The sequence below is a fragment of the Anolis carolinensis genome, unplaced genomic scaffold, assembly GCF_035594765.1.
Source record: "Anolis carolinensis isolate JA03-04 unplaced genomic scaffold, rAnoCar3.1.pri scaffold_8, whole genome shotgun sequence".
Lineage (NCBI taxonomy): Eukaryota > Metazoa > Chordata > Lepidosauria > Squamata > Dactyloidae > Anolis > Anolis carolinensis.
In genome coordinates, this window is record NW_026943819.1 from 24,536,909 (window position 1) to 24,608,997 (window position 72,089).

Consider the following 72,089-nt stretch of genomic DNA (forward strand, 5'->3'; position numbering starts at 1 on the left):
TTGTTTGTCTGTTGGCATTGAATGTATGCCATATATGTGTTCATTGTAATCCGCCCTGAGTCCCCTTCGGGGTGAGAAGGGCGGAATATAAATACTGTAAATAAATAAATAAATAAATAAACTGTGAATCCTATCAAGATTTCTTTTTACTACCATTATTTCCATTTACAAAACTCTATGGTACGTACATTTACCGATCCTGCCTGCTCTGGTGTTCTGTTTGGCAGGCATGCTTCCAAACAAAAACTTTGCTAGATCTTACTTTCGGGGGAGGCCTTATATTTAGCAATTCAGCAAAACCTCTACTCGGTCTTATTTTCAGGGGATGTCTTATTTTCGGGGAAACAGGGTGTCAGTGGATTTCTGAGAAGAGATTAAAACAAAACCTTCCTCCATGGAAATGTATCAAGGATTCCTCACTTGAAGAGATCAGCAAAAGCTGAAACATTTCCTTAGAAGATGGGTTGGCTGGTCTTTAACTCCAGCATTAATATGAGGCATCTAGACTGGACATCCAATAAGGTCCTATTCCTGTACTCTCTTCTGCCTTGCCAAACCAATTGTTAATCTCAACTAGAGTAGACCCGTTACGGTACATGGGAGCATAGGAAGCCAACATTTATGGCAGTATGATCCATGGACTCAATGGTTCTACTCTACTTCAGACTAATATCAGCCAGTGCATGTTTTTCCTAGGAGCCTCCGGTGGCCTAGGGGATAAAAGCCTTGTGACTTGAAGGTTGGGTTGCTGACCTGAAGGCTGCCAGGTTCGAATCCCACCCAGGGAGAGCGCGGATGAGCTCCCCCTATCAGTTCCAGCTCCATGCGGGGACATGAGAGAAGCCTCCCACAAGGATGGTAAAACATCAAAACATCCGGGCATCCCCTGGGCAACGTCCTTGCAGACGGCCAATTCTCTCACTCCAGAAGCAACTCAGGTTGCTCCTGACATGAAAAAAAAATGTTTTTCCTGCTTGAGGTCAATGTATCCATTCCATTCCCACAAAATAGGTCCAGCACTCTGGATAACTCCCGTAAAACCCAGAATAGCTCATGTAAAACCCATTGTAGATTTGTTGCTCCAACAAAAATGATGTTCCTCTGGTCTGAGATAGTTAGATCCTTTGAATCAACTGAACCAATGGAACCATATTTTTTGAGACTAAAAATTAGATATAGACGTTTGATGAATGACCTGGGGTATATCTACACTGGAGAATGCTTACTTACTTAGGCGATCCCTCATAGGCCGAGTATTATGGTCCTCTATTTCTGGTGTCTTGGGGTGTGTCTGTAGGTGGCTGAAGATACCTATTCTTGATCTGCATGTTCTTCCGCAGTGAGGACATCGGTTTCTGGGCGGAAGGCGGTCCCGGTCAGGGTTGGCTTGACTCGCCTTCCTCTTGGCATGTTTCTCCCTTAAGCCCTCCATTCGTGCCTCTTTGAACTCCACAGCACTGCTGGTCACAGCTGACCTCCAATTAGAGCATTCAAGGGCCAGGGCTTCCCAGTTCTCAGTGTCTATCCCACAGTTTTTAAGGTTGGCTTTAAGCCCATCTTTAAATCTCTTTTCCTGCCCACCAACATTTCATTTTCCATTCTTGAGTTGGGAGTAGAGTAACTGCGTTGGGAGATGGTGATCGGGCATTTGGACAGTGTGGCCAGTCCAGCAGAGTTGATGGCATAGGAGCATTGCTTCAATACTGGTGGTCTGGAGAATAAATACAGTTCAACACCACTTTAACTGTAATGGCTTAATACTATGGAGTCCTGGGAGCTGTAGTTTTACAAAACTTTTAGCCTTCTTTGCCAAAGACTAAATCACAAATCCCAGGATTACATAGCCTTGAGCCATAGAAGTTAAAGTGCATTAATCCTGTAGTGTAGATGCACTCTTGTTTGAAAGATGGGTGTTTCTGCATCCTTCTGAAAGCAGAAATGCATCTCCAGGGATTTCAAGTCCAATAAAGCAACTTTTTGAATCTCTGGCCCAGATGGAGGACAAAAGGGAACACAAGTCTGCATAAATTGTGGATATTTTTTTAACTCAACAGAGATAAAGCTATTTATCTAGAGATGCAGATTTAGAAAGAATGTACAGAATTTAAATAGAAATACAATGTGCATTGAATGTAAATTGAAATACAAAGCCATCTCCATCGCTTAATGTAAGGCAATGTGATGCCTACACAATACACATATGAGAAGGAGGTCCCGGGAGGTGAAAGGACAAGGGTAGCAGATACATAAAAATATTTAGAAGGAAGAACTCTGCAAACAATCAGAAGGACAGCCTTTCATAGCGCGGACAGAATGGATTATAACAGAGAAGAAGATGCAAAGGGATCTTGTAGCATCTTAGAGCCTCACCAGATCCTTTTGCATACTAATATTCCAGATAAATTGATATGCCTTTGAATCCTACCCCCAGAGAAGGGCACGGCTAACTGATTCGAATGACAAACAGAGCAAAAAGCACTGTAACATTTTGCTGAAGAATCTGCTTGTTTAAGTACTAATGAGTAGTAATAACTGTAATAGAAACAACAAAGGGCCCCTGTTAGTGCTGGTGAAAGAGAAGCAGCCGGCAGGGAAACGGGATGACAAAGTCTATTTTCTTAAAACTGCATCATTGTCAATGGCTAAATATATTTCGCTTTTGTGCCGTGGTGTGTGAAATATGGCTTTGGAACAATCCCCAACTTCCCTGCCAATTTTTTTCCCCTGGATTCTCGTTCAGGGCATCTGCTTCTCACTTCAAAAAACAATACAAAAACAACAACAAAAAAGCAATCAGCTAAGCTCTTCTCTTTGATCCACAAAGCAGCCCGCAGTAGCTACACAGACAATTATTTTTATTAGCAGCTGTTCCTTGGAAGACGGGCTGTTTTTAGCATCAACTTCACTGCCATCACTCGTGTAAGTCACAGCTTTGTACTGTTAGACTCAGGGTTCAATGCAAAATCCCCCTTTGTGGGAGGAATCAAGGACTTCTCCTTGAAACAATCATTTCCAGCACAAAAGATTGGGGGTGCAATGTGGATTTTTAAAAAATACTAATCATAGGGAGCCCCGGTGGTGAAGTGCGTTAAAGCACTGAGCTGGAGACAGAAAGGTCCCAGGTTCAAACCCCGGGAGCGGCGTGAGCAACCGCTGTTAGCTCCAGCTTCTGCCAACCTAGCAATTCGAAAACATGTCAATGTGAGTAGATAAATAGGTACCGCTCCAACAGGAAGGTAACGGCGCTCCTTGCAGTCATGCTGGCCACATGACCTTGGAGGTGTCTACGGACAACGCCGGCTCTTCGGCTTAGAAATGGAGATGAGCACCAACCCCAGAGTCGGACACGACTGGACTTAACGTCAGGGGAAACCTTTACCTTTTACCTTACTAATCATATAGCTAATATCTATCTGTAATAAGTAAAACCATTAGGGTAGTGAACCAATATGGCCAAATGATGTAGAACAGTAGTTCCCAACCTGTGGTCCATGGACCACTAGTGGTCCCCAAGAACTAAAGTATGGTCCGCGGCTTCACCATTACTAAACTCTTGAAACAAGAACGACTAATCTCGCGAAATCCTCTTATAGTGCCAAGGCAACTGGGATATTAGGAAAGCAGAGGCTGACTACCCATGAAAGATGTGACAACAAGCCTCCTGACTGCTGCTTCTCCTCCTCTCTTCCTCTGAGCGAAGCCGTTCCATGTGGCGCCTTGGTGTCTTTGTTTTTAGGCCTGTTCCTGGAGTTATTTAGGGTGCTGATTCAGAAAATTGCATTGGATAGACCCTATCAGCTGTACATTATTAAATATGGTTTTCTGTGGGTGAGCAGTTGGAGACAACTGGATGGCATATGTTCTGTATCAGAAACTAGAGCTGATGTAGTCTATCCAATGCAGTTTTCTGAATCAGCACCCCAAATAACCAAACCAAATCTAAAGTTGTCCAAAAACTGATTGGTAAGCTGATTGGAGAGTGGTCCCTGGTCAAAAAAAGGTTGGGAACCATTGATGTAGATGGACAGTTGTCCTTCCACGTTCATTTAACTTTGGTCGATTTGGTTATTTGTGGATTTGATTAAAATGGTCTCTCTAGGAATCTATGCTGTTGAATTAATGCAAGTTGACACCACTTTAACTCCCATGGCTCAGTGCTATGGAATAATAGGAGTTGCAGTTTCGCAAGGTCTTCAGCCTTCTTTGTCAAAGAATGTTGATGTTTCACCAAACTACAATTTTCAGAATTCCATAGTGTTGAGCCAAAGCTATTAAAGTGGTGTCAAACTGCATTAATTCTACATCATAGATGCATCGTGTGCTCTCCTTTCTGTTTCCCTTCTGGCAGAAACCTTTTGATTTAAGCAAACTTTGGGCCTTTGCTTGGAAAAGGCTCCTAACAGGATGTACTTCATCTTTTTGTGTTTTGACACTGTTTTTAATTTGATGGTTATTTCAATATGTTGATCTATTTATAATGTGCAACAGTCTATAATATATTGGTTGAAATTCTGTTGGTTCAACCCAACTAGAGAGCCATTAAATCAATTTTTGAATGGAAGGTCAATAAATGGATAAATCCAGTTAAGGAAAAGGCAGAATATTAAATGCATACACTACACACACAAAGTGGATTTTGACATGTTAATTCTTTGCGTTTTTCTTTTAGAAAAAGGAGTCTTGGTTGCAAAAATTAAAATTAGCTATTTTTTTTCCACTTTCGTACTCATCAATCTCATGAATGGGACTCAGAATGGCTACAATTACGGCTTTCATGCCTCCTGCTGCTTCTTTTTCTAGTCTGGATTGATTTCTGGCATGGTCCCACCCAATCAGGGATCACAGAATGAATGGGTGATGTCATAATACTATGCGACCAATCAGATCTAGTAATGCCATGATGTCATTGAGGTCAATCGAGAGCAACTGGAAACAGAGAGCAAAATCCATGCGGCAAAGAATGCAAAAACAGATCAGAACAAAAGGATGAAAGGAAGAAGGTTTTTTTTTTTGGCACATCTAAAAAAAATAATCCATTCCGCAAACAGTTGGGTTCATCTCTGCCTAATAATGACATTAGTGTATTTGCTAACTGGCTAATAATAAGCGAAAAAGGAGGTATGGCTCTAAAGAACCATTCATTGGGTTTAAAACAGCGTCGCAGTCGTATACTTGAAAGGACCCTACTAAATGCTCAGCGTGAATACAAATTAATTAATTTGCTTCATTTCCTTAATGGGGAAATATTATCTCCTGAAGCTAACAACCTCTTTCCCTTTTTCCATCCCAATCAAACAGACATGTTTTGGGGGAGATTATTTGGCAGCTAATCTAATAAAGGAGTGCGATAGGAGGGGAGAAAAGTCTCCAGGGGGTTTAATAGAGAAGCAACAAACAAGTAATCACATATGTTTCTTCTCGTTTTGTTTCCGGCTATCTGTCTGTGAATAAATGTTTCACATCCCACATCTTTTTTTCATTGATGCAACCATGTTTACGGGAAAAAGGGAGTTGCAGAAGGGAACACAAGAGCGAGAGGAGGAAGGCAGCTTTTGTCACATTAGAATTCATGTGCTGAACTAGGGATGGGAAAGTATGGCTGGTGGACCCCCATGTAGGGTCATTTTTGTAGTCCAGGGTCTAAAAAATCATCTGCCACCAAATGTCCTCTATGGTGCCATCTACACTGTAGAATGAATGCAATTTGGCACCACTTGAACTACCATGTCCCAATGCTATGGAATGATGGGAACTTTAGTTTTACAAGAATGTCAATCTTCTCTGACAAAGAGTGCTGGTGTCTCATCACACTGGAGTGGGTTAAACCTTTGTGCCAGCAGGACTGATGACTTGAAGGTTGGGTTGCTGACCTGAAGGTTGCCAGTTTGAATCCAACCCAGGGAGAGTGCAGATGAGCTCCCTCTATCAGCTCCAGCTCCATATGGGGACATGAGTGAAGACTTCCACAGAATGGTAAAACATCCGGGCAATGTTCCCTGGACAATGTACTTGCAGACGGCCAATTCTCTCACACCAGAAGCAACTTGCAGTTTCTCAAGTCACTCCTGACATGAAAAATAAAATCACATTACAAACGTCAAGATTTTGTATTTGAACCATGACAGTTAAAGTGGTGTTAAACTGCATTCGTTCCATAGTGCTGTAGATGCAATAATAATAATAATAATAATAATAATAATAATAATAATAATAATAATAATAATAATAAAATGTATTTTTATATCCCGCCTCCATCTCCCCGGGGGGACTCGGGGCAACTTACATGGGGCCAAAGCCCAGCAAATACAATAACAAACATAAAACAACATCAAATAACAGAAACCACGCACAAATAAAAATTAACATAAAAGTAAAATAACAAACATTAGTAAAACACAAATTAAAACACAGCAATAGAATCATAAAAATGAACTGGGCAAAAGTGCGCTAAGTGAGTTTTGTAAACAGGAGGTGGTTAAAAGTTCTATAAGATCATGGGAGCACACTATTTGCTGTGTTTACACTCCTTTGGTCACTTTGATTGACCCCCTTTTTTAGATGCCTAAACTTTGCTTCTTGTACTAGAAGTGGGAGAAGGGGAGTAAAACTATCTGGTCGAGTTGGGGAATTCTTATTGTGGTCAATTCTTTACTAATAGAGGCTGAATTGGCTGCGAGGGTGGGACAGAGATGACTAGACATATTTCATCTGTTCTTATGCACTATGTAGAAGTGGTTGGGCCTACAAGGACATTTGGCTCATGCGCAGATGCATGTTCACAGCGGATCCCTGGCTCAAGGAATAGAACTGTACTATGGGAGCTCTCGGTTACTATAATGGATCTAGAAAAGAAGTGGAGTATGAGCTAGCTCTGCCCTTAGATGACTGGCAGATCCATACCTTGGAGAAATGGGAATATAAGAGCCAAATGCATTCATGTTCTTAAAGGGTTAATTTTAAAAAAATAATAATGGGGAAATGTGTATCATTGCAGTGCCATCTGTTCAGGTGAAACTCTGCCACATTCTACCAGTTATTCATGTTTGCCCTTTTGCACTGGGCTCAGATGGCAATCCATTACCACTTAATTGCATACTGTGGAATTGGCTGTTGTTGTTTCTCGGATGGCAATGGGATGGAGGTGGCGGCTCCTTTCTTATTGGCCAAAATCGCTCCTTCAGACAGCGGGCCATCAATGAGCGTGTGTTAAGCTCGTGGCCCTGAGCCCTATTGTCATCACTGTAACAATGGGGGTCTGTTTTGTCTCTTGCTGGCTGATACATAGAAACTATCAAAAGTACCGCAGGATGGGCAGGATTAACGTCCAAATGGAAACAGCTTCCCGATTCTGGTAGAAAATAAATGAGAAAGTACACGCTATACTCAGGAGTGGCATGATGTGGATATTCAAGACAATTGCAAATAAACAACAACAAAATACACAACAACAAAATACACAATAAGCCAACAAATAATCTCCCTTACCCAGAAATCTGATATCTAAAATACAAAGGAATTCAAAATTGTCCACATACTGTATATGCTCAAGTATAAGCCTAGTTTTTCAGCCCTTTTTTAGGACTGAAAAAGCTCTTTTCGACTTATACTTGAGTGAGTGTCCTGGCCGGCTTATATTCAGGTTGGCTTATACTTGAGTATATAGGTATTCAGAGTTGGACAGTCTTATCTTATTGAAGTCTTATTATTATCTTAAATTGCAGTTTTATATAAATATTCAAAAACATTTAACCTACTGATGCCTCAAATAATGCAGTTTTATTAATATCTATTTTTATTTTTGAATTTGACCTATAGCTGCTGCATTTCCCACTGTCATCTTATACTCGAGTCAATAAGTTTTCCCAGTTTTTGTGGTAAAATTAGGTGTCTCGGCTTATATTCGGGTCGGCTTATACTCGAGTATATACAGTACATAGCTAAGTTAAACATTGGAGACAGTATTATTTTGAGTGTCGACTCTGGAGACCAGAGTTTGAAACAATTCTCGACCATGAAATCCACTGAGTGACCTTGGTCAAGTCACCTTCTCTCAGCCTCAGAGGAAGGCAAAGGAAAAACTCTTCTGAACAAATCTTGCCAAGAAACCCGCACAATAAGTTTGCCATTAGTTGGAAATAATTCAAAGGCATGCAGCAACAACAAGGTTGGACCAACTGCAAGGTTTTCTTGTTAAGAGTCGCTTCAGAAATACAATATTTGCTATTGTCTTCCATGGGGGGTTGAGAGAAGGTCATAAAGTTGGAAGAGACCTCATGGGCTGTCCAGTTCCAACCTTCCACCAAGAAGCAGGAAAATTGCATTTAAAGCACCCCTGACAGATGACCATCCAGCGTCTGCTTAAAGGTCTCCAAAAAAGGAGCCTTGACCAAGGGCACCCAATGGGCTTCCACGTTCCAGCAGAGATTCCAACCCCAGTCTCCTGGATACACACCACTACACTATTCTAGGTCACTGTGGCTATTAAGGATCCCCAAAGGAATTTATCCAAATCTTCAAAAAGCCATTTCAGCCTGTGGCTGATACCACATCTTTTGGTAGGGAACTGTACATTAACAACTCCTGGATGTCATCCAGTAAACCAGCTCCTGTCCCTCCAGTGCTAATGAAGCCATTTGCAAACATGTGGCTGAAATATTTACCAAACATGGCTAAACAGACGTCTGGGATGAAAAGCACTTAAGATGTCCGGGGTCTCATGCTGGCAAGATGGCTTGTGATACAAACAGCTACAGATTACTATTCCAAACACGGCACTAGTTATTCCGCTGTGTGGCATCTAATTAACTGTCAGAAATCCATTGTTGAGGGGATGATGGATTATCCAGTTGAAGACATTAATAAGCTCATTTCTGCTTCCCCATGTGCTGGTGGGTACCAAGTGGAGCTGGCTGTTAGATGGAGTTTATTTCCTATTGGTTTGCAAAGCCATTGAAGTGCAGCCTCTCTGTTCTTGACACGTTTGAGAAAGAGTGTCAATGCAAATTCAGAGCTCTCCGTCCTGTGAGGGTTCTCTCAGGATCTTTGCATGTATTGCATTGGAATGAACTGAGATTTTTTCCCCAGTGCAACACATGGAAACCATGACACAGGGTTTTTTTTGGCTTCAAGGGGACATGTGAAGTTCCATGCATGGATTTATATATGCATGCATCGTATGTGCACACATTAGGGATGGATTGAGAATTCATAATTTCCCTGACTGGGGTCAAATGTGGGGTTCTTCAACCCTTTGAGTGACATGTGCAGGATGAAACATGGCACATTGAAAGTTCCTGCAATTTTGTGAGGTTTTTCTTTATGTGCAAAATGCAAAATTAAGATGAGTTATCTCCTATAGGTAAAGTTAAAGGTTTTCCCCTTACATTAAGTTTAGTTGTGTCTGACTCTGGGGGTTGATGCTCATCTCAATTTCTAAGCCGAAGAACTGGTGTTGTCAGTAGACACCTCCAAGGTCATGTGGCCGGCATGACTGCATGGAGTGCAGTTACCTTCCCGCCGGAGCGGTACCTATTGATCTACTCACATAGGCATGTTTTCGAACTGCTAGGTTGGCAGAAGCTGGGGCTAACAGCGGGAACTCATCCTGCTTCCTGGATTCAAACCGCCGACCTTTTGGTCAGCAAGTTCAGCAGCTCAGTGCTTTAACACACTGCACCACTGGGGTTTTCATTATCCCCCATACAATATTATGATTTAACATGAGTATCAAAACTGTATTACATGAAGGTTTCTAGAATGGATCCTTCATATAATAAGTACAATGTACACAATTTGGGGGCTTTAGGGCTATGCCCACTCCTGTTTTAAGAAATATATACCCACACTGTGCCTTGACATCTCTAATAAACTTGGCTTTGGGCTGTGTGTTTTCCGGGCTGTATGGCCATGTTCCAGAAGTATTCTCTCCTGATGTTTCGCCCACATCTATGGCAGGCATTCTCAGAGGTTGTGAGATACCTCACCATAGATGCCATAGATGTGGGTGAAACGTCAAGAAATAATACTTCTGGAACATGGCCACACAGCCTGGAAAACACACAACAACCCTGTGATTCCGGCCATGAAAGCCTTTGACAACACATTAAACTTGGCTTTGTGTGTTGCCTTTACTTCTGTTTATCTACCCAATGACTCATTTTGCACACACTCTCCAGACAGAGTCCAGAAGAGAGCAAACAAAGATGGAGAGCAGAAAATTGCCTCATCCAAGGGAACATGCCTTTGTAAACATGCCGGCTGATCTTAGGTGTGATGTTTAGCTGTACTCATCTCTCGGCTTCTTCCCGTTGCCCTCCAGCTCGCTGTTGACTCGTTCACATTGTAGGGAAAGAAAAGTTGTAAGAGCAAGCTGGCACAGAGGAAGGAAAGGGCTTTAATGGAAAGCTTGGTGCCAAAGAATGCTGCAGGTAAGGCTGGGCAACTGAACTGACAACTTAAGATATAATCTGCTCTCTACTCGGTGTATTTTCCTGGGGTCATTCTACCTCGGTCTTGTTTGTTTAAAGTCACATGCATAGAAGACTTCATTTTCTGTGGTCAGCATGCCATAAAATCTTGCTGGAGGATCTAGAAAATGTCTAGAGATAGACCACTGCAGCATGTCTTGGTCCTCCACTGTGACTCTAGAGCCGGCTTGGGGCAAAGGATACTATATAATTTTCAGAAGTAGATAAGTGAATCTGTAAGTACTGGTCTTGAAGATGGTTGATGTTCTGCTTTTTGGTGGAAGGTAAAGGTAAAGGTAAAGGGATCTACGACTTAGTCTCCTGTTTTTAATACTGTATCCTGCTTGTAGATTTTAATGATTGTTTTTATTGATGTTGATGTTTTTTACTGGGATAATTGTTTTATTGCTTTGTTACTGTTATTTGTTTGTTTTATCGGGCCAGGCCCCATGTAAGCCGCCCCGAGTCCCTTCGGGGAGATGGGGCGGAGTATAAAAATAAAGTTATTATTATTATTGTTATTTCCCCTGACGTTAAGTCCAGTCGTGTTCGACTCTGAGGGTTGGTGCTTATCTCCATTTCTAAGCCGAAAGTTGGCATTGTCCGTAGACACCTCCAAGGTTATGTGGCTGGCATGACTGCATGGAGCGTGTTACCTTCCCGCCGGAGCAGTACCTATTGATCTACTCACATTTGCATGTTTTAGAACTGCTAGGTTGGCAGAAGCTGGAGCTAACAGCGGGTGCTCACTCCACTGTGACCTTTCGAACTGCAAGTTCAGCAGTTCAGCACTTTAACAAACTGTGCCACCGGGGCTCCTTTGTTGGTGGAAAGGTTGCTATAAACAAACAGCAGCAATAGCAATTATAGATCAGTAGCATTTTTAGCATCGCAAAGGGAGAGCTACGACGGAGAAAATGGGTGGACAGGGGCCTTACTAAGGACACCCCCATAAGGCCCAGTTTTCAAATATATTTTAGATCAATTTCTCATAGTCATGAAAACTTTCTGAACAAAGGGAAGGGGAAAAAAGGAAGGGAGGGAAGGGTGGACTAGTGCTTTAGCTAACACCACTCTTCTTGAATTGATGGTCTTGACAGAATTGCTGTCTATCAGGTACTCTTCCATTCGGCGTCTGCATTGTCAATTAAGCTTTTCCCAGGCTTGTCTCTCCTGAGCAGACAGTGTGGATGAGAGTCCTTTTGCTTCCCTGGTTGGGAGATTGACACCCTCCTCCGTCAGATGTCCATTTCTGCTTGCACAATCTCCTTCCAAAGGACTGAGCAGTAGAGGCCGGCTGTTCATTAAGGCTCTCCACTTGGATTGAATTGTGAAATATTTTCTCCTTGGATGGGAAAGAGAAAGGAAGAGCAAGAGACAGGAGAGGTGCCATGCCTCTGCCTACCATTCATCTTCTCTGATGGCAGTCTGGAGGTGAAAAAGAAGAACCTGGACTTCCCATTAGACATCAGTGTGTCTGGCTTGTCTGAAACTTTCTGAAGTGTAAATAATGAGAGGAACGAGGTCCGTCAGAGAAACAAGGGAGCCAAAAAGGTCTGAATTAAGTCATCTGCTGTCCCAAATTATGCATTAATGCTGGCAACCAGTATTTCAGTTGATGGTTCCATAGAGCAAAATCTTATTGTCTTGAAGAGTGTCTCTGTAGATGCATAACACCCTATTGGAAGAAGAGTTTCTCTCTAAGGCAGACCACTAAGGTCCTTGGGACCCCTAAATGCAACTTCTGAATCTCCCCACATTCATTCCCACAAAGCCTCTAGATCCTTCACACTGAATTTTCATCAGGCCAGTTTTGGGGTGATTTCTTTTACCTTCTAACTATCCAAAATGACTCTATCTGCAGGATACAGAAGGAATGAGAGATTGTTGTCAAGCAGTCCAGTCTTTCTCAGGTCTTCATTTCCCCATTATTGAAGATACTCAATCCACACTCTGCTCAAGATTACATCTTTCTTGAAACAAGAACTCTTTATGAAAATCAGATTGGATTTAGTACAATATTCTTAATATAAATAAAAAAGGAGCCCCCAATGGTGCAGCGGATTAAACCGCTGAGCTGCTGAATTTGCAGATTGAAAGGTCGGCAGTTCAAATCCAGGGAGCAGAGTGAGCTCCCGTTGTCATCTCCAGCTTTTGCCAACCTAGCTGTTCGAAAACATGCAAATGTGAGTAGATCAATAGGTACCGCTTCAGCAGGAAGGTAACAGCACTCCTTGCAGTCATGCTGGACACATGACCTGGGAGTTGTCTATGGACAACGCCGGCTCTTCAGTTTAGAAATGGAGATGAGCACCAACCCCCAGAGTCAGACATGACTTGACTTAATGTCAGGGGAAAACCTTTACCTTTACGTCAGGAGAGAATACTTCTGGAACATGGCCATACAGCCCGGAAAACATACAACAACCGTGTGATCCCGGCCATGAAAGCCTTCGACAACACATCTTTACCTTTACATTTTAATATACTGTATATTCTCAAGTATAAGCCTAGTTTTTCAGCCCTTTTTTTAAGACTGAAAAAGCCCCCCTCGGCTTATACTCAGGTGAGGGTCCTGGTTGGCTTATATTTAGGTCAGCTTATACTTGAGAATATATGGTACATTTATTATTTTTCTCTATTATTATTGGTATTATTACATTTATAATTTTTCTCTATTATTGTTGCTACTATTACATTTATTTTACTCTATTTTTTATTATTAATACATTTATTATTTCACTCGGATCTTATTATTATTATTACATTTATTATTTTACTCTATTTATTATTACATGTATTATTTTCCTGTATTTATTATTATATGTATTATTTTACTCTATTATTATTAAAAGGAGCATCTTGGATGGAGGGCGATTAATAAGTAATTAAATGATGATGATGATGATGATGATGATGATCATTATTATTCATACATTTATTATTTCATTCTGATATTATTATTATTATATTTATTATTTTACTCTATTTATTATTACATGTATTATTTTCCTGTATTTATTATTATATGTATTATTTTACTCTATTATTATTAAAAGGATACATAAGCACATTTACATTGAAGAAGATGAGAATAATGATTGGATCAGAGTTGGACAGTCTTATCTTAAATTTGAGCTTGATGTAAATATTCAAAAACATTTAACCTACTGATACCTCAATTAATGTAATTTTATTGGTATCTATTTTTATTTCTGAAATTTACCACTCTCGGCTTATACTGAAATCAATGTTTTCCCAGTTTTTTTTGGGTAAAATTAGGTGCCTCGGCTTATATTCGGGTCGGCTTATACTCGAGTATATACGGTATCTTTTATTTCATGCCCCTTTTCTTTTAAAGCAGGCATTACCTTGAAATTGTTGCCCAATCAACTGTGTGACTTTAGTGTGCCTTTTTTCTTTATTCCTCTTTGTCTGGAAAATTGCACCACAAACATCTGAAATGCATGCTCACGATGAGTGATTTTGTAATGTGAACTGAACAGATTTTGAACATCACACCAAAAGGATGGAAGCACGTCTCCCCCAGTTTTGTGGATCCCTTGCATCTCATAAATTAGGTTGATGTTACCCCTTGGTGCTTTTCTCCAGACTGTGTCCTTACATGCCATATTCCTAAGAGCAAAATCCTTCCTTCGACCAGAATTGTTGGTGCCCAAGTCACAGTGAGCTCTTAATGAAAGGATATCAACCTTCACTGTCTGTTGACAATCTGGATGAGAGTTTGAACCTGGCAGGCAATTAGAGATAAAAACCTTCATTGAGCATTTGGAAGCTGAAACTGTTTCAATCAGAAAGGAGGTCGGTCAGAAAGCAGCTATAAAACAAAATCTTCTACGAGAAAGAGAGGAAGCAAATTAACACAGAGAGACTGTCAAGTTTGCTTTATCACTTTGATTTTTTTTTTTGTGGGGGGCATCTGAGAGATGACAGCGATGTTACATCTGAGCAGAGAACTGGTATATCAACTAAGGAGTCTAGCCTGGGATAAACTGGATCAATGAGGAACTAACTAGACATCTCTTTTCAGGGTTGGTTGGTGTTTTGTGGCGTGTGGGTGAATTCGCTGAGACTTGGGGTGCATTTACATTGTGGAATTAATGTAGGATGACACTACTTTAACTCCTATGGCTCAATGCTATTAAATCATGGGAGTTGTAGTTTGGTAAAGCACTAGCACTCTTGGGCAGAGAAGGCGAAAGGTTTTTAAAAACTACATCGCATTGAGTTAAGATGATGTCAACTTGCATTAATTAAACAGTACAGATGTAGCCTTGGTTGAGAGCAGAGACTGTATGAGAATCCGACTTTCCAAAATCAACCAGCTGGGTTTCCATAGCTGAGTGGGCACTTGAAATCTGGTCTCCCAGTGTCTTAGCCCAACACTCAAACACCATGCCAAGCTGGGTGACTTTGGCAGGAAAACCCATTGGAGATGCACTGAGGATCCACAACAACAATGCTAATAAATGGGCAAAAGGGATCTAAGAAGTGTGGGTAGTTTTTGAAGAAAATTTAATTCCAGGTGGAATACCTGGAATTGTATTCTTAAGAATACAATTTATTATTGTTATTATTATTATTGACACAAAGACATAGTATGACACAGCAAACGAGATCTATATGCTGGATTTGTATCACAAAATCACAAGTCGAAGTGTCTAGGACTGTGCGATGTATTTTCGGATGATGTGTGCAGATCCCAGTAGGGTGGCCTTTTGCAGTTGGCAGATTGTAATTTTGTCAAAGTTTATTGTTTCCAAATGCTGGCTGAGATCTTTTGGCATGGCACCCAGTGTGCCAATCACCACCGGGACCACCTATACTGGTTTATGCCAGATCCTTTGCAGTTCGATCTTGAGGTCCTGGTAGCGGCTGAGTTTTTCCTGTTGTTTTTTGTCAATTCAACTGTCACCTGGTATGGCGACATCAATAATCAAAACTCTCCCCCCCCCCCCCCCCAAATGTGATGTCTGGTGTGTTGTGATCCAGAACTTTGTCAGTCTGGATTTGAAAGTCCCACAGTATTTTTGCGTGTTCATTTTCCACTACCTTTGCAGGTTTGTGATCCCACCAGTTCTTTGTGGCTGGCAGGTAGTACTTGTGACATAATTTGGGCCACATAGTTGTGCCTCTGTTTGTAGTCTGTCTGTGCAATTTTCTTACAGCTGAGGATATGATAAATAGTTTCGTCAGCTTCTCTGCACAGTCTGCTTATTATTATTATTATTATTATTATTATTATTATTATCATCTTTATTTATACTCTGCTTTTCTCCCCATGGGGACTTAAGGAGGCTAACTTACCACACTAAGCAATGTTGAAAGGTGCAATACAAAAGTTTTTAAAAAATTAATTAAATAACACTGCGGTAAAAACAGAATTTCAATACAATAAATATTCTAAAATGGTCTTTAAAACTCACATTACCCTCAATCCCACCTAGCCTGCATGTTACCCTTCCCCAAATGCCAGTATGCATCCTCTTTCCCAACCAAGAACCCAAGTTGTCTCGCGGAATAAAATTCTCCAAATCTTGGCACTGAAATAAAAGAAATGTAGTTTTCCCAAGTTCTGGAGGCTCTGTTCTGGCACCCTTATCTGGTTTTGGGTCTTTACACCTCCCCAGCTTTCACCATTGCCTTTCCCAGTACTGTTGGATCTCTCTCGCTCTCTCTGTCTCTTTCAATGCCTGAGTCGTGGACAACTACTTGAGGTTCTGGTCATATCTGGCTGATCATTTAATGAACAAAAACAGTCTCTCTCCTGCTCCCTCTGACCCAATATCTGAAGGGTCTTCTGAAAACAAAGAGATGATGCTTGGCACCATCTCCCAATCTCAGGTAGATTATTAGTCCCAGTAATGAAGTGTGCAACCCGTATTGAGGACAAGACGTTTGCTAAACTCATTAATTTAGACTCATAATAGGGAATTAATGCGCAGGAAGGTAATGCCAGCCCAACAGTAATTGCTTTTTTGGGGGGTTCCAACACCAAGAGAGGAAGTAAAACTCATTTTCCGTCTCCCCGCTCCTCTTCCCATCCCCTGTCCCTTTTACTCTCCCTTTGTTTCAGAAGAATTGATTCTTTTTCTGCTTCTTTTTCTTCATTAGGAGCTGTTATATTTCATCATTACGAGACTTTCATATTTCAGTGCTTTCTCATTACAATTTTATAATTCCCTTTCTCAATATTAACATACGAGGGCAGGGGCGGGGAGTCGGTTTCAACAGGCTATGGCCTATATTAATGCCTCCGTGTGCCATGGAGTTAATCACTGGCCATATTTCCTGCTACTCTTGACCTTTCGGCAGATGACAACAATCTGTTTTCATCCTTCCATTGCTGGATTACTCAGTTGTTTTCTCATCCAGGAGCCTCTCAGTGGAAGCCTGGCTAATGCTTCCTTAAATTTCAAATACATCCTTTAGGACAACGTCGGACTGTAAATAGATTTTCCCCACTGTAGATCACATTTCAAGCTTTCTGTCTTCAGAGAAATCCTCTCATATTCAATTGCCTATTACAGGGATGGGAAACATGTGGGCTTCCAGATGTTGTTTGACTACAACTCCCAAGGTGCTTCACCATTGCCTTGGCTGGCTAAGACCAACGGGATCTGAAGCCGAACAACATCTGGAGGGCCATATGTTCCCAAAAGTAACCAAATAAGATATTCTGCTATGAATTCTGAGGTCACATCCTAAGGGTGCCCTCAGACTTTTGGGGTTTTTTTTAGTCATCCATTTGAATGGGAAGAATGCTACAGATTAAAAGCCATACAACTGGAAGGGATCTGGTGTATATCTAACTGTAGAATGAATGCTGTTTGATGCCATGTTAACTGTTATGGTTCAATGCTATGGAATTACATGAGTTGTAGTTTTACAAGATCTTTAGCATTCTCTGTCAAAGAATGCTGGTGCCTCACCAAACTACAAATCCCCAGGATTACATACCATTGAGTTGTGGCAGTCAAACTAGTGTCAAATTGCAGTAATTCCACAGTGTAGATGCACCCATATCAGATCACCAGAACTGTAGCTAACGGAAGGGGAAGAATATATTACCTTGCCAAATAGGAATTGTATTGACCAATTGACCCAATATTTTTTCTTCACTCCTGACATTTCAAGTATTGCAGTAATTTAGAATTTCAGCAGAACATTGAGAAATAGAGCTTAGACATCCAAGGAAAAGGGTGCAGACAATGTTAGGAAGGGACTGCAAACACAACATACATAAGAGCTTTGGGTTGCAGCTACCGTCAGCCCTTTGTATCCATGGGTTCAAAAATATGCAGAAAAAATCCAAACAGCAAACACTGTAGCTTTACAAGGTCTTTTGTCTCCTATTTCAAGTAGTGGGAGTGCCTCACTAAACACCAATGATTCCATAGCATTCAGCAACAGCAGGTAAAGTGCTGTCAAAGTGCATTCATTCTACAGTGTAAGTAAAGTAAAGGTTTCCCCTGACGTTAAGTCCAATCGTGTCCGACTCTGAGGGTTGGTGCTCATCCCCATTTCTAAGCCGAAGAGCCAGCGTTGTCCATAGACACCTCCAAGGTCATGTGGCCGGCATGACTGCATGGAACACCGTTACCTTCCCGCCAGAGCGGTACCTATTGATCTACTCACGTTTGCATGTTTTCGAACTGCTAGGTTGGCAGAAGCTGGAGCTAACAGCGGGCGGGTTTGAACCTGGGACAGTGTAGATGCACCCTAAAGGAAAATGCAGTTGGTGGTGCTGAGTATCTCCATACAGTGAGTGCATTTTCTAAAATCTATTTTATTGTACGTAGATACCTTCTAAGTAATTCTGGTGTATAGCTATGTGATGTGTTTAGACATCTCTGCCAGCGAGCTCTAACAATTTACAAGACTAAACATCCAGAATTCCACAGGATACAGCCATGACAGTTGGCATGGCATCAAAGTATATTAATTATGCAGTCTGAAATAGGCTTAAAATAAGAATATATATATATATATATATATATATATATATAGAGAGAGAGAGAGAGAGAGAGAGAGAGAGAGAGAGAGAGAGAGAGCCCGGTTGCGCAGTGAGCTGCTGAACTTGCAGACCGAAAGATTGCAGGTTCAAATTCAGGGAGAGGAGTGAGCGCCCGCTGTTAGCTCCAGCTTCTGCCAACCTAGCCGTTCGAAAACATGCAAATGTGAGTAGATCAATAGGTACCGCTTTGGCGGGAAGGTAACGGCGCTCTATGCAGTCATGCCGGCCACATGACATTGGAGGTGTCTACGGACAACGCCGGCTCTTTGGCTTAGAAATGGAGATGAGCACCAACCCCCAGAGTTGGACACGGCTGGACTTAATGTCAGGGGAAACCTTTACCTTTACCTGTACCTTTACTACACACACAAACAAACACACACACGGCATCAATACACACATAACATAAAGTACAGGGCATTCCGAGTCCCCGAGTCCCTGTTGGGGAGATGGTGGCGGGGTATAAATAAAGTTTTATTATTATTATTATTATTCCTTGGAACACAATCCAGCCCAGCAATACAGAGGGCATTTCTGTAATGCAACATAAATGCAACAACATTTATTCCAGTGCTAGGTATCTGTAGAAAGGACCATTTATTATGTAGGGAAGAAGGAGAAGAAGAGACATGCATCATTTAAAAAAAAGACACAGGTGGCAAAGGAGAGAGTTTTCCTTTAGCTACATATATCCTTTCCAGGTTTTCGGCGCTGGCAGATGGCATCGTACATGTGCTCCTGGCAGCTGGAAGATTTGCACTTGGCATCCTCTGAATCCATCAAAGTCTTCATCCTGGAAACAGTTGCCAACATTGGAAGGGAGAGTCAATATGAATTCCACTTCCACAACTGACCGCTGGTTTACCAGAGATGAGTTGGCATTGCTATTGTCTTTGAGCCCCTTCCTTCAAAGAAAACCCAATGGAATGGCTCGTGATTTATTAGAACTTGGGAAGTCATTTGTTGGACAAAACATCATAGGATCTCTGAGTTAACCATGCTGTTTGTTTTTTCCTCTCCTACCTGTTAGTGGTGCTGACTTTGAGAGTCTCAGAAACAATTTTTTTGCATCACTCCATCTTTCATTCCAGTAAACCAGGAGCTGAATATGGGGCTTTCTGCATGCAAGGCATGTGCTTCACCACAGAACAATGGTCCCTCCTTTTTGTTTCCAGCTTCGCTGGAACTTAATCCATTTTCCATGCTTCTCTGTCACCTTAATTTTTCCTACCTCTGTTTCACAATCCATATGTTCAGACTCCAGATCTAATCCCAAGTGGATATCCCGTGGGATGGTGATATGCATAACACTTGGGAACACAATATTGCTTTTCAGAGTAACATAACCATTATTTTGAAGGTGAATGAGAGCTCTCAAGAGGAGGGATGGATACAATGGGGAGTCACAGTGAACCCTGAGATCTTTTATTTATTTATTTCCATCATTTCTATCCCGCCCTTCTCACCCGAAGGGACTCAGGGTGGCTCACAATCTGGCAAAATTCAATGCCAATATACAATACAAAAAGATAAAACATAAGCAATTGTAACAATTAGATAACTTAACAAAATACAATAAATAGATTTAAAACCATATATATAAAGGGTAATGAAATTTCAGCCTAGGACAAAACAACAAAATTACACATCCCAGAAACACTAAACTTGGCAGCACAACCCCTCATCAATGCCTCTACGTTCATACAACAAAAAGAAAAGAAAAATAAAGTCCTAATTAGAGGGAGAGGAATAATTGTTTTTATCCAATTGCTGCCAGTTAGAAGACTAAGCTCTATTCATTTGATCTCCTAGCAACCCACTCAGCCTAGGGGACAGGCAGAGTTAGGCCTCACTTAGGCCACTTCCACACTGCCTATAAAATACAGATTATCTGATTTTAACTGGATTATATAGAAGTGTAAGCCGCCCCGAGTCCCCGCGGGGAGATGGTGGTGGGGTATAAATAAAGTTTTATTATTATTGTTGTTGTTGTTGTTGTTGTTGTTGTTGTTATTATTATTATTATTATTATTATTATTATTAAGTGTAGACTCAAGGCCCTTCCACACAGCTATATTACCCATTTATAATGGACTTAATGTCAGGGGAAAAGCTTTACCCTTTACCTTAACTACCACCAATTCCTCAATAGTTTATTTCCCATACCACCATACTTAGCTAGTACATTATAAAATACTTAAGCCATTTGTCCACAAGACCTTAATCTGGACTGAGTCGAACCAACAGAATTCACTCACCTTCACCATCACGATGCTAACACATCTTCATATATTATGTCTCCATTCAAACTACTGGACAAGAGAACTAGCAGGAATCCTTTCCCAGTGGAAGTTAATTGTCTCTGGAACTTTCTGCCCATAAACTCAGCTCCAGATCTACGTGTCTGTACAGCTTTTAGTGTACCTTCATTAGCATTTCCAACCTGTAATAATGGAGCAAAAAGGTTAATGACAAAGCAAAGCTTTAATACTGTATTAAAAACGGTTTTGCGATTCTCTAATGGCCAAGTCTCATTTAAACGCTCTTAATAGTTCTGCTGCCCCTTTGTACCTGTGATCAATAGCTTACACGGTCTATCCTTTTTCCTTTAAAACCACCGAAGCCTAGTGACTCAAAGGGATGTCAATTATAAAAGGGGAACGCCAGGATTCAAACCACACTGAAGGCTCAACGGAGTCCCTTGAAACAACGATGGGAGGTGTGTCGTCTTTAGGCTGCACGTGGTCCCCAGGGTCCTCAACATAGCCTTTGGAGCTTCCCCACGTCACCAAATGTACACTTCAACATTCCCAAATGGGGAATTGGGCTGTCCCAGTGCACATTATGATTTCTTAGCCGGAGTCCCAATGCACCGCAGTTCCAGTGTATATGTCAGTTTGCTGGTTCTTCTACATACTAACAAACAGCAACGCTTAAACTGTATATACTCGAGTATAAGCCTAGTTTTTCAGCCCTTTTTTAAAGACTGAAAAAGCCCCCCTCGGGTGAGGGTCCTGGTTGGCTTATATTTGGGTCAGCTTATACTCGAGAATATATGGTACATTTATTATTTTTCTCTATTATTATTGGTATTACTACATTTATTATTTTTATATTACTCTATTTTTATTATCATCATTATTACTACATTTATTATTTCACTCTGATCTTATTATTATTATATTTATTATTTTACTCTATTTATTACTACATATATTATTTTCCTGTATTTATTATTATTATTACATGTATTATTTTACTCTATTATTATTAAAAGGATACATAAGCACATTTACATTGAAGAAGATGAGAATAATGATTTGATCAGAGTTGGACAGACTTATCTTAAATTTGAGTTTGATGTAAATATTCAAAAACATTTAACCTATGGATGCCTCAATTAATGTAATTTTATTGGTACTGTATCTATTTTTATTTCTGAAATTTACCACCCTCAGCTTATACTGGAGTCAATGTTTTCCCAGTTTTTTGGTGGTAAAATTAGGTGCCTCGACTTATATTCGGGTTGGCTTATACTCGAGTATATACGGTAATTATGAACATTATAGAACTGTCCAACTATAATTCCCATGGATACAAGTCCATTTGTGAAGATGTAAGCCTCTCGTCCTCCTCCTCTGCTCCCTCTTGCCAAAATACCCAGTCTCAATGCCGTCTTGGTGATATAGTGCAAATAAGTAACTTTTACAAGCTCTGGGCATACCAATACTATGAGCCATGACCCAAAATGATGTCTCAGAGGGTTCCCAAGATGCTTGCATACTTACCCTCTCTGCCATCCTCTAGCCTTTAGTTAATTAAAAGGAAGCAACCAAGGGAAATAAAGATAAAAGCTCATTTTGCAGCAAACACTGTGTGCAACTCCTGCACAGAACTCAACATAATCTCCCTATTTCTCGCCCCCAATCACTGTGTCTGTTTCCCTCTCTTTCCTCCCTTTTTTCTTGTGTCAGGAGGTGACAAGCCCCAAATGAGAAGGAAAGTTACTATTGCTGGAACCTGCTCAGAAAAAGCCATTATCCAAATTAAGATTCTACGATCGATGCCGACCAGGTACTTTGTTCTTTTGTGGAGTCTGTTGCTTAATATCAGTGCTGTTTGAACATATGGCTCATCCCCGTTGCTTGCTGCTGGATGGGCAGAGATATGATTAGTGATTTTAGGCATGATAATGATATTAAAGAGCTTCCCCTTGGATGAACTCCCATGCCAGCTGTGAAGACTGAATCAAACCCTGCATGCTTTTCAGTTGCAGGGTTGTGGCTCATTATGGCTGCGAAGGGCAGGGTCTTTATAGTGGTGGCCCTGCATTTTAAAATGACTGCTTCTCCCAGGAGATGTAGTATATACAGTTCTTTGGTTGCCTTTGGGAAGCAATGTAAGAGATTTACATTCCTCCAGGCTTTTGACATGCCCTAGTATGAGATACGGGGCCCCTGGTGGTGCAGTGTGTTAAAGCGCTGAGCTGCTGAACTTGCAGACTGAAAGGTCCCAGGTTCAAATCCAGGGAGTGGAATGAGCACCTGCTGTTAGTCCCAGCTCCTTCCAACCTAGCAGTTCGAATGTGAGTAGATCAATAGGTACCGCTCCGGTGGGAAGGTAACGGCTCTCCATGCAGTCATGCCGGCCACATGACCTTGGAGGTGTCTATGGACAATGCCGGATCTTCGGCTTACAAATGGAGATGAGCATTAACCCCCCAGAGTCGGACACGACTGGACTTAACGTCAGGGGAAACTTTTACCTTTACTAGTATGAGATACAGTAGAGTCTCACTTATCCAACATAAATGGGCCGGCAGAACGTTGGATAAGTGAATATGTTGGATAATAAAGAGGGATAAAGGAAAAGCCTATTAAACATCAAATTAGGTTATGATTTTACAAATTAAGCACCAAAACATCATGTTATACAACAAATTTGACAGAAAACGCAGTTCAATACACAGTAATGCTATGTAGTAATTACTCTATTTACAAATTTAGCACCAAAATATCACAATATATTGAAAACATTGACTACAAAAATGTGTTGGATAATCCAGAACGTTGGATAAGCGAGACTCTACTGTACATGGAACTAGAAATATATCTTCTTGCATTTTGTATAGACCTTGTATGATACCGGTATGCATTCACTGATTTATATTTTTATTTGTTACCATAGTATGATAGGTTATAACATCATAGAACCGAAAGGATTTCAAGGGTGATCTAATTCAACCACTTCCAAAGCACAGGGCAAATGATTATTCAATGTCAGAATAAATTTCCACCACATTCCTGGGCAGTTCCTTCTACTATTAAATGTCAAGACAGTCTTCCTAATTTTCATTGAAATTCACCAAAATTCCCTTTTTTGCTATTTGAATCTATTGGTTTGGTTACTGTTGTTTGAAGTTGCAGAAAATAGGCTTGCTCCCATGTCTGCTTGACAATCCTTCGAATATTTTAAGATGGCCATTGGCTCACCTATCACACTGTCTCTTTTCTATGAAAAATATAACTGAATCCTACAACCATTCTTCACAGGATTTGGTTTCCAGACCCCTTTCCACTTTGGTGGTTCTTCTCTGGATGTCCTTCTAAAATGCTGACGAAAGCAGAATAGAGTACACCCATGAACCCATATCTGTGGGGAATATGTTCCAAGATCCATATCCTGTGGATTCTTGAAACCATGGATAATAGCAAAGCCTCTACTTGGATTGGAAGCATGGAATTGCAATGGAGAACTTAGAAAGGTCTACAAACACTTTGGTTGAGGAGATATTTTTGGAACATGAGCAAGTGGAACTATGGATATTGAATCCACAGATAAGAGGGTCATATTGTAATATCATTATTTTTTCTCACCATTGATATGATTTATGATGATTTAATCTATATATATAAAAGAGTGATGGCATCACGGCGACCGACAAAACAACAAAACTACAGGCCCCCCATCCTCGAAATTTGACAACACAACCCATCATCCACGCCTCTAGGTTGATACAACAAAAAGAAAAGAAAAATAAAGTCCTAATTAGAGAGAGAGGAATAATTGCTTTTATCCAATTGCTGCCAGTTAGAAGGCTAAGCTCCTCCAACTTGGTCTCCTAGCAACCCAATAAAATAATTAAAAACACTAAAAAATAATTAAAAACACTAAAAGATTAATACAATAAAATACTATAATAACAGAAAATAACTAAAAATAATACAAGAAAATAATAAAATATAATAAATAAAAAGATAACTTACAATAAAATTAATAAAAAATACAAATAACGTCAAATAAAAATTACACAACAATTTTTAACCAATATCACCACCACTTTGCCACAGCAACGCGTGGCCGGGCACAGCTAGTGATTTATATAGGATCTTAATGATTTATATTAGATTTAATGATTTATATAAGATCTTAATGGTGTATTTTATATTGTATTTAATAATCTGGTTTTCATGTATGTATTTGTTTGCCTTATATGTGAAAGAGCTATGGTCTAAGCATCGAATAAAACTTGACTTTACTAATATCATTATTTCTTCTAATAATGATTACATAGACACTACATAGACACTGCTGCATCACACTATTAAATTTGATTTAAATAGAGATCTACTAAGATTCCAGATCATGTTCTCATGTGCTACTGCCAGGGATGGTGCCAACTATCATCTTTTTCTGTGTCTCCTGCCAAAATGTAGAACTTTAGATAACTCTCCTTGTTGAAACGTATTTCGTTTTGGACCATATCTCTGACTTGTTAAAGTCATCTTGAATTCTGATTCTGTTTTCTGGAGTATTAGCAGAAATTGATGTCATTTGTGAAGTTGCCATTTTTTAATGTCAAAATATTTCTAAACTGTCCTGCATAGATTACATTGTACAAGGTATTTGCTCTTTTGAGTAGTTATGTTGCCAAGTTTTTCAACAATTGAGTTTGGAATATGATTTTCTTCAGTTTCTAATGGTGCCATATGAGCTGCGATTAGTGTCCAGGACTAAATGTATAAGTCCCAGACACTAATCGCGGCTTACATAGAGTATTATGAACTGGATACATATTTATTCCTAATCAGGTGATTTCGTAATTTGGTGACAACATTGCAACTTGGATGAAATGTTGAAGAGCAGCTGAAAATTCAATGAACCTATTAGAAGTTTTAAAAAAGTATGGCTATGATCCTATATTTCCTACTTACATAATCACCTCAGTTATATAGCTATTAAGTAGTATCTCCACACTGGGCTTTCCAATCTTCATTGACGGAGCAGCAGCTGTTGTGAACAATAGGAATCTGTTCTTCTGTCAATTGGGAAGCAGCCGACTAATGTTTTCACTTCTCATTGTGAGTGATCTCCAGTCACAAGCACGACCTTGGTTTCATGGAAATGTGGAATAAATCCAAGTAAGTTGCTTCCTGGTCAACAAGGGAATAGATCCTTGTTGTTTGCAGCAGCTGCTGCAAGTAAATGAGGATTCTGGGTCCCTATACTTTCCCTTTTAACTAGTGATTACATCAGGATTGTGCAAATAAGCAGGTATTAGTATATTGCTCTAAGGTTACACATTTACAACTTCCTTAGTAAATTCTTAGTAATGACAAATGAGTGCAAAAATAAAGATAGTTCAAGCTCTGATGGGAGAGAATTCTCAGGCGGTAAAATCCCTGTACTTTTCTTTAACCAGCAATAATCCTAAGAAAAAGGATTCTAATCGTTTCAGCCTTTGCAAGTTGTGCACTTTCAGGGTATTCATTATGTAGGTCATGTATTATCTAATCCTGATACAAAGGAAAAATGAGTCCCAAGATAAAGACGGTAGAGTCCCAAGTCGGTAAAACAGACTAGACTGTGAAATTGTATAATGTTTTACCAACTTAGGAGCCTACCATCTTGTTCTTGTGCCATCTTGCTGCACTTGTTCACCAACTAAAGCTTGGAAACATTATTACCACAGTTCCTAGTATAGTTCAGTGGAAGTTGCAGCTCAAAATAAGGAATTTCCCCAAATCTACTGTGTGCATGTTACAAAACTGAAAAAAACCCCACCATGGTCCTTTTGACTTGTTTGAAGGTGTCCTTTTCTTGTTCAGCTTATTCAAATGTCATCCATTCTTCTTGCCCTTCCTGTTTATATTTATTGCTGATCCATTAACACCCCTTTTCTATTATATCATTGCAGCCATTCCCTTCCCGGACCACTATGTTGGTGCGTTTAACCTTCTGCGACATCTACATTACGCTTTGAGCTATAGCAAAGCGTTTACCTGGGCAGTGAACTCTACCAAGCCACTTTCCAAATCAGTGATTTATCTGATACATTTGTGACGAGGGAAGCCATGTAAAAAGGTCTCGCTTTTCTGACCGAGGTAAATAGCACATCATAATACAATCAGCAGGCAATACTAAAGAGCAAACCAAGGACTGAGGAGGGGAAAATAAATGCCCATGGTTGACAAATCATTGTACATGGCATTTCTGAAAGGGGATTTGACAGTTTGCCCAGTGAGATATGTCTGTTGATACTTAAACTCTCTGTAGTGTGGAGGCAAAATGGAATTTATTTTGGAAAGCAAAGGGTTTTTGTTCATCAAACGAAAATGCCGCCCGCTGAAATGTCCCTTCTATTTGACTTCTGCAAGGAACTGTCCTTCAACTTTAACCCATGGGATGAAGAAGTTACTTTTTTTTTTTTTTGCAAATCTCAGAATCCTCCCAAGAGCAGAGCTCAGAAGAAAAGTGGTTAAAGAAGGGATAATAAATGCTTGCAGCTTCGATTCTAAAAATGTCGGAGTTTGCACTACAAACCCTATAAGCCTTCAATGGCCATGCTTTCTTGGGGTTTCTGGGAGTTGTTGTTTAGAAAGTAACCTATCTATTTTTAAATTTATATTCTATCTTTCTCCTGGCTTAGTCTTTCTACTGGCATAGGTACCTAGTAAAGGTAAAGGTTTCTCCTAAGTCTAGTCGTGTCCGACTCTGGGGATTGGTGCTTATCTCCATTTCTTAGCTGAAGAGCCGACATTGTCCAAAGACACCTCCAAGGTCATGTGGCCGGCATGACTGCATGGAGTGCCATTATCTTCCCGCCACAGTGGTACCTATTGATCTACTTATATTTGCATGTTTTTGAACTGCAGGGTTGGCAAAAGCTGGGGCTAACAGTGGGAGCTCACCCCGCTCCCCGTATTCGAACCACCAACTTTTGGTCAGCAAGTTCAGCAGCTCAGCGGTTTAACCCACTGTGCCACCAGGGGGTCATATAGATACCTAGGATATATATTAACAGTTATAGTTGTATCCTATGGAATATCCTAAGGAACCCCAGTGGCGAAGTGTGTTAAAGCACTGAGCTGCTGAACTTGTAGACTGAAAGGTCCCAGGTTCAAACCCCGGGAGCGGCATGAGCAGCCACTGTTAGCTCCAGCTTCTACCAACCTAGCAGTTCGAAAACATGCCAATGTGAGTAGATCAATAGGTACCGCTCCGGCGGGAAGGTAATGGCTCTCCATGCAGTCATGACAGCCACATGACCTTGGAGGTGTCTACGGACAACGCTGGCTCTTTGGCTTAGAAATGGAGATGAGCACCAACCCCCAGAGTCAGACATGACTGGACTTAACGTCAGGGGAAACCTTTACCTTTACTATGGAATTTTTGTTTAGTAAGGCACTAGAGATCTCTAGCTAAGAATTCTAACTATTTCTTACCTAAACTGGGAATTTCAATATTCCAAAAGATGGAACCAGTAAATGTAAAGTCATATTACAATAACTCTATAGTGTGAAAGAGTCCCAAGTAACTGCCTTTCTCCCCAAGTATTAGCTGGGCAGCTTAAAGGCTTTATTAACCCATCTTTAAATGTTCACACATAACAGTTTTGTTTGCCAGTTTCAGTGTTTGCAAGGGAATCTGGGCTTCCTGTTTCCAACTCCAAAACTTCCAGCATGCCCTTCCTTCCATGTTAGTACCCATCTTAAATTCACATGGCCTACTCATTTACAGAGACATCCAACCCTGGAAATCTGATTTGAAGATCTTTGATCCTGGCCGTCTCTGAGGGAAACGCGGGCGGCAGAATTTGTATGAGCCGCATCCTCCGTCATGGGGCTGAGCAAATCTCCCTTCACCTGGGATTACCTGTGCAAATTGAATCTGATGGCATCGAACCCAAGAAGCAGGCTTGGTTAACTAACACTTGCGGAAATTGCCTTGGGGTCCCCAGACGAAAGCTTAAATGGACTGTAGCAACTGACGCCCGGTAATTCGCAGTTATTTGGGGATGGATTTAAAGGATTCGGCATGACTGGTCAGGGACAGAGACAGGGAAGGTTGCACGAGGGAGGAAAGTAGATATCCCTGTCAATAGTTTAGTAATGAGGAGGAAAAGTGAAGAGCCTGAGCCATTTAAGGGTGTCGAAACTGTTATAAGAGGCCCTATTTTACAATATTTACTAAGTGCATGTCTGTCGAATTAGAAGTGTAAGTGTACATTAATGCAGTTTCACACCTCTTGAAGTGCCATGACTCAATGCTAAGAAATCATGGGAGTTGTAGTTTAATGAGGCAGCGGCAGACTTTGCCAGAGAATACTGAAGACTGTGTAAAACTACAACTCCCAAAACGTAAAATTCTGGTGACAGTTCAAGGGACATGCAAGAATGGTGGCTGAAAAAAGTGGGATTCAGAGACTGTATGATCCTCATCCCATCTATATATATAAAAGAGTGATGGAATCCTGGCGACCGCCAAAACAACAAAACTAAACACTCCACAACCTCGAAAATTGACAACACAACCCATCATCCATGCCTCTAGGTTGATACAACAAAAAGAAAAGAAAAATAAAGTCCTAATTAGAGGGAGAGGAATAATTGTTTTTAGCCAATTGCTGCCAGTTAGAAGGCTAAGCTCCGCCCACTTGGTCTCCTAGCAACCCACTCAGCCCAGGGGACAGGCAGAGTTAGGCCTCACTTAGGCCTCTTCCACACTGCCTATAAAATACAGATTATCAGATTTTAACTGGATTAGATGGCAGTGTAGACTCAAAGCCCTTCCACACAGCTATATAACCCTATATATAAGCTATATAATATAACATCTTATATTATCTTATATTATCTGCTTTAACTGGATTATTTGTACTCCAGACCTTTACCCTTTACCTTAACTACCACCAATTCCTCAATACTTTATTTCCCATACCACCATACTTCACCACAGCAACGCGTGGCCGGGCACAGCTAGTTCTTATATATATATATATATATATATATATATATATATATATATATACCGTATATACTCGAAGATAAGCAGAGTTTTTCAGCCCTTATTTATGAGCTGAAAAAGCCTCCCCCGGCATATAATCAGGTCAAGGACAAGGCCCAACAATTGCTTACAATATATGATCTATTTCTCTCTTCTTCCTTATCAGTGTGTTTACTTTTGCAAAGCCTCCCTCGCTCCTAATCAAGGGAATCTTTTGAAAAGAGAAAGACACCTTTGCAAGTCAAGAAGAAGAAATATATATATTCATTAATCTTATGAAAGCATTTTCCCCTGAAATATTTGTTAATCTCTCCTATAGGCATTAACCCCTTGCAAGCTTTTGCAATCTTTATATATGTATCTATCTATATACATTAATTTTATATATGAATTTCCCCCTCATATGTTTGTATATATAATTAGTATGTTAGTATATATAATTATAGATTTATATCTAGCTCTGCATTGTTTATGTAGGCTTTGAATGTTTGCCTGTTACTATGTTGGAAGCCGGCCTGATTCCTCATGGGGAGATAGGGTGGGATCCAAATGAAGTTTCTATTATTATTATTATTATTATTATTATTATTATTATTATTATTATTAGGTTATTGTTGATAGCATATTTTTTGTTGCCCCTACTTTTCCACTTATACAGCTAGTTTATTGTTTTTCTTTGAAATACGGTAAATATTCAAAAACATTTCACCTACTGATGCCTCAATTAATGAAATTTTATTGGGATCTATTTTTATTTTGAAATTTACCCGTAGCTGCTACATTTCCCACCCTCGGCTTATACTCGAGTCAATAAGTTATTCCAGTTTTTTGTGGTAAAATTAGGTGCCTCGGCTTATATTTGGATCGGCTTATACTCGAGTATATACGGTACTTCAATTGCAATGGGTATCATATGCTGTGTTTCCCCTCATGCTATGTGTATTATTGACCTGTGTATTTGCAGAGCAAATAGGCAAAGGAAGAGGTGAAACTTATCCCTTAAACAAAGACAAACAAAGAGAGGGACTCAAGGACAAACTATATATATATGTATGTGTTTATGAATGTGTAAAGGACATCTGAGTTTAGTGATGTGCCAATACCTTTCTTTAAGAACATGGAAGAAGGGTATAGAAAGACCCCAAGGGTCATGTAATCCAACCACCAGCCATCAGTCATACAAGATGGTAGACTCTCCATCTACACTGACATATAATGTAGTTTGAGCTGCATTATACGTTGACATATAGTCCAGTTCAATCTGCATGATAATGACAGTGTAGATTGAACTTTAGTGTGCCTTGAAGTCATTTCTGATCTATGGCATCCTAAGGTAAACTGTAACACACACCTAAAATACTCCTGAAAGATGCCCATGAAACCTATTTCTCCTAAACAAGGAGAGACCACTAACCTCCAAGGAAATCTATTACTCTGTCAAGCAACTCTTACAGTAAAGAAATTCTTATTTTATTTATTTATTTACAGTATTTATATTCCGCCCTTCTCATCTCAAAGGGGACTCAGGGCGGATTACAATGAACACATATATGGCAAACATTCAATGCCAACAGACAAACAACATATATAGACAGACAAAGAGGCATTTAACATTTTTTCCAGCTTCACGATTCTGGCCACAGGGGGAGCTGTTGATTCACTGTCCACTAGTGGCTGTACTCCCTCATTCCTTTCCTCGTGTTTTGCTGGCAGTTTTTATGATGTTGTAAATTAGTTAAATTAGCCTCCCGCATAAAGCGTACCTAAATTTCCCTACTTGACAGATGCAACTGTCTTTCGGGGCTGCATAGGTCAACAGCAAGCCGGGCTATTTAATGGTCGGGGGCTTAACCCGACCCGGGCTTCAAACTCATGACCTCTCGGTCAGTAGTGATTTATTGCGGCTGGTTACTAGCCAGCTACGCCACAGCCCGGCCCCAATATTTAGGTGGAATCCCCTTTTTTTGTAATTTGAATTCACTGGTTCATGCTGTAGCCTCAGGAGCAGCAGAAAACAAGCCCACTCCATCTTCTACATGACATCCTTTCAGATCTTCAGACATCTATCATGTTTCTTCTTCTCCAGGCTAAACATACTCTCCTCCTTAAATCGGTCCTCATAAGTCTTAGTTTCTGGAAATCTCAATTGATCATCTCAGCTACTCCTCTCTGGACACTTTCCAGCTTGCTAACATCCTTATTATTTTATTTATTTACAATATTTATATTCCACCCTTTTCACTCTGAAGGGAACTCAGGGCAGATCACAAAGTACATATATATGACAAACATTCAATGCCATTAGACAAACAACATGCAGACAGACACAGAGGCTATTTAACTTTCCAGCTTCCAGCTTCATGAGGGTATGCTCGATTCCAGTCACGGGAGGAGCTACTGCTTCATCATCCACTGTGACAATGAGTCCTTTTGATGTAGTACTTCCTCATCTGGCACACATGCTGCTGGATGTTTTTATGGTGTTTTAAATCAGTTAAGGAGCCCTGGTGGCAAAGTGTGTTAAAGCACTGAGCTGCTGAACTTGCAGACCGAAAGGTCCCAGGTTCTAATCCTGGGAGCGGAGTGAGCGCCCGCTGTTAACTCCAGCTCCTGCCAACCTAGCAGTTCAAAAACATGCCAATGTGAGTAGATCAATAGGTACTGCTCCAGCAGGAAGGTAACGGTGCTCCATGCAGTCATACCAGCCACATGATCTTGGAGGTGTCTACGGACAACGTTGGCTTTTTGGCTTAGAAATGGAGATGAGCACCAACCCCCAGAGTCAGACATGACTGGACTTAATGTCAGAGGAAAACCTTTACCTTAAATCAGTTAAATTAGCCTCCCCGCATAAGCAGTCCCTAAATTTTCCTACTTGACAGATGCAACTGTCTTTTGGGTTGCTTAGGTAAACAACGAGCTGGGGCTATTTAACAGTCGGGCACTCAGTCCGACTCGGGCTTTGAACTCACAACCTCTGTCATTTATTGCAGCAGGCTACTAACCAGCTGCGCCACAGTCCGGCCCTGAACTTGAACTTTGTTGTCGAGAACTGGACACAGCATTCCAGGTTAGATGTGACCAGAGCAAAACAGAGTGGCACTACTTTAGTCAGCTCTGGGAGTGGAATATGTTGAAGGAAATGAGAGGAGGAGATTTCCAGACAGAAGCACTCAGAGCATATCTATCATCTAGCAGTCAGCATAGCTTCGTGGGGGATCAGAGGGTTGTTGTATGTCTTTCGGGCTGTGTGGCCATGTTCCAGAAGCATTCTCTCCTGACGTTTCGCCCACATCTATGGCAGGCATCCTCAGAGGTTGTGAGGTATGGAGAAAACTAAGCAAAGAGGTTAATATATATCTGTGGAAAGTCTAGGGTGAGAGGTCAGTGTGAATGTTGTGTAGTTAATCACTTTAATTAGCATTGAAAAGCTTATCTGCTGTCTTCTTCCTGCCTCTGGGGCATCCTTTGTTTAGAGTCGTTAACTGCCCTTGGTTGATTCATGTCTGGAAATCCTCTGTTTTCAGAGTATTGCTTTTTATTTACTGTTCTGATTTTTGAGTTTTTTAATACTGGTAGCCAGATTTTGTTCATTTTCATGGTTTCTTCCTTTCTGTTGAAGTTGTCCACATGCTTGTGGATTTCAATGGCTTCTCTGTGTAGTCTGACATGATAGTTGTTAGAATGGTCCAGCATTTTTGTGTTCTCAAATAGTATTCAGTGTCCAGGCTGTGTCGTGGGGGATGTTTAGACCAGGAAGAATGACGGAAAATGGGGGGAAACAAGAGAAAGCAAGGAAGGGAACGTCCGCGAGGTAATCGTGCCATGTTCCCTTCCACAAATCGATGCTAAAGCTGACATAATTAAACATCTGTTCTTAATAATGCCCTGACAACTGGCCCCATTTTCATTTGCTTTGGAGTAAAGATTAATATAACAATGCAACAGTGCCTTACAAAGGGGAGAAAACGGAAGCAGAGCTAATAAAAACGGGTAGTGTACATGGTATATTACTGAGCCTTTCTTTCTGCTTGTCTGGCAAGTATGGGTCTCCCCTGAGAGCGGTTCTGATATTTATTTGATCAGTCCTTGGAGCTAAAGCTGCCTTTGTGATGCACTGAGAAAGGATTAACAATGGGGCAAGAAGGTGTGTTGAGGACATTGTCATGCCGGGGGTCTCTATAGCGATTCTCCTCTGGGGGAGGGAAGATCCTGGCAGCAAAAAAGTTAGTAAAGCGATTAAAGCGTGAAGAGTAGTCCAGCAAAGGCTGCAGGGAAGAAGTGGGTGGAAACAATTTCAAACCGTGGGGAAATGGAGCGCTGGAAGCTGTGCAGTTGCTGTCAGAATACAAGCTGAAATCTGCTGGTGACAGCCATCAAGCCATCCATATGGTGGCAATGCATGCAATGCCAAAACAGAACAAATTATCACTTTTAAAAAATCATACCTTTACACATAGGTCCACCAGAAGCCTCCAGTGGCCTAGGGGATAAAAGCCTCGTGACTTGAAGGTTGGGTTGCTGACCTGAAGGCTGCCAGGTTAGAATCCCACCCGGGGAGAGCGCGGATGAGCTCCCTCTATCAGCTCCAGCTCCAAGTGGGGACATGAGAGAAGCCTCCCACAAGGATGGTAAAACATCAAAACATCCGGGCATCCCCTGGGCAACGTCCTTGCAGATGGCCAATTTTCTCACTCCAGAAGCAACTCTGGTTGCTCCTGACACAAAACAACAACAACAACATAGGTCCACATGCAGTTGCAGAGTAGGGTTATGAGTCCAGAGCTGACGTATAAAGAAGGTACTCCAGAGGAAATTCACACAATCACCATTCAGTGCAGGATCCTTGCGATTTTCACTGTGCAATAGTAAAACCCTATACCTGCAAATGGGCAATGATGATGCCCAACAGGGAGCTCTGGCGTGGGCTGGTCCATGAGGTCACGAAGAGTCGGAAGTGACTGAACAAATAAACAACAAAGTTTGGGGAAAGGGGGACTGCCCTGTTTGTTGTTTTCTATAAGGTGTCTGCTTTCCATCACCAAAAAAGCAGTCAACAGTGAAAAGAAGTTTAGATAGCATTTGCTTGTGCTTGTTTGCATGTATAGCTACAAGTTGACAAATAATTACCGTACTTGGAAAAGAAATACATAGCCACATACCATAAGTGAATAAACCTTTGGCTCGACTGCCCTTATTTTTATTCCAACTGCCACTGCCCTGGCCTTGGATGTAGAAAGGAAGATGCAGGCACAACTCTACCATATTTGGGCAAATGAAAGGCTCTCCCTCCATCACAACTGCCATTGCTCTGTTCTCAGAAGGAGAGATGAAAAGGCAGGATCTGCTGGACTCAATTATCTTCCCTACTGTTGCCCCCTTTTCTTTTATTTATTTATTTATTTACAGTATTTATATTCTGCCCTTCTCACCCCAAAGGAGACTCAGGGTGGATCACATTATATACATATAGGGCAAACATTCAATGCCCATATACACATAGAACTGAGACAGAGACAGACGCAGAGGCAATTTAACCTTCTCCTGAGGAGATGTTCGATTCTGGCCACAAGGGGGAGCAGCTGCTTCATCATACACTGTGATGCCACTTCCTCATTCCAACATCGTAAATTGGTTAAATTTGCCTCCCCACTTTATAAGTGGTACCTTATTTCCTACTTGATAGATGCAACTATCTTTTGGGTTGCTAGGTCAGCAACGAGCAGGGGCTATTTTTTATTTTTAATTGATGGGTGCTCACCCCGCCACGGGCTGGCCTCAAACTCATGACCTCATGGTCAGAGAGATTTATTGCAGCAGGCTGCTCACCAGCCTGTACCACAGTCCCTCACCTTTTGTGTCATGTGTCAATTAGATTGTAAGCCTGAAGTCAGGCAACTCTTTTGTTGTTGTTTTTTGATTGTCAAGCATCATGTCCAGCAATGGAGCTATAAATCTGGGAAATGCACACTTTCCCAGCCCTGGTTTAGGCGAAGCCACGTGAGCTGATCTATCAATACCAATTAGCCGTGACAGCTAAACAGAGCCTCCATTTTTTGAAGCAGCACGCTATGGAGTGTCAGAGCCTTGAGCCAGATGGTTGTGAGTTTCCAAAAGCATCTGCTGTTGGGAAAAAAAGAATGAAATGCTGGATGAAATGGCTGCTTAGTCTGATTTAGCCATCCTAAAGGGTGAGGCTTGAGCAGCAAATGTAACCCATGGCTCAATCCACTTCTCCTAGAAAGGAGGCTGTTAAGAACCATGGTGGCCTCTATAAACTAGTAACACTCAGTCTCTTTATTTTGCAAAAGGGGATGTTTTGTCTTGCTCAATCCGGCAAGAACGCACAAGGGAAGGAGGGAGGGAGGGAGAAGAGAGCGAGAGAAATGGGAGACAGCTGGTTTATGGATCATCTCATTTAAATTTTCCACCCCAAATCGCTCACATCCCAATGGCTAAGAGAACAACTGTGCTTAAATGCTGGAGGCAGTGGGAGTCGGAAGACAATAAAACTGGAAAAAGCCAGGAAGATGGATGGGGAGAGCAGCGAACCATATGAAGGCCGTGATGCAAACTCCAGGACCTGCAAGAAGAAGGAAGACCACCTAGAAACGCCACTCAGATGCCGTCCAGAGAAAGGGGAAGAACGTCTTTCTCCCATTGCCATCAATAGCGACTTATTGCTGAGCTATCCTTTAAATATTTTAGAGCTCTGCTTGTGAGGCAATTTGGGAAGCTGTTAATGATAATGATGCCCTCAGACAATAAGGGAGGGAGAAGCAGGAGGAAGGCTGTGAGTTCAAGCATAGAAGCGAAGCTGCCTGGCTAAGTGCATTGACCTTTGCTGGAATTAATGAAGCTTGTTTGCTGGCTGGCATTTTATTGCATTTTCCCCTTCTCCCCCAAATGTCAGATGTCTTGGTGAAAGCCAATGAACCCCCTAATGCTCTGCCCCTCCATCGCTGTCACCTCGAGGTTTGCTGTATAAGAAAGATGTCTTTAGAAGGGACTCTATATCTATATGTATATATATATAGCCAAAGTGTCCTATAAGTTGCCATACATAAGGAAAATGGGAAATTGTAGCTAAATGTACCTTTATTTACAAAATATTTATTCCAATTTTTTTAAAAAGTATTTATTCCCTAATTGTTGTATATCTGGAAGTATACAAATATGAAATATAAAGGGTTGTTGTATGTCTTTCGGGCTGTGTGGCCATGTTCCAGAAGTATTCTCTCCTGACGTTTCGCCCACATCTATGGCAGGCATCCTCAGAGGTTGTGAGGTATGCCTGCCATAGATGTGGGTGAAACGTCAGGAGAGAATACTTCTGGAACATGGCCACACAGCCCGAAAGACATACAACAACCCTGTGATCCCGGCCATGAAAGCCTTCGACAACACATGAACTATAAATATATAAAAAATACAATATTAAACAAGACTTTATCTCTCTCCCCCCCCCCCCCCCCCCCCGGTATTATTTATTTATTTTATTTACAGCATTTATATTCCGCCCTTCTCACCCCGAAGGGGACTCAGGACGGATCGCATTACACATATAGGCAAACATTCAATGCCTTTTAACATAGAACAAAGACAAACAAACATAGGCTCCGAGTGGACCTTGAACTCATGACCTCCTGGTCAGAGTGATTCATTGCAGTTAATTGCAGATGGCTTGCTCTCCTGTCTGCGCCACAGCCCAGGCCCGGAGTTATTTTGGGACATCCTGTAGATATATTGATAATTTGATATACCGTATATACTGGAGTATAAGCCAACCTGAATATAAGCCAAGGCACCTAATTTTATCACAAAAAAACTGGGAAAACATTGACTCAAGTAAAAGCCAAGAGTGATACATTTCAGAAATAAAAATAAATACCAGTAAAAGTACATTAATTGAGCATCAGTAGGTTAAATGTTTTTGAATATTTACATAAAGCTCCAATTTAAGATAAGACTGTCCAACTCTGATCAAATCATTATTCTCATCTTCTTCCATGTAAATGTGCTTATGTATCCTTTTAATAATAATAGAGTAAAATAATACATATAATAATAATAATTAATAAATAAAACAGGAAAATAATATATGTAATAATAAATAGAGTAAAATAATAAATGTAATAATAATAATAATAATAAGATCAGAGTGAAATAATAAATGTATACATGTTAGGAATTGTCAGAGTTTGAGTCCAAAACACTTGGAGGAACAAAGATTGCCCATGCCTGTTCTATAACTATGAACACTAAAGTACTTAAATTTAAATTTGCTTCAATTTAATGAGACAAATTTAAGGGCATTATAAAGGTAAAGGTAAAGGTTTCCCCTGACGTTAAGTCCAGTCGTGTCTGACTCTGGGGGTTGGTGCTCAAGTCCATTTCTAAGCTGAAGAGCCGGCGTTGTCCATAGACACCTCCAAGGTCATGTGGCTGGCATGACTACATGGAGCGCCGTTACCTTCCCGCCGGAGCAGTACCTATTGATCTACTCATATTGGCATGTTTTCGAACTGCTAGGTTGGCAGGAGCTGGGGTCATTGTAAAACATGCTTAATTTGGGCTATGTTTTGCCCATTGTTTGATGTCCCAATATGCCCTCAAACCAAGAAGCTTGAGCTCAGGGCTTATACAATTCTACATAAAACCCGCTGGTTTAAAATCACAAATTAGAAATGTCTGAAATGATCAATTGCAAATGTTTGCTAAAACGCCATAAAGGCAACGCAAACAAGCAGAAATAAATCCAGTGCCGGCATATTCCCCAAATGTGTGTACAAACAGATAGCTTCTGGAAAACAAGGGTGTAGGGGATAAATGAAACTCTAATAATAAGTTTCTTTGCAAAACAACCACAAGAGAATTTCGCTCAGAATAAATCTCAAACCCCCAATTACAGCATTTTCTGCGCAGTAAATAATACTCCTGCATGAAATTTCTGCATATAAATATGGTCAGGAATCCTTTATCAGCTTATTCTTAACTAAGTATTTAACTAAATACCTTATCCTGGCAGCTCCTAATCTGATGGAAATGTCACTCAATCATGATCTGATCATTGGCTGAATGGACCTACAGTTAGGTAGCTATTTCATATTTATAATCATTACACAGGGCGCATCTACACTGTAGAATTAATGCAGTTTGACACTACTTTAATTGTCCTCGCTCAATGCTATGGAGCAATTGGAGCTGTAGTTTTACAACGTATTTATTCTTCTCTGCCTGATGCCTCACCAAACTACAACTTTTAGGAGCTACACATTGAGCTATAATCAATTTCTATCGGTATGCATCCCATTGTCTTTTCTGATTGTTTGCGTAGTGTTTGCAGACGTGAAAATGGTGTCAAACTGCATTAATTCTACAGTGTAGATGCACCCTTAGTCACGATTCTGACATTATTATGATTCTAACTCCCATCTCAACTTACTTTTTTAGGTATCAAAAGGAAGTCCATTATGCAGACAATCAGACCACAAGTCAATGAGGTTTCTATGAGGGTTGAAGGGACTGGACCAGAAGAAGTTACTGGGACCCCATTTAAACTCCATTGAACTTCATTATATGGGTCTACACTGACCATAGAATGCAGTTTCATCCTATGGTAGTGTAGATGAGATCTTAATCAATTCTAAGTTTATAAGATTCTAGCTTTTATTTTTAGTACAAAAAATGTTGTTTTATGAAAGCGAATATGCAAATGTTGTGCAGAATAAGACATGAAATGCGAATATTTTTAACGGTATGGAATCCTTGTAAAAAAAGAAACATGTTTCCCCGCCCTTTTTGAGAATATTTTCAAATACTCTTCACATCCTTGTTCAGACTAAAATCCAGAATGGATTCTCCGCCCTGACAGTAGAGTCATTGGCCATCTTACTTCCCTCTCCATCATAGCTGTCGATGTTGATACATAAATCCCTTTGTAAGTTATGTAAGTTAGTTTACTTTTATTAGGACTACCAATAGGATACAGACCAATGTTTTAGGGAACATGTTAAAATGTTAAAATAATCTCAAAACTGCAATATAAATGCTGAATATCACGTCAGCCTGTCTGTTGATTCTAGGCCTCCGGGGTTGTGCTTCACTTTGCCGTCTCCGGGATGGATTCAAGAACGTGAAATTCCCTTGGCATCCATAAATAACCCAGCGTTACTGCAGGGCCTCGAGGAGCTTTTGTAAAATGCTGGCTCCTAACCCAACAATATTCAATTAGTATGTTTTGTTGATTACCATCTGGGTCACTGTTGTCAGAGTTACAGCTGGCTCGGTCCAGGCTCATAGATCATATTTGAGAAAAACCCACCTGGGGAAAACGGGAAGATTAAAAATACCCACGCACGCACATACACACTCACATACAAACAGTTGGGAACATAATACCATTTCTGAGCCATCTCAGGGCTGCTTTATCGACCACACTGAAATGACCAACTTTATTAATTTTTGTCCAGCTTAAATAACAGGGAAAAATAATAATAACAAAGCACTGATGGGTTGCTCTCTTGTGATCTTATACTTTCCCATATATCAATTTAATCCTTTTCCACTCAAATGGCATGTTGGAGTACCTGGAGTCCCATTATATTGCAGAATTCAAAGAGTTAGACCTCCAAAGTATTATGACACTGTCACCTGGAGAGATATAGGACTCTTTCATACTATACAGTCACGGTACATTGCGTCCAATTTAACTGCAATGGCATCCTCCTAATGTTTTTACCTTGGTGAGGAATTGGAGCTCTTTGACTAAGAATTCTTAACATCCTCTCCCTAAACTACAAATCCCAGGATTCCATAGCATGTTGCCATGGCAATTTAAGTGGAGCCATAGCACTATAACTGGGTAATGTTGAAAGGGCCCATAAAAAATGTCTTTCTATCCCATGTACTTGGGCTTCTTTTTACAGATCCCCCAAATCCACTCAACAATTCTTAACAACTAATATATTGCTTTTTTATTACTGGTGTCCCTTTCTTGTCCCAGATAACGTAATGTATGTGGTGCAGCCATTTTCTGTAAACCATGACATTGAGAAACATAAAGGACATAATTCTTATAGTCAGTAGGTCATAGATTAGATATGCATTGGCCCTTAAACCACATGTTGATTTATTGGAATTTCCTAGGCTAGGAATATTATTTATTTATTTACAGTATTTATATTCCGCCCTTCTCACCCCGAAGGGGACTCAGGGTGGATTACAATGAACACATATATGGCAAACATTCAGTGCCAACAGACAAACAACATTCAGTTTTAGACAGACACAGAGGCATTTAACATCTTTCCAGGTTCACGATTCCGGCCACAGGGGGAGCTGTTGCTTCACCATCCATTGGTGGCTGTTCTTCCTCATTCTTTTCCTCGTGAGCAATTTTTATGGTGTTGTAGATTAGTTAAATTAGCCTCCCACATAAAACGTACCTAAATACTCCTTTGAAATGTAGCTTACAGCACCTGAATTCATTGACAGTGCCCCATTCAAATGCTAACCAAAGTTGACCCTGTTTAGCTTCTAAGATGAGACAAAATCTGGTACCTTTGGCATATTTAGACTGTAAGGAACTTGGAGTCTATGGGCAGTCCAAGCAGAGGAGACCCATGGATTCAAAGGAGTCTAACCTATGTGTTGATTTACCGTTCAATGGCTGGTGTTGTGGGTCTAGAAGGTTTCTGGTTTACATGTATAAATAAAGTGAACCTTAACACTCAAGACATTGGGATCCCCATGATGATGGCTAGAAAATACTATAGATTCATTGAATGCACTGTAAAAAGAAAAATCAACTGGATGAAGAAGAAGTAACCTTTGAACCATTGTGTCTTCTCTTTCCTATTTCATGTATTTACCAAATTTCAGCTCTACACTATCCTAGCTCCAAGGATCTCAGAATAGTATAAGCTTCCCCTACTCTTTAGAGAACCAGAGCTTTGTAGTGGTTTGAGTGTTATGTTATGACTCTGGAGATCAGGGTTTGATTCCTTGTTTGCTCATAGAAACCCACCGTGTCACCTTGGGCGATGTAGACACTCTCAATTCCAAAAAATCTGAGCCTGAGAGAGGAAGGAACACTTGGACATTTGCTTCTTTGTAAGGATCCCTGACTGGTTAGAATCAATCTCAATCTACAAAGGATAGTGAAGCCTTAACCGGGTGAGAAAATTGAATACATCTAGTAGCAGATGACATGAAAAGCAATAGCATTAAATATAGTGAGGAAAAATGACTTTTATAGTCTTTATGATATTTAGTGAACACAAGTCCAAATTAAAAATCCAGGAAGCCAAAATTATAGAGCATTTTCAAACTGAAAAAGCTTATAAGACCTTTTGTAGCCAGATGTGTTTCCTCTGCTGCGAATCACCCTGCAGACTGTCTGAAATTTAGGCAGGTTATTTCTGAGTGATATCGTTATGAAATAGGAAGGGAACTTGCAACTAAGTCATTTAGAGGGAAGGAAAAAGAAAGAAAAAAGAAAGTCAAATTCCTTATTTCCTGGGAGATGTGCTGTTGGTTTGACATTCTCAAGGTCTCAAAGCAATGCCCATCAGTCAAAGACAACCAGGCCTGGCCTCCGGAAAAGAGGCAGCCTATATTTTTAGAGGAAAGTAGGCATGGAGGAAAGTGTGGGGCAGATTTCAGAGTTTATGTGTGTGATAGCTCCCATCTCAGACTGCTGATGGAGCCACTCCAGGTGTTAGTCTGCACTTGAAAAGAACTATCCAAGGTACTAGACCTATTTTAGGAACAAAGTTCAGCACTTTGGACAGCACTTTTAAATCCAGTAGTGGAGTCTATATCTCACTGATAGGGCAATTGACTCCAGGTTGAGACCGCTCAATGGCTCTTCATGAAACCTCTAAGAATGGAATTGTGAACAACCTCTTCTGAGTCTAAGAAAACCATGAATGCCATAAACAATCAACCTATCTTATCCTGACTCTTTATATTCTTAAGACCTGGTAGTCCTGTTTTCTAAGGGTGCATCTACACTGTAGAATTAATGCAGTTTGATGCCCTTTGAACTGCCCATGGTTCAATGTTATGGAATCATGGGATTTGTAGTTCTGTAAGACCTTTAGGATTCTCTGACAAAGTTCTGATGCCTTAGGTAAGGTAAAGGTTTCCCCTGACGTTAAGTCCAGGCATGTCTGACTCTGGAGGTTGGTGCTCATCTCCATTTCTAAGCCAAAGAGCCGGCATTGTCCGTAGACACCTCCAAGGTCATGTGGCCAGCATGACTGCATGGAGCACCGTTACCTTCCCGCCGGAGCGGTACCTATTGATCTACTCACATTGGCATGTTTTCGAACTGCTAAGTTGGCAGAAGCTGGAGCTAACAACGGGTGCTCACTCCGCTCCCGGGATTTGAACCTGGGACCTTTTGGTCTGCAAGTTCAGCAGCTCAGTGCTTTAACACACTTTGCCACTGGGGCGAAGTGTGTTACCAAATTACAAATTATAGGATTCCATAGCATTGAGTCATAGTAGTTAAAGTTGTGCCACACTGCATTACTTCTACAGTGGAGGTGCACTCAATATAAGCAGTAACAGGAATGTTTAAAATGCCTTCCTATTAGAAAGATGAATCCCATTCTATTCTTCCTTAGAGAAGTGTAGGGATTTTTCTTCTGCACTGGGAAGGTTTTGGTCGCTCAATCTTCCTCATATTGCAGGTATTTGAAAATGGCACCCTTCCGATGCTTTTGACCTATAAATCCCAGCATCCTTAGTTACCTTAGCCGGTGTTGTGGTATTGAGGTGCTTGAGTCAGACAACACGTTCCATATTCTTGTTTATGTGTGTTTTTGTGTGTGTCCTTTTTTGGTATGTTTCAGCACCAGGGTAAAAAACCTTTGAGTTATATCAAAAGTTACACTGTATGTGCTCTTTTGGAGCCCCGGTGGCAAAGTGCATTAAAGCGCTGAGCTGCTGAACTTGCAGACCAAAAGGTCCCAGGTTCAAATCCCGGGAGCGGAGTGAGCGCTGTTAGCTCCAGCTCCTGCCAACCTAACAGTTCGAAAACATGCCAATGTGAGTAGATCAATAGGTACCGCTCCGGCGGGAAGTTAACGGCGCTCCATGCAGTCATGCTGGCCACATGATCTTGGAAGTGTCTACGGACAACGCCGGCTCTTCGGCTTAAAAATGGAGATGAGCACCAACCCCCAGAGTCAGACATGACTGGACTTCATGTCAGGGGAAATCTTTACCTTTATGTGCTCTTTTATCTTTTCTGGGTAGGTCTGGAGGAGATTGTAGGCCAAATCATCCATACCTACCCAGATTGTACCTGTAAATTGAAGGTGTCTATGAATGGAAGGGCTACTTTACCATGATCTTCCAACTCTTTTAAATTTCAGGTCCTCCCTCCCCTCCCATTTGTAGTCTGCTTTTTTTTTGCAGTCCTTTCTCCCCAGTTTGAAGTCATTATTTGTCAAAAAGTCCTCATTCCTTCAAACTCCACAGTTGACTACAGATTTTTTTAATTTAAGACTCCTTCAACTCGGATTTTGCCAAACAGTCATTTCTCCAATGCAAACCTGGCATCGTTTATTTGGAAGGAATGAAGATATGGAGGGGGGGATGGGGGGGGGAAGAAAATAAATGCATAGAAAATGCCAAGATTTTACTTTATTTTTAAATGACCAGGCAGCAGCAGGACCTCGTTTGAATACAACGAAATGAGCAGGCCCCGTGCCTTTCAATTATTAACAATGTACTTGTTCTCCAGAAAAGTACCCATGAAAATTTAAAACAGATGAAAATGGTTGTTCACTTAAAACTGCTCAGTTAATCTGTGAGTAATGTTTTATTCAGAGGTGTTAAATGAACACTGCAAAGTTTGATATGTGATAATCCATCATTCATGTGGCATAACACACAAGGATCAATAGAGCTTCGTGCCCAGAGGAGAGGCGCGCTTGGCAGCTTAGAGGGGACCTGGGCACAGGATGCTCAATTTAATTCACTGGGCAGCCAGAATCAATAGCAAGACACAGAGCTGATAAACCAAGAACTGTCAGAACCCAACTGTCTCTGATCAGATCTGGAAGAGTCTCAGACAGCAGGGTTTGAAAGGGGAAAAGAGCAGCACGAAGAAAGAGACTCCTGAAAATAGCAAACTGTCACGCCCAGGCAGCGGAGCACTAAGAACCAAACACAGAGACCAATTATAATCTAATATCTTTATTAAGGAAATATTATAGTAGGATAAAAACAAGTATGAAATGTAGTCCAGCAATAGACCTATCAAAGAAGGTCAAATATAGTCCAGAAATATATTGTCCAATATATTATATTAGAGTTCAAAGTTGTAATCCCAAAACCAAAACACACTCTACTTTCAAGCCGTAGAGTGGGGAAACGTCCAAAATGTTTCTAAAGTTCAAAGTAAGTCCAAAGCAAGAACTGGAGACAAGGCTAGATACTTGAGACAAAATCCAAGGCTGGAAACAAGACGAGATAGTCCATGAAAACTTGACAAGGCAAGGCAAAGCAAGGCAAGGCAAGGCGAGGGAACTGAAGTTGCAGACTTAAAACGCAGTCCACACTAGGCTGGAACCGAAGTTATTCCTGAAGCTGATCTGTTGACTCCGCACGGATTCCCCTGTGTGGGGAACTTTTAAGAGCTCCAATCTTCCTGAAAAGCAGGTGTCCAGGGCTTCCTTTCCCAAGGGAAAGAGAAGCGAAACACATCTTCCTGCAGCTGCGTTCCTCCCTGCAAATTCCCAGGAGAAACTTAGCTAATTAACGTATTGTTTGGCTGCTAATCTGAGGCTTCTCCTTGATAGTTCTTTCTGGCCCCGACTCGCAGCATAGGATTCTCTTCTCGCAAAGGGAGGAGAGGCACTGGGAGAAACTTGTTCAAGGTTCATTTTAATGAGGTCCTGGTTAGAATCATCAACAACAGGCATCTGGAAGAAATCCGTCTCCTGCTGAGACGGCAGAAAACCCATGTTTTCCTCATCATTATCCATGATGGCGCTAGGATCAGAACTCTGAGGCCCATGAGACATCACACAAGCACAGCATCATCCAAGCCCATGCCGATGGCTAATGCCTGCTTAGTGTTTGAAGTCCCTGCCCATTGAGGAGAGGCTCTCTGAAATAGATCCCACTTTTTAACTTGTAACAAGGTAGGGGAATTATGAGAGCTGTAGTCCAAAAGAGGCAATAATTTTTAAGTCATGGTTTGGGCACTACAATCCAAAAATATTGAGAAGCTGGAGCTTGTCCAGAGAAGAGCAACCAAAATGATTGAAGGTTTGGAAGCCAGGCTTAGGAGGCTTAAGTATAACTTGAAGAGGAGGCTAAGAGGGGACATGAGAGCTATATTAAATACCGTATATACTCGAGTATAAGCCGACCCGAATATAAGCCGAAGCACCTAATTTTACCACAAAAAACTGGGATAATGTATTTACTCAAGTATAAGCCGAAGGTAAATTTCAAAATAAAAATAGATACCGATAAAATTTCATTAATCGAGGCATCAGTAGGTTAAATGTTTTTGAAGATTTACCGTATTTTAAAGAAAAACAATAAACTAGCTCTATAAGTGGAAAAGTAGGGGCAACAAAAACAATATAGTATCAACAATAACCTAATAATAATAATAATAATAATAATAATAATAATAATAATAATAATAATAATATATTGTTTATATAAGCATTGAATGTTTGCCTGTTACTATATTGGAAGCCGGCCTGAGTACCCATGGGGAGATAGGGTGGGATCCAAATGAAGTTATTATTATTATTTTATTATGATCCAGCATATCTATCTCGTTTGCTGTGTCATAATAAAATAATAATAATAACTTCATTTGGATCCCACCCTATCTCCCCATGGGTACTCAGGCCGGCTTCCAATATAGTAACAGGCAAACATTCAATGCTTATATAAACAATGCAGAGCTAGATATAAATCTATACTTATAAATACTAATTTCACATATGCATTTCCCCCTGAAACATTTACAAATCCCCTCTGTGTGTGTGTGTTTGTGCATGTGTGTGCATTTCCCCTAAAATATTTGCAAGTCATATATATATATATATATATACACACACACACACACACACACATACATATCTATCTAGACATGTCTATTCCTGGAGGTAAGAACTGTTTGACGGTGCAATATGATGCCTCAGAGTCTGATGGAATCTCCTTCATTGGCAGTTTTTAAAGAGAGACTGGATGTTTATCTGTTGGGAGTGCTTTGATTGTGTATTCCTGCATGGTAGATTGGAGTTGGAATAGATGGTTCTTATGGCCTCTACCAGCTCTATGATTCTATGCCAGGCAGACATCTGAAATAACACAAGCAGCCAGGCTTCAGCAGAGGTCTGTAAGGAAACCTGGCCAATTGGTCCCGCTCCTGCCATCACTGTGTTTCACAGTGCCAGATGGAAGAATGCATTCTGCTGATCTAAGCATATAGATTCGTGTTATCTCCCAAGACTAAGGCTCTGATAGTCTGTTATGTATATCGATAACAAACCAGGACATAATGGAAAAATGCCAGACACCAATAAGAAGCTAAAGTGCGTTGTATGCAGGGCTGGGGTAATTCTGTTTGTTTTTCCTCCATTAACAATACCTGAGAACTTCCAGAATCCTGGAAGAAGATGGGCATAAGATTTCTTTCCCACTTGCTAAGGTCTGGGGGCACTGCCAACAACACCATGTGTGCATTTCCTAATAATCCATATAAGCTCCAGCTCCAGAAATGTTCACCTGAAAGGTTTATTGAAAGGACTGAAGGTGCTTCCTCTATAGGTCCATTCCTGGTCTCTGTGTGGACTTGGGTCAGAGCAAATCAAGCCTGAACTCTACCTAGTAGTCAAGGTGACTAAACAAAGGCTGTTGTGGTTTGATCTTACCATGAGAAGACAAAAATATTTGGTGATGTAATAGGAAAAAAGGAGGACTACATTTCAGTTAAGATGAAGTTGTTCTGAATCTGCATGACCTGAACTTGGCTGTTGAGGATAGGGGGACTTGGAGTTCTCTCATTCATAAACTGGAGTTGACTAGATGGCACTTAACAATAACAACAGCAAATTATAGGCTACTAGCTGTGGCAAAGTAGTGGTGGTATTGGTTAAAAGTTGTTGTGGAATTTTTATTTGACGTTATTTGTATTTTTTAAATTAATTTTATTGTAACTTATTTTTTATTTATTATATTTTATTATTTTGTTGTATTATTTTAGTTATTTTGTTATAGTATTTTATTGTATTAATTTTTTTAGTGTTTTTAATTATTTTTATTGTATTATTTGTATTTATTTTATTTTTTATTCTTTTATTAACACTGGGCTGAGTGGGTTGCTAGGAGACCAAGTGGGCAGAGCTTCGCCTTCTAACTGGCAGCAATTGGATAAAAACAATTATTGCTCTCCCTCTCAGTAGGACTTTATTTTTCTTTTCTTTTTGTTGTATCAACCTAGAGGCATGGATGATGGGTTGTGTTGTCAAATTTCGAGGTTGGGGGGCCTGTAGTTTTGTTGTTTTGTGGGTCACCGTGATGCCATCACTCATTTATATATATAGATAAGTATTATCATTTGCTGTTGTTATTGTTAAGTGCCAATTTATGACGGCCCTATGAATGAGAAACTTTCAAGTCCCCCTATCCTCAACAGCCCAGTTCAAGGGTGAACATTTGGTTGGAATGCAATAAAAGGGATAATAAGGCTTCAATTAGGGCTTCTGTGAATAATCTCCAGTCTTGACTTTCCCTTCAAAATGAGCACTGTTTGTACAATTAAATTATTTCTTGAAAGATATCATGAAATATGAATATTTTGGCTTGATATTCTTGCTCCTTGCCCCATTGGCTGCTTCTAATGCTACTTCATTCACCTTTTTCCTGATTTTGTCAAATGGGTCATCCAAGGCAATCAGGCATCACATCATTAATGGGATAAAATAAGAATGATTCATTACTTCTCACTGTTACCCTAGTGATAAGGTCACTGGAAGCAAATGAAGAGCAGGCAAGATAAATAGTGCTAAGATTAGAAATAATATTATTAACTATTAAACAAATGCAAATGTCAGGGTATCCAGACAAGGACAACCATGGATTGATGACAATCTCTAGGATTTATCCTGCATTCAGCAGTATTTTTGCATATAAAACAGTATTTTTGTGAGGAAAGTAATATTTCTGTGCAAAAAATGTTTTCTGTGCAGAAAGACCACCATGAATTTTGTGCAGGATAAATAATCAGCAGTAGTAGTTTCTGTGTAGGAAGCAATATCGACTGCCCATAAAGTCCTGTTTTCTCTGCAAAAGTATAAAGTATGAGTTTTACTTAAAATAAATCCTGAACTGCAGAAATCTTCAAAAATTGCAAATTTCAAAATTTTTCTTGCAGTGGGAAGAAAATTGCTAAAATGAGAATGAAACGATTGAATTACATTCATAATAGTTGCTTGCATAAGACATGCTAAAAACTTCATAAAAAGACTACTCTGGGTTGAACCTGCTAGAAATTTAATGTAAAATGGATATATGAATTAGAAACTGGCCAATTCCCATGCCCTCCTTCATACACACAACAGAGATGAAGAATAGGGGGAAATAGATAAAGAGTCTAACTATTGTTGGGATTTTCTGATGCTTCTAATAAACACAAGGCTTTTTGCTGGCCTCACAACTATTTTTACTCATCCCATCATGTGCTTAATGAACTGACAAACATCACATAATTACACAAGGAGCTTGATTGAGATAAATATGCCTCTGGCCACTGTATTCGCAGAAGTTGTGGATCTCTGAAAGAGAAGAAAGTTATCACTGCTATTTCCCCACACTTTTTCTGCTGCGTTTCCTGTGGAAACTGCCAAGCCAATGGGTTATCTGTTGTTTTAATGAGAAAACCATACGATATGGTTAACACTTATTGAGATGAGTTAGATGAGTGGTCAAAGATGTCTGAGTATCATAACATGTGATTTTCCTCACCTGCTTTTAGCATGCTTTATTTTGTAAGCAGTCATTTCACAGGCTTAATCTGCATGGCTGTTTGACTCCTATTCACAGAGAGAAAACAAGTCATTTCCACATTATCAGAAGGAAGGGTTTTGCAGGTAACATACTTCTTTCTTAGATTACTTTTGGCCGGGAACACATCATGGAATTAGATCCCACTAGTTCTGCTCTATAGAGTATACTCAACACAATGGTTAATGCAAGCTCATTTAAGGCAAAGTCCATGTTGCTAGATGAGCAGAGTAACATATAACAGAATAGCATCCTATTTCAATATGTACACTCTTTAACTCTAGCTGCATCAGACAATTACGTTTTGAAATTTTGAACTGCTAATGTCATCGGAACCTAGGAAGTTGACAATTGAGATTTGAATGAAGGGAAATTCACAATTGATACCTGAATCTTGAAGGATAAGTTACCATAGAGATGTGTGTGTTTACAATGAGTTTGCATCTTGTAGGTTACTCCTAACTAGAGAAGACTAATTTGATCCATTGTTGAATGGTGAATCAATGTATAGGTAAATGCCATGGGTACAATAGGTCTAATCTAGTCAGGAGTAACAGGATGAAAAATGCAGTCTGGAAACCTTTTAGTGATATGTCATATTATTCTTGCCTATGTGTTTTAGTGGTTGTTGAAGATGGAGGTGTTCCTTCAAAACTGTTTCAGACTTAGATGCCCTTCTTTATTGCCTTCCTTCCTTCCTTCCTTCCTTCCTTCCTTCCTTCCTTCCTTCCTTCCTTCCTTCCTTCCTTCCTTCCTTCCTTCCTTTTAATTAATTAATCAGCCCCAGAGGTTTTTTAATAATCTATCCTGTATTTATTATGGTCTTACCTTCTATGTGTTTTTAATGTAATTTTTTATCCTCTATTGTTGTTTTAATTGATATATTGCATACTGTTTTATCTGTTTCATATTGTGTTTGTACTATGTTGCTTATATTTTGTCCTTACGTTGTTTGGGCCTCTGCTCCATGTAAGCCGCCCCCGAGTCCCCACGGGGAGATGGTGGCGGGGTATAAATAAAGTATTATTATTATTATTATTATTATTATTATTATTATTATTATTCCTTCCTTCCCTTGTATAAAGCCTTTTTGTGTGTTCTAGGGTGAGCATCTTGTTGGACTGCCCTAGTCCCCATAGTCAATGGATTACAGAAGCTACAAACCCACATCATCTGAAGGGCCACAAGCTGTCCACCTTTAATGTACTTCATTGATGCTATATAAAAAATATCTCTCCTTATACGCACACACACACAAACATACACATATGGGGAATGCCATTAATATATTATAAAGCAACGGCGGAATTTGTTGCATTGTTGTCTCCTGGTAAAGTCAACAACTTTAAAGTGACATACTGCTCTTGGAGAACAAATCCATCTCTGCCTACAAGATCTCTCTCTCTTTTGGGGCAGGAGGGGGAGAAGGAGGACTGATTAAGACCACTTAACTCTGAGTTAAATAAGACACCTGAAAACGTACACAAAGCATCAGCCCACAAATGGCTTCAGAACTCCAGAAACATCGATTTCAGTTGACCTTCAAATATCGCTTGTGTACTTGAGCATTGATTCGGAGTGTTGTGGCTGGAACAGCTGACTTGCACTTCTATCCACCCAACTTAGATCTCTCCAAAAGTAAAGAGGTAGGCACATTTGAGCATCAAGATCAAAAACATCCAACACACCGAGACGGTGGATAAATGCCAAGCTGGGCTTCTTGCTTTGCTGTCTCTTCATTGATTTTTACCTACTTTTGTTGATGAAGCTGCATTCACGACTACCAATAAATCCATTAGACAAACATGACACTCCATTATTCACCATGTTTCTATCACCCAAGGGATGCAAGTTTGCAGGAAGCAGGGATAGAAACAGCGGGGAGTCTGGGGGAGAGAAGAATCAGCCTTGCATTCTGTGGTTGGATGTTCAGAAATAATATACATGAATATCAAATGTCTGGATCTCCTGTACTGAAGTCTGTGTGCTTCCGAACATAGTACACATCCGATATCTGTGGGATTGGAACCCATGATTTTATTACCTTGTTTCCCTGAAAATATGACAGTGTCTTATATTAATTTTTGCTCCCAAAGATGCGCTAGGTCTTATTTTCAGGTGATGTCTTATTTTTCCATGAAGAAGAATTCACATTTATTGTTGAACAAAAAAATGAACATTTATTATATAATGTACAGTAGTTGTCATCACAAACAAACATAACCAGATAAACGGAATCCTATCAAGAATTTCTTGTTAGTACCATTATTTCCATGTACAAAAATCTATGGTACGACTACGTACATTTACCAATCCTGCATGCTCTGGTGTTCTGTTTGGCGGGCATGCTTCCAAACAAAAACTTTGCTAGGTCTTACTTTCAGGGGAGGCCTTATATTTAGCAATTCTGCAAAACTTGTACTAGGTCTTATTTTCAGGGAATGACTTATTTTCGGGAAAACAGGGTAGCTGGGTCTGACAACAATAACAATACAGTAGAGTCTCACTTATCCAACATAAACGGGCCGGCAGAATGTTGGATAAGCGAATACGTTGGATAACAAGGAGAGATTAAGGAGAAGCCTATTAAACATCAAATTAGGTTATGATTTTACAAATTAAGCAACAAAACATCATGTTATAAAACAAATTTGACAGAAAAAGTAGTTCCATATGCAGTAATGCTATGCAGTAATTACTGTATTTGCAAATTTAGCACCAAAATATCATGACGTATTGAAAACATTGACTACAAAAATGGGTTGGATAATCCAGAACGTTGGATAAGTGAGTGTTGGATAAGTGAGACTCTACTGTATATTGATTAGCCAGTTGGCCTTATCAAGAACAGACAGGACAAACACAACATACAACATACATCTAGTTCACTTAAAATAAAATACAGGTATACAGGTATTTGCCAGCTTGGTGCCAATGTAGCTTAGCCATAGATGTATGCATCAACTATTTGAGTCTGACAAAATATGCCCTCTCTAAGGCATTTCCCAAGCTCTTCAGATATGCTTTCACCATATATTGATCATAGAGCAATGCTGGAGGACCTAGTGATGCCTAGAAAAGCGTCCTTCAGTGTAACTCTATGGAAGGCTTCTGCTGGGAGTAATTCATTCAGTAACATTTGCTATTATCCATGATTTCTCATATACTCACAATGGCCTGGGACATATTCCTCATGGATACAGGGGTCATAATCTACCTTTTGTTGGAGAACATTAGCAGAAGATCGTCTATGGGCTTCTCAAAGGCATCTTGTTGGTCACAGTGGGAACAGAATTCTGGACAAGATCAGCGCTTGGAGGCATTTCTTGTTAGGACTACCACATCCAGAATTCTGGGAGAGACAGACCAAAGAAGGCCTCTTCCCCAAATTCTGGGATAGTCAGGTCTTTGGTGTGATCTAACAAGGCTCTTCTTATGTTTTTAAATTTTAATTAGTGCTCTTCCAACTATACTCAGTATTTTCCAAAATTATTTTTTTGTATTCTGTCATCGAGAAAGGCAAAAAACATTGAGAAATGCTCAGGGGTGGACGAACTTTTCACCAGTGGTGGTCAAAGTCTGTCAACTGTCCTGAAATTGGAATCCAACTTTCAACATAGAAAAGAATAATCACAAGTATTCTTCATTTTCCACATTGGGCTATGTCCCTTAGACGATTCTAGCCTCTGCTCCTTGCAAGATATTTCCTCAAATGGAAGAACTACGAAAAAACTAAAAAGACTGTTTCGGGGAGTGCCTAATAGCAGCCCTAAGTGATTTTACTCTTAAATCTACACATAATTGGCTAAGCTTCAGAAGTTCGCATGCCACTTTCTGACATGTCCACCTAATAAAGAGATCATCTTTATTACCCCTTCTCTGCTTGCCTCTCATTCTCTGCCAGTCCAACTAATCTGATCTAATCTAATTTAATCTAACCGGCCATATGTAGCTATCCTTACCGGGGCCCCCCAGGAGAATCATAAACACAAAGTGCAATCATTTTCTGACCTGCAAAGATGTTTGATGCAAACTAGGTTAGCTAATAGGAGGCGCCTTTGCCAAGTAATATTCGATGCAGAGGTTTTTTCAAGGTTGAGAACACTCCTGGCTGGACATAATTTTGGCGTATTTTCACTCGGCGTTCTTCTCCCTTCCCCTCTCCTAAAATTTAAAGTAGTTTCTGATTAACTAGTTGCTGCTACTGCAGGATCTGAGAACAACTTTAACATTTTGAGGCTGTTCTGATACAATTGCATGGAAAAGGAATGACTTGGGGTTCTTAAAGGAGAAGAAAATGTCAATGTATTTTGTTATGAGGAGGTTTTTGCATTTACCATAGTTGCTGTTCTTCTATTTCCTTCCCTCCTTGTTATTGTTGAGTGCCTTACAGCCAACAAACTATATGAAGTTTTCTGGAAAGATTTAAACAGAGGAGATTTGCCATTGCCTTCCTCTTTGGATGAAAGAGAATAATTTGTTCAAGGCCTCCCAGTGAGTTTTCATGGCAGAACAGAGATTTGAACCCTAGTCTCCTCTCAAGCCATTACCCCAAGACTTCATTCCTTCTATTATGTTTTGAATGCCTTTATATTAAAGCAGTACCATTTTGAATATTGTCACTTCTTTCATTATTTTAATTTTTTTAAATAGTCATATATATTTTATTTTGTGTATCATTGAAATGTTTTAAGTTTTTGTCAAATATGTTGTGTCGTTGTTTCGGGCTTGTCCCTGTTGTGAGCCGCCCCGAGTCCTTTTGGGGAGATGGGGCGGGATATAAAAATAAAGTTTATATATGTATGTATGTGTACACACACACACACACACACACACACACACACACACACACACATACATATCCACACACACATACACACAGTAGAGTCTCACTTATCCAAGCTAAACGGGCTGGCAGAACCTTGGATAAGAGAATATGTTGGATAATAAGGAGGGATTAAGGAAAAGCCTATTAAACATCAAATTAGGTTATGATTTTACAAATTAAGCACCAAATGTCGTTATACAACAAATTTGACAGAAAAAAGTAGCTCAATACACAGTAATGTTATGTTGTAAATACTGTATTTACAAATTTAGCACCACAATATCATGATATATTGAAAACATTGACTACAAAAATGCATTGGATAATCCAGAACCTTGGATAAGCGAGTCTTGGATAAGTGAGAGTCTACTGTATGTATATATATATATATATATATATATATATATATATATATGGAGTGTCCGGTGGCATAGCGGATTAAACCACTGATCTGCTGAACTTGCTGATCGAAAGGTTGATGGTTTCAATCCAGGGAGCGGGGTGAGCTCCTGCTGTTAGCACCAGCTTCTGCCAACCTAGCAGTTTGAAAACATGCAAATGTGAGTAGATCAATAGGTACTGCTCCGGCGGGAAGGTAATGGCGCTCCATGCAGTCATGCTAGCCAAATGACCTTGGAGACGTCTATGGACAACGCCGGCTCTTCGACTTAGAAATAGAGATGAGCACCAACCCCCAGAGTCAGACACGACTGGACTTAATGTCAAGGGAAAACCTTTACCTTTACCTTATATATAGTATGACCTTCAGTAACCGCAAGACCTAGCAAATTCCCAAAGAGAAACCTGGAAAACAATAAGAGCAGTCTGACTCAACTTCTAGCTGTGTATAAAGTGCTGCTAGAAAAATAGCATGGCATACAATACTGAATTTGTTTACTAGTGCAAACATTCCTAACATAGCCGAGTAAACTAAATAAAGAAGGCTGGGAAAACATGTTTGTTTGACTTTCTATCTTTTTCCACTGTTATGGTGGCTGTGGCCACTTTATCCTAGTATAGTTATATCAGCCAAAAGGGAGACTATTTCTGATGGAATTCTCCAGTCAACATGGTCAATTGTAGTTACATGGGGAATTGTAGTCCAAAAAGAAGTGCACCACAGAGATGGAGCATAAGGTTCAGTCAGGTAGAACTATGCCATGTTCCCTGTGTCCTCTTCTTTTCCATGTTGCCTCCTTCTTTCTGGCTGGTGAAGAGGACTGACATGTTCAGATCTATATATGTAAAAGGGTAATGAAATTTCGGCCTAGGACAAAACAACAAAACTACACATCCCAGAAACACTAAACTTGGCAGGACAACCCTTCATCCATGCCTCTACTTTCATACAACAAAAAGAAAAGAAAAATGAAGTCCTAATTAGAGGGAGAGGAATAATTGTTTTTATCCAATTGCTGCCAGTTAGAAGGCTAAGCTCTGCCCACTTGGTCTCCTAGCAACCTACTCAGCCCACCCAGCCTCTCAATAATAATAATAATAATAATAATAATAATAATAATAATAATAATAATAATAATAATAATAATAATAATACAATCCTAAGGTTAGCAGATACCCCTAAGGATCATCCAGTTCAACTTCCTTATATCATGCAGGAGGACACAATCCAACCACTCCTGACAGATGGCTATCCAGCCTCAACAAGTTCTCATCAACACCACCAGACAACGCCACAGCAACGCGTGGTTGGGCTAAGCTAATATAATATAAACTTAATGTCTCTGTGTGACATTAACAGGCTGCTAGCCAATGTTAAGTTCTGATTAATTAGGACTGAATTGTCCAAATCCTAGTGACATTTATAGGATAAATGTCCATTTTTAAATGTATTAAGATACTATATGCAAACCTTAAAACAACATTAAAAATCCAAACCTAGTCAGTGAAAGCCTGCTTGAATAACAACAAGAAATTGATTTGCTGATAGAAAGAAGACAAGGACGGGGCCATCCTGGCTTCTCTAGGGAGGGAGTTGCAAAGTCTGAGTATAACACTAAGAAGGCTCTCTCAACAACAACAACAATAACAATGTCAGGACAGAGAAAAGGGCCACTCCAGATAATCTTAGACTTCTAATAGGCTCAGAATGAGAGATACGGTCTTTCGAATGATCCCTGGATCTCATTCAAACAAAGCACATCACACTGCACCGAACCATGATCCATTCTGCTGTCTTGCTTTTTCATTCCTCCAACACCAAAGCTGTATTACCCAGGATAGTACAGAGAGCTTTGATTTCTTCTTTTATGGGTTCTTGGAGGAAAGTTTTATGCCCTTAGCAGCTAATTACTTCACTAGGCAATGTCCTCTTCTTGTTCGCTGCCTCCAGCACTTATTTTTCCCTGTCCTCTGGTTAGCTAATCTTCTCTCCTTTCTCCCTCTAGCAGTTACTTTGTCTTCCAAGGCCAGCTTAAAGAACGGGGCCTCGGAAGAGCTAGGAAGACAACTTCTGCTTTCAGCTTGCTCCCAGCCTGGTTTTGGTTCCCATGGCCTTGAGCTACACCTCCGCTGCTTTCTCTTTTCTTTCGACCTGAGCTCCTTGTCAGAAATTAATCTCACACTACAATCCTCCTCTCCCCATGGTTCTTTTTGACCCCAGTTACAGAAAATCCACTTCTTTACTTGCTCAGGCTCTTCTTTGATTTCTGGAAACCTATGGAAGCTAGTGACCCCCCTCCCATGTTACTGGGATAGTAAATCTACCTTGGGTTTTATTCTGAGCTTCAGCGGAGATGTACAAGCTTCAAAGTTATATGCCGAAATATGTACCTTGGACAACTCTCCTATAGTTGGAGTTGAATCTAGTTCAGTGGTTCCCAAACTTATTTAGCCTACCGCCCCCTTTCCAGAAAAAAATATTACTCAGCGCCCTGGAAATTAATTTTTTAAATAGCAATTAAACAGAAAGATATACCGTATATACTCAAGTATAAGCCGACCCGAATATAAGCCGAGGCACCTAATTTTACCACAAAAAAACTGGGAAAACATTGACTCCAGTATAAGCCAAGAGTGGTAAATTTCAGAAATAAAAATAAATACCTGTAAAATTACATTAATTGAGCATCAGTAGGTTAAATGTTTTTGAATATTTGCATAAAGCTCAAATTTAAGATAAGACTGTCCAACTCTGATCAAATAATTATTCTCATCTTCTTCAATGTAAATGTGCTTATGTATCCTTTTAATAATAATAGAGTAAAATAATACATGTAATAATAAATAGAGTAAAATAATAAGTGTGATAATAATAATAAGATCAGAGTGAAATGTATTAATAATAATAAAAATTGAGTAAAATAAATGCAATAGTAGCAACAATAATGGAGAAAAATAATAAATGTAACAATACCAATAATAACAGAGAAAATAATAAATGTACCATATATTCTTGAGTATAAGCTGACCCAAATACAAGCCAACCAGGACCCACACCCGAGTATAAGCCGAGGGGGGCTTTTTCTGTCTTTAAAAAAGGGCTGAAAAACTAGGCTTATACTCGAGTATATACAGTATGTACCTGTGAACCTTCTCTATAGCCCATTTATATAGGGGCTCTCACATACCAGAGGGTAATTGAGGTTTTATGGCTGGCCCATTTTATGGCTGGCATCTGTTCTTTGTCAGCCGACCGGAGATGTCAAAGATTGGAGATCATGACAAATGGCTCTCATGCTATATACAATGATTCTTTGCTTGTGGTGGTCTCCTATGGCAATTCAGTGGCTACAGAAGGGCAGAGGGCAGGCAGCTATATTCTCAAAGCCAGGTGTATGAACATAATTTAGGACCTTTGGGAGTTCCAGAGGATGTCTACATCTTCATGGGTCTGACTTTCAGAACATAGTTGGCTACTGCTTGGCCAAATTCCCCAGGTGGGACATTTTCAAAAGTGGCAGGAGGTGAGTCTATCAGAGCCTGCCACTTTCCAGAGCTTCCTCATATGTTGGTGTCTGGGCCATGATTGTAGTTGTCTCTGGCAAAGCATAAGCTCTATCAGCAAACTTTTACTGGAAGTCTGGAAAACAGTAGCTGTCCTTCCTTGGCTGTGCAAGAGCAGACAACATCCAGCCACATACAAATCCATGGCTAGCCAGTGATTGGTGATGCTGTTAGAGAAATACATCCTTGTGCCTCCAGCCTGCTTTTTCACAGATGAAGAAGAAGAGGAGGAGGAAGAAGAAGATTTTATATTCCCGTCCATGCTAGAGGTGTGAGCAGGTGAAAGTTATTTATTTATTTATTTATTTATTTATTTATTTATTTACAGTATTTATATTCCGCCCTTCTCACCCCGAAGGGGACTCAGGGCGGATCACATTACACATATAAGGCCTTAACATAGAACAAAGACAAAGACAAACACGGGGCTCCGAGCTGGCCTCGAACTCATGACCTCTTGGTCAGAGTGATTTGTTGCACTGGCTGCAGTTGGTTGCTCAACAGCCTGTGCCACAGCCCAGGCGCAGTTTGTGCTGCATGTCCAATGGCAACAAGGTGCAGTCCCACTTCCCAACTCCTGATTGGCTGATTTGGATTATGGTACAGTTTCATCCCTTCAATTGATTGACTGATGTAGGGGGATGTTTCAGTAATATCCAGCTACCTTTGTCACCATCCAAGACTTCACACAAAAAGTACTGTATAATTCTTTGCTTGTTGTTGTTTTGTGCCATTTAGTTGACTATAATGGCAACCCCATCTGTATATCGTTTTCTTGGCAAGAGAATTTTGGCCCAGGTCTCTGCTCTTCCATCTTCCCTGACATCACCTGTGTTTCTGGATGCAGACAGGTCTTGACAAGTGCACTGCAAAGATAAATGCACTCCTGAGCCGTCTGCACTACCAGGCGTTCTGTATTAGGAAGCGTTGCCTCATTTCTGCTCTGTTCCACTCCTAGGAAACATAATGGATGCTTTCTTATTTCAAAATACCACAGCAGTGCAGAGGAAAAGTGTGCTTCCCAGTTCAGGTGCCATGACTCCAGAAGGTCCTATTTGTGAAATTTCAAGCTGACATGTCATTTAGATAAAACCGTTTTTCTAAATTTCTGTACTGTTAAAAAAGCTCCTACTAAAACCTTTATCTGTCTTTATTGCTTCCTGGTGCATTGTGTTCTTTATGAACCAGATTTCCTTTGGTACTAGATATAACGGAAACTCTTAAATGGGCTATTGCTGAGTCATTTTCTGTTTCCTCACATCTATCCTGCCTGTCTGTAAGCCATCTCTGCATCCTGCAAGAAATGAAGAGACCTGGCTGTGATTTTCTCTCAGCCATGACATTTGCACTGGAGTTGAATAGAACACCAGAGATCTGAATTGTGCAGTAAGTGGAGAAACAGGGAAGAAGAAGCATATTGCATGAATGGTTTTGCCCTTTGTTAAGTACCTCCGCACCTCCTTTGGCAATTTGTTTGCAAAAGCCGAGGTTTAGATGTTATGGGATCAGGGATTTCAATTGCTGAAGCAGGCAGATCCAATGTTCCCATGTCAGCAGGACAATAATTTGATTCTGGGTTTTTTAAACCAAAGTTTAAAGGAGCTATCCTCGGTGCTGCATCCTACCTCTCAAACAGGTTCAGCACTTGAGATAGCTCCTTTGGTCGGTCTCTGATGTCAATGCAGAGCAGAATCTGTTCTTGTTGGGTTATCTAAGCAATCATGCATGCATTTTCAATGTGGGATGGTTTATGTAGTTAGTTTTGTTTGTTGCTTAGTAACCTGAAGCAAAGTTGATGGTACCATTTGGGGGTTTTCCATGTGATTTGGGAAATGGGAGTATACTTCCTGGAGACTTACAGGAAGTGACATATGCCTTTAGAATTTGGGGCATAAAAGGAGAGACTTTCCTTTGTTCTCTCTCTTTGGATCTCTTTGGCTCTTCCTGCTCTTCCTGACATGCCATGCTGATGTTACTACTTTGTTAAGAGATATGTAGTATCCTGAACTGTATTCTTTTGGAACTAAGATGTTTTTACCTGTATGACCATCATCATACAAGATTGTGAGTAAACATAGTTTTACTATTTTACTTTTGATGTCTCTGGTGCTTATTTTATGCACATGACTCTTTAAAGGGAAAGGAGGCTGGCTATTTTGCTTTTTCTCACCTCTGCTCACATAAATCCCTAGTCTTCTGTGTTGTTGCTACTCTGCACCAATATCTAACCATATTGGTATCATAATCCTAACAGGTTATGAATATATCCCTAATAGTTCTGGGTTTTAATTTGAACTATAGAATTATAGGGTTTGAAAAGACCCCCCAATAGCCATTCAGTCCAACCCCATTCTGCCATGCAACGGACATACACCCAAAGCACTCACAACTGATGGCCAACCAATATTATACTATGCTGGCTCTCAACAGGATTTCATCTGTTGATTACCCCAGGGTTAGGGAAAGTCATGCTTGTTGACCACTTTTATGGTTTCTTAAAAAGATTTCTTTAAAAAATAGAATGGGGAAATATTTTTGACCCCAGTCCATTGACAACTGAAGAAATCTATCCATGACATAATTTCCTGCACACCAGAAGCACTGTGCAGCCTACAAGGTGATTACGGGAGGAATCCAATAATCCTGCTCCCTCTGTGCAGTTGTTGTTGGGAATCACCCTGGACTACTCAAGTCTAAATGTAGTTACATAGATGATAGCGTTAGATTGAGGGAATCCTTTCCCTGTTTCCAAAGCATGCCTAGACAGGCTTTACTGTGTTTCACTCTATCCTGTTTACGTCACATTCCTTACTTTGAAGTTAGTGGAAATGTGAATCTCTAGGGACACTAACTTCCCATTGGTCAGAATGTCTTTTATGGCCCCAATAAACTGGACCATGAGGTTGGAAACATTTTGGTTCTCTCTTCTCCTTTTGTTCTTCTAGCTAACAACACGTCTTGCCATCTCTCCTGGCAAGATGTGACTATTTAGATGTTTGTTATTTTTCCTTTCTTATTTTTCCTTAGAAACCAATCTAGAATAGACAGTAGACTAGACAGCTCCCAAGCCTTTCTATCTACAATGGAGTTCTTTTTACCTGAATAAATACTTTTCGAACTTTTACTGAGACTCTGCAGTCTATTGCAATCCTAAATGGTCAAAGGTTTCTCTTTGCTCACCACGTGTAAGTAACTGTTGCATTTGAAAGCTTTTGCTTTTGCTACTCTGCTGATTTTTGATGGAATCTCCCCCAGAGAGGGTTAAATTGAGATTACCACAACAGTTGTCCACCCATGACCCTTGCAAAGCCAGCACATTTCCTATCTGTAGACATATCCCACTGTGTGCTGTTTATGAAATGACCAATGCAAGCCGGTCAAGGAGAGCAGCAGCTGCAGAAACTTCATTCCTCTTTCCACGTATTGCTTGGTGAAGAGACCACACTTTCCTTGCTTAGTTGAAGTGTGTGCCTTGAATGAAGTTGGGATCTTGGTTCAGTTCTTGGAGCTTTCATCTAAAATTGTTAGAGAGCAGATGATGGACAAATGTGAGATGTTGGATTGCTGCTGTCAGTCTAAGCATGTAGCACTGGGATGGATGGACCAATGGCTGAATGAACAAAAGGTCTTCGTATAAAATGTTCAAAAGAGGGTATTTTTATTGTTGTATTTAAATGACATTGTAGTAGGAATTGCTAAAACTAGATGCATGACAATGCAGTAAAAAAAAGGCAAAGAAGGGAATAATATTTGAGCTACCATTTACTTGCAATTAGAACAGGCACAACTTCAGTGTTCTAAATCTAATATACTTAATATTTACACTATTGTGCAACTTGGAATGTGCTCCTGAAAAGGGAAGCCAAGCAGACTGAACAGAGATGAATCAGAACTGGCTTCGTCATGTAATACGTTACTCAATAAACAGACATTGCTCAAATAAATTGCATATTAAAGCAGAATGACCGAGGCTATAAAAGACAAGCATTTTGAGGGATGACATGTGAAATAAATACTTTTCTCAGGCTGGTGTTAATATTTTAGTGGCACATTCAGCTGAGTGTGTGACTCCACGCATTTAAATTGGTTTTGAATTAGGATCCACACCCCTTGACGGTGCCATTCCCTTTATCCTTGGAGTGTGCTTCAAATAATCATTAACGCCCAACGTTTGGATATCTTGCAGTAAAAGAACTACTGAAGTGGATCCACATCTAATTTGTTACTGTGCATCCTTCTCTTCTGATCCAAATCAAAGCTGACTCTACAAGAAGATTTCTGGCTTCATCTCATCTGACTGATGCAATTGTTCTGATAGTTACTGAAAAAGGATTTTGAACTTTTACCTACCCAGCTTTATTAAATTCAGGACAGGCTTCATCTGCCAGAAGCTGTATAGCCATGAAAAGAATTGCCACCATGTATCAGGCCATAAACTAGAAGCTAACAATCCATTCACAGCTATTAATACTGAGTAGAATTACTAGAAAGCACATCATGGACAGTTTGTGGATTGCTTCTTGCGAACTACCATAAAAGGCATAGCTTCTATACCAAGAGCTGCAGTATCTATGTGTCCTTGTGGCCCAACAGATGTAGACCAAACCAGGGGAGGACACAGCTTTTCCATCAGCAATTCATGAACTTTCCCACTCATGATGGCAAGGAAGGCAGAAATCTTTTTCAGACAGGACCAGGGAAGGGAGGAAACTGGGCCACTGGTTGAGGGCAATACTGCCGTTGTCCTGCTCTTGACAATCAACGATAATTCAGGGTGTCAAAGTCAGAAGACATGGAAGCAGGAGATGTCAGGTGTCAAAACAGTCCAGGGTTGAGAAAGGTGGAAATCAGGGTTCTATGAAGTTGCAGTTGCCAAGTTGATAAACATACTAATTCCTCTGTATCTGATTTCTTGGATTCCACAGAGTGAAGTATGGCACAATCAATATTAGCAATATGATGCCAGTAAAAAGTAATCCGTTATTATTATTATTATTATTATTATTATTATTATTATTATTATTATTATTATTATTATTTGAAACACAACAAGATGAGTCCACAGCAGACACTCTGCTGGCTGTTGAATTGGATCACACGTGGGACAGTGTGTCTAGGACTGTGTGATGTATCGACGAATAATGCAAGCAGATCCCAGTAAGGTGGCCTTCTGCAGCTGGCAGGTGGGGATTGTGTCAGCGCCGATTGTGTTTAAGTGCAGGCCAAGGACTTTAGGCACTGCACCCAGTGTGCCCATCATCACTGGGACCACCTTGACTGGCTTGTGCCAGAGTCTTTGCAGTTCGATCTTCAAATCCCCATATCGTGTCAACTTTTCCAGTTGTTTTTCTTCAATCCTGCTGTCCCCTGGGATTGCAACATCGACAATCCATACGTTGTTGTTGTTGTTGTTGTTGTTGTTGTTATTATTATTATTATTATTATTATTATTATGTTTATTTATATCCTGCTTTTTCTCTCCACAAAGGAGACTCAAAGCAGCTTACATTAAAAGCATTTCAATAACATTTTAAAATATACAAATATTAACACAGAATATCATTAGTATTAAAAACAATTCAGATAAAAACCATAAAAACACATTCAGAACTAAAAACCACAGCACCCCTGACTTGATCTTTAAAACCTTCTTCTTTAAAAGCCTGTCTAAATAAAAAGATTTCAGCCTGCTGCCAGAACTATATTCTGGCTTCCTTGGGCAGGGAGTTCCAGAGTTGAGGGGCAGCCACCAAGAAGGAAGGTCTGCTCTCTCATTCCCACCAACCGAGCTTGAGATGGAAGTGGGACTGAGAAAAGGGCCTCTCCTGAAGGGGATCTCAGGGCTCAGCTAGGTTCATACAATGAGATAGCCTGGACCTGAGCTGTCTAGGACTCTAAAAGTCAAAACCAGCACTTTGAATTGTGCCTGGAAAGAAACTGGCAGCCAATGGAGTAGCTGGAGGAGGGTTGTCCGCTCCCAGTAGCCAGACCCAGTTAGAAACCTGGCTGCAATTCTTTGGACCAGGGAATTTTTCAAGGACTTTTCAGAGGCAGTCTCACATGGAGCACATTACAATAATCCAGACAAGATATAACTAAGGCATGCACTATCATGGCCAGTGACATTTACCTATATCTTGAATAACCATTCAAAATGGGTTCAGTGGATATAATATAGATAGAGCTAACAAGATGACTAATGGTTTCTTGATATAATTATGGTCGAGAAGTTCCCATTAATGAAGAGTAAGAAGAGGAGAGGAAGGAGGAAATGCATGTCAGAAAATGAAGGAGAGAGTGAGTGAAGAAAGAGGGACAAAGGAGTGGAACTTCTTACTGGAATGAGACCTTTAATGGAAAACAGATTTCCCCCTATCCTACTTTAATCCATGACCCAAAGCCAATGACAGTTGGTGCACCATGCATCAGTGGAGCAGTGAATCTATTCTAATTTTTACTTGGAGCTATTCAAAGTATTGAGTCATTGTATGTGTGAGGAAAGGTTTCAGGATCTTGGAGAGCTCATTCCAAGCTCAAACACATTTGGACGAGATTTACTACCTTACTTTCATGGAGGCTGTTGACTGTCACTGCCTGAAGTTTCATTCTTACCTGTGCCCATTGCTGGTCCAAGGCTATATATGGACTAAAAACATTTCACAGGTTATGCTTTCATAGGATGAGCCTGGGGTTTGCAACATGGCAGTACTGCAGATGAGCTTTATTAGGGGCCCGAAAAGTATTTAATTTGCTGACTTGGGCGAATTCTACATACTAGATGTGATTCCTCTTTGGGTGACACACATAAGGATGGATGGATGAGACCCTCCAGGCAAATGTACCTCTTACTAAAATAGATCAGGATGACATTTCTTCGCATATACGAGGGACAGCTCATTGCTCTTTATTATGAACAGTATTTATTATTTATTACTGGAGTTGCCTCTTTGTCTCCCAGAGTTTGATGTACTAATTAATCCACAATTTGACAGTCCTGTAAAAAAAAATGCTCAGAATTTTTTACGTCCCAGCAAAGCATTTATTTAAGATATATGTGTACACCGCCATGGTATTTAAAGATATTGTTTCGGCCCATTTCCCTATGTGGTAGAAAGCTTAAGAGGGAAATATTTTACAGAGCCAGCTTTCTTGCAAGGACTGAGCATAGAAATAATAGTGTTAGCTTTTAAAGCAGCACTATTTTCCCCAAAAGCAAATAGCTTATATACTTTACAGTCCCCTTGGCTCTCTTGCCAAATAGCTGCAGATTTTTACTTCTGCCTCTTTCACAGTTACATTCAAAGCTTCCCCAAACTGTCTCTCCTTAGCACCTAATACATATGGGGACGTCCACTGGATAGTAGTAAAGTCATCCATCATATAAACCAGGTAGCAAAAAGATCTAGAGCTGGATCTACTGATGAAGACATTTGTCAATAAATACCACAGTTTATCAGATTATTTAACAGTTGCATCAACAAAACAACCCACTTCTAATACACATTGACTAAAATCCTTTAGTTAGAATAGCATGTGAAACTTACAATTACGGTACATGTAATTAATTTGAAATTAATTGATGAAACAAAGTTGATAGCAGAAGCTTTTCTAGACTATGTCTATTTCCTTAGATGAAGGCAACGAAGTGTCTATAGACCTTTATAGGTAGACTGCATATATGAATAGCCATAGAAATGCAAAACTTGCAGGTTGGCATGACAAGTTTATGATATTTGGGGAGAAAGGTGGAAGGAAAGATGTTGTCTAAAGCCAAGATAAGTGGATAATCATATGAGTGTTGAATTTATTGTGATGGAAACTGAAAAAAGAGATAGGATCAACTGCTAAAAGGATCTCATGGAGGCAGCAACTTTAGCTTTGAAAACCAAAACCATATACTGTATCTCTTCATTGGCTATATCCAGGAGCCTGGTCTATATTTCCTATAGGCTGGGTGTTTTTGATGTTCTATTTTATTCACTGGATTTATAACCTGCAAATTTGATTCAACAGCCCTCTAGGCAGACTAAAAATATGAAATCAATAGAAAACAATACAGCAACATTGCCATAAACCAGAATCAATTAAAATGACTTAAAGCAGAAGAAAACGCCTCCAAACTCAGGACTGCATCCAAAATATTTTGCTATCGAAGACAAAAAAGCAGAACAGTGTCCTTTTCCCACCACACACAAAGCACAGAAATAAGATGGACTAGTCACTGACTTGTCAATGGAATTCTGTATTCTAGACAGATCTTTACACTGGTTAGTATAGATTGGGAAAGTAATGAACCTGCTCACCAAAAGTCAGGTTCCCAAATTTCCAGAGAATGCATAATAGTAATATCCAAGAGGAAGTTGTGTAAGTAAAGTTTATAGAATGTTGTACATATGCTATTGCATTCAAATGCACATAGTAGTGTGTGAATGTACATGGTCACCATGTATTGTCTTTGCAAATTATGCCTTGCAATGGCACCATGGGATGCCAGCCTTGCACACTGACCATTTAGCTACATATGTTACACTATGGGGCCGGGCTGGCTAGCAGCCAGCTGCAATAAATCACTCTGACCAAGAGGTCATGAGTTCGAGGCCAGCCCATGTCGGGGTGAGCACACGACAATTAAAAATAAAATATAGCCCCTGCTCGTTGCTGACCTAAGCAACCCGAAAGATAGTTGCATCTATCAAGTAGGAAATTTAGGTACCACTTATATGTGGGGAGGCTAATTTAGAATGCCATAAAAATCACCCAGCCACGGTTGGAATGAGGAAGTGCCATCGCAGTGGATGATCAAGCAGCTGCTCCCCCTGTGGAAGCTGGAAGCTGGAGAAGGTTTAAATTGCCTCTGCGTCTGTCTGTTCTATGTTATATGGCATTGAATGTTTGCCTTATATGTGTTCATTGTAATCCGCCCTGAGTCCCCTTCGGGGTGAGAAGGGCGGAATATAAATACTGTAAATAAATAAATAAATAAGTTAGTATTCCATATAGCGGTTGTGTAACATAATACTCTGAAGTTATTTATTTATTTTATTTACAGTATTTATATTCCGCCCTTCTCACCCCGAAGGGGACTCAGGGTGGATTACAATGAACACATATATGGCAAACATTCAATGCCAACAGACAAACAACATATATAGACAGACACAGAGGCATTTAACATTTTTTTCCCCAGCTTCACGATTCCGGCCACAGGGGGAGCTGTTGCTTCACTGTCCACTGGTTGCTGTACTTCCTCATTCCTTTCCTCGTGTTTTGCTGGCAGTTTTATGATGTTGTAAATTAGTTAAATTAGCCTCCCGCATAAAGCGTACCTAAATTTCCCTAATTGACAGGTGCAACTGTCTTTCGGGGCTGCATAGGTCAACAGCAAGCCGGGCTATTTAATGGTCGGGGGCTTAACCCGACCTGGGCTTCGAACTCATGACCTCTCGGTCAGTAGTGATTTATTTGCAGCTGGGTACTAGCCAGCTGCACCACAGCCCGGCCCGGGTTATGGGTGATCTCAGACACTATGTAATTCCACACGTAGAGATTTAAACTACACAATTTAAAAAAAATTACAAAAGAGTAACCTTTTTCAATCCCTAGCCCTTGCTCTAACTTGAGGTATAAAAATAAAATATACTTCTGCACTTGTTGAAAGGTTTCCTACAAAGAAGTTTCCTTCTAACACACTTCTGCACATGTCAACTTCTCTTTCATTCAATGCACATATTGCATTTGCTTGACTGGTATGCACCTTCAAGGAAAAAGTGAAACATATTTAAAAAAAAATAAAAAGAGGAGGGGAGTTGTATATCCACACTCTTTTCCAGCCTAGTGGAGTTGTCCCCTCACAAAGCAGCATGATGTACCAATGCTTAAGCTTCATTGGCCTTCCACCTCCTGATTGCTCTCAACATTTTTCTCCCCTTATACACCGCCAAGGATTATTCTCATGAAATTACTGGAGATGAGGAAGCTCTGCTTTTGCTGAGAAAACAATTTCACAGAAGACTAAACTGAGTTAGGACAAGAAACAGAGAGACAAAGGTAGAGGGAAAGAAAAAAAGGTGTCCAATCTCTCCATGGTTGGCCAGAATGAAGAGACAATTAGACCATAGTACAATGCAGACCAGCACCCAGAGTAATTATTATCTTTTGAAAAAAGGCTAGGAAGACAGAGATGTAAGTCGAACTGGCTCCGTGTAACATTCTTTGTCAGCTTAATCACGGCTGTGTTTCATACCCGTCATCTCTAGTGTGAAATAGGTTCTTGACATCGCTGTTTGGTGGCTCCAAGAGAGACTCACGATCTTTTCAGATTCCAAGAAAGATGGGTTGACAATGCAGGAAAACAAAATCATTTCACTCTCAAAAATGTAGCAGAGTTGGAAGGGTACTGAGGGCAACTTGAGAAAAAGTATGTTCCTTTCTTCCATTCTTTTCCTATCCTGGTGGATAGAGCTTCTCATAGACACTATGAAGATTCTTGTCCAGCGAAGATGTTTATGGACCAATAAGGTTGACGTATCACCCACATTTCTTTGCACTTGCTAGTGACCTGAATAATATTTGAGGATATTCAAAACAATGCCTAAAGAGTATGTGTTTTTAGTGTCTGGAAAGCCTGATGAGAGCCTGATGAGAGGCCCGGGCTGTGGCACAGGCTGGTGAGCAGCCAGCTGCAACAAATCACTCTGACCAAGAGGTCATGAGTTCGAGGCCAGCTCGGAGCCTCCATTTGTCTCTGTCTTTGTTCTATGTTAAGGCATTGAATGTTTGCCTTATATGTGTAATGTGATCTGCCCTGAGTCCCCTTCGGGGTGAGAAGGGTGGAATATAAATACTGTAAATAAATAAATAAATAAATAAATATGGATTGAGGAGAATTTTTGCAGTTCAGGACATTTTCTGCACAAAATTCATACATTGTGGGTTTTTTTACTCATAAATTAGCATTTTCTTCATACACACATACAAACAATATCTATATGAATACATTTTTTTCTGCATGGAAAATACTGCTTTTGCACACAAATACCATGTGTAGATTTTATATGGAATAAGTCACCAGCTATAACATTTTTTTTGTGCAGAAAAAATATTTCACAGCAGCTTCTTGGAATGAATTCAAATACACTCATATTAGGGCCATTAGAAATGGTGTAGAAGTACTATTGTTTGAGCTTAATTTGTCAAAGCTATATTCAGGGTGATTCCTTGATATAACAGCTATTCTTTCTCTACTCTACTCCAGTTATTTGAAGTCTCCCCATCTCTGCTTCTTTCCTCCTAATAGATGGGTCTTCAAACTCAGAAGGAAGACAGCAAAAATGAAACACTTTTAATGCCCTTTCCCTCATTCTTGACTTTTAGAGTATGCAATCAATATTAGCACCTTCCGGACCCCACACTCACATAGCTTTTCTGTGCCCAATGAGCAAACTATGTATTGTTCTTCCAGCTGCCAGCTTGCTACCAAAGACGAGGTTGTGCCAAAGACTTCCAGCGCTGTTGTTATTCACAAATGTGATTGATGGAGCCTCTGCTATAGCCTAAGAGAAGATTGGCTTCTGAATCTGATTGATAAAGTCTCTCATGCAGTGTGAAACAGCTGGAAAGAGAAGGGGATGTAGGGGAGGAATGGGCAATGTGCTTCTCCCTATATACCTCCTCCTCTTTGAATATGCAATTAAAGAAGTACATTATTGAAAACTGCCTGACTTAGTCTTGTCCATCACAGGATTCTGGATTCATCAAGGCAATCCTATGATTCTCCAGGGCAGGATCAGATTGACTTGTTGGGTAGTTCACTCATCGATAGCAATAAATCAAATTCACAACCAAAGTCAGTTCTTCCCTTTACCAACTTCCAGCTGATGGTTTTGCATCTCCTAGCTTTGGGGGGTAAGGATCAGTCATACTTAGAGAGACCGTAAGAAAGTACCCTAGACTGAATCAGATTAAAGTTATACTGAAGATGGCCTCTCCTTCCATTAGTATCTGCACAGGAAATGACCTTTATCTTCCTTCCTTTGGTGTAGTGATAGCTCTGCAATAGCAGTATGCTCGAAAACAGGGCTTGGTAAACTAAAATACAGTAGAGTCTCACTTATTTATTTATTCATTTATTTATTTACAGTATTTATATTTCGCCCTTCTCACCCCGAAGGAGACTCAGGGCGGATCACATTACACATATAAGGCAAACATTCAATTCCTTAACATAGAACAAAGACAAGACAAACACGGGGCTCCAAGCAGGCCTCGAACTCATGACCTCTTGGTCAGAGTGATTTGTTGCAGCTGGTTGCTCAATATCCTGCGCCACAGCCCGGTCCACTTATCCAAGCTTTGCTTATCCAAGCTTCTGGATTATCCAAGCCATTTTTGTAGTCAATGTTTTCAATATATCATGATATTTTGATGCTAAATTCGTAAATACAGTAATCACAACATAACATTACTGCATATTGAACTACTTTTTCTGTCAAATTTGTTGTATAACATGATGTTTTGGTGCTTAATTTGTAAAATCATAACCTAATTCGATGTTTAATAGGCTTTTCCTTAATCCCTCCTTATTATCCAAGAAATTCGCTTATCCAAGCTTCTGCCGGCTTGTTTAGCTTGGATAAGTGAGACTCTACTGTACTTCCATTTTCCTGTGCGGGTCTTCTCAAAATGGTCAACACTTTTTTCCAGGTGTCCTGAACTTGGAAGCTACATTAATTTTCATATGTTGTAATGAATGCATTCAAAAGCAAGGGCTGGAATCCTATAATATTCTTGACACACTAAGACTAGGGAGCAATTTATTAGACCACCAGCAATTGCTAGTAATGCATAAAATAGAGCCATTAAGAACTGGAGGTTTGACTTACCACCAGAGCCGGTCCAACAATGAGGTGAATTAAGCAGTCGCTTGGGGCGCAAAACATATGGGGGCGCAGTTGAGACTGCTTTTTCTGTTGATTTCTTGTAAAACATGATGTTTTGGTGCTTAATTTGTAAAATCTTAATGTAATTTGATGTTTAATAGGCTTTTCCTTAATTCCTCATTATCCAACCCTTTCGCTTATCCAACCCTTTTATTTTTCAGTGATTGGTTTGGGGGGTGGGGGGGGGTGGCGCCAAAATTCTGTTTGCCTACACTTGAAAAATACCTAGGGCCGGCTCTGCTTACCACACCCTGAAGTCAAGCAGAAGTCTTTGGGTTTGTCACTAAAGCCTGAGGTACTGAAGAGAGGAGATAGTAGGTGGCATTTAACTATAAACAATTGTTTCCTAGCTGTCCCATCCTCCTTGGTAATTAAATGGAACCTCATTATTGGAGCAGTAAATAGAAAGTGTACTCATTCCATAGGAGTATGGCCTACACTAGATATATCTAAGCCAGTGGGGAAGGAACTCACATTTCCGGCCTCCAAGAAGTGGGGCAAAATCGAGACAGCAAAAGCAA

At 40.2% G+C, this 72,089-nt stretch overlaps 1 long non-coding RNA gene across 3 annotated transcripts; it reads left to right on the forward strand.

Moving 5' to 3' along the window:
• The first annotated feature begins 10,184 nt into the window (after nucleotides 1-10,184).
• LOC103280446 (uncharacterized) lies at nucleotides 10,185-43,061 on the forward strand. Of its 3 annotated transcripts, XR_010000428.1 has the most exons (5): nucleotides 10,185-10,427; nucleotides 22,479-22,578; nucleotides 26,702-26,888; nucleotides 28,525-28,780; nucleotides 39,244-43,061. It is a non-coding gene; the product is annotated as an uncharacterized LOC103280446 (long non-coding RNA). The 3 variants fall into 3 exon arrangements; XR_010000427.1 differs by lacking the exon at nucleotides 39,244-43,061 and having other exon boundaries at nucleotides 28,525-29,800; XR_507360.3 differs by lacking the exons at nucleotides 28,525-28,780; nucleotides 39,244-43,061 and having other exon boundaries at nucleotides 26,702-27,294.
• Nucleotides 43,062-72,089: the final 29,028 nt, after the last annotated feature.